Source organism: Coregonus clupeaformis, chromosome 29 (genome assembly GCF_020615455.1).
Source record: "Coregonus clupeaformis isolate EN_2021a chromosome 29, ASM2061545v1, whole genome shotgun sequence".
Lineage (NCBI taxonomy): Eukaryota > Metazoa > Chordata > Actinopteri > Salmoniformes > Salmonidae > Coregonus > Coregonus clupeaformis.
The window spans coordinates 27,307,944-27,368,891 of NC_059220.1; the positions used below are offsets into that span (position 1 = coordinate 27,307,944).

At 44.2% G+C, this 60,948-nt stretch overlaps 1 protein-coding gene across 1 annotated transcript; it reads left to right on the forward strand.

The window, feature by feature from the left end:
• Nucleotides 1-26,192: 26,192 nt before the first annotated feature.
• Nucleotides 26,193-57,218, forward strand: LOC121544380 (protein phosphatase 1 regulatory subunit 14B). Its single transcript, XM_041854316.2, has 4 exons — nt 26,193-26,603; nt 48,247-48,327; nt 56,551-56,583; nt 56,781-57,218. Exons 1-4 carry the CDS (start codon nt 26,415-26,417, stop codon nt 56,847-56,849), a joined length of 372 nt encoding a protein of 123 aa, XP_041710250.1. The 5' UTR covers nt 26,193-26,414; the 3' UTR covers nt 56,850-57,218.
• The last annotated feature ends 3,730 nt before the right edge of the window (nt 57,219-60,948 follow it).

Consider the following 60,948-nt stretch of genomic DNA (forward strand, 5'->3'; position numbering starts at 1 on the left):
GTCCCATTACATCTGGCGTAAAAGTAACACCGCATTTCAGAAAAAGAACATCATACCAACAGTAAAATATGGTGGTGGTAGTGTGATGGTCTGGGCCTGTTTTGCTGCTTCAGGACCTGGAAGAGATGCTGTGATAAATGGAACCATGAATTCTGCTGTCTACCAAAAAATCCTGAAGGAGAATGTCCGGCCATCTGTTCGTGACCTCAAGCTGAAGCGAACTTGGGTTCTGCAGCAGGACAATGATTCAAAACACACCAGCAAGTCCACCTCTGAATGTCTGAAGAAAAACAAAATGAAGACTTTGGAGTGGCCTAGTCAAAGTCATGACCTGAATCCTATTGAGATGCTGTGGCATGACCTAAAAAAGGCAGTTCATGCTCGAAAACCCTCCAATGTGGCTGAATTACAACAATTCTGCAAAGATGAGTGGGCCAAAATTCCTCCACAGCGCTGTAAAAGACTCATTGCAAGTTATCGCAAACGCTTGATTGCAGTTGTTGCTGTTATTAGGTTGTAGGGGGCAATCACTTTTTCACACAGGGCCATGTGGGTTTGGATTTTGTTTTCCCTTAATAACAACAACCTTCATTTCAAAACTGCATTTTGTGTTTACTTGTGTTATCTTTGACTAATATTTAATTTGTTTGATGATCTGAAACATTTTAGTGTGACAAACATGCAAACAAATAAGAAATCAGGAAGGGGAAAAACACTTTTTCACACCACTGTATGCACGCACCACTTTTCTGTTTATTTATTGTTTATAATTTTTTGAAACTAATTATTTTTTTCACTTCACCAATTTGGACTATTTTGTGTATGTCCGTTACATGAAATCCAAATAAAAATCCATTTAAATTACAGGTTGTAATGCAACAAAGTAGGAAAAACGCCAAGGGGGTTAAATGCTTTTGCAAGGCACTGTAGCTAAAGTTATTGTGCTGGCTGGCAACAGCATTTTGTCTTGCATCTTTAAGTAGAACAAGGCTGAGTTACTCAATAAAGCCCCCTGGTCAACTACATCTTCTTTATCAAAAGGTGCATCTGTGAGTGTGACAGTCTCATCATCTACTGTGTTTTCTTCATTTTGTCTGACATGACTGTGATCTGTAACCGGCTCCTTATGCTTTCTGCTCAGATGGTAGTTAAAAGATTACCTGACCCGGAAATATCTGGAGCAGCCTCTATAGGGACAAGACACCTTTTTCCCATCTCTGATATGCCATCTCAAATGAGCACACAAAACTGAAAAAATAGGGTTCTGAAATGAGCATCCCTGAACCTGGCAGGCCATGGGAATTCCCCTTGAGTCGTTTTATGACGCCTATATACATGGGATTTAAAAGCAGAGAAGTTCTTAAAAATGGAAGGGCACTCCTCTACCCCACAAGCAAAACTGTAGTTTGCCACATTTCTATGTTTTTTTTGCATGAGTAATGAATGCTTTAATATTTAGGCAACAGAAATTGCAGGATTTACACCTGTACATTCCCAATAAAGCTACTTCCAGCTACCAGCCAGCCTGTAATATGAAAATTACACTACCCCCAGCCACAAAATTGCATGCACACACCTGAAGAGCTATTGAGCTATACCATGCAACTCATGCCAACCACACAATCTCAATAAAAAAAATTTAATAGACTACAAGGCTAAATAAAATATCAGTCTGTTCCTGATGTTTCAGATATAATTAATTTAATGTTGCCTAATTAATGGATGAACAAGGATAACTTCTGAAAGATTAGCAAAAGCACGAAAATTCAACTCACGCGGGAAAATGCCACGTCCATCTGTCACGCCCTGACTCAGGGGACGCTTATATGTTGAGTCAGGGTGTGTATATTCCTTGTTGCGCTTGTTCTATGTTATAGGATCTAGTATGTCTAGATCTATGTTGGCCGGTGTGGTTCCCAATCAGAGGCAGCTGTCGCTCGTTGTCTCTGATTGGGGACCATACTTAGGCAGCCTATTGGCACTAGTGGGTTGTGGGATCTTGTTCCTTGTAAGGTATGTTGTGTGTTCTACCTTGGACTTCATGTTTTGTTTCCTTTGTTGTTTTGTCTTGTGTTTATTTAGTTTAATAAACATGTACGCATATCACGCTGCGCCTTGGTTTGACCCGTCATTCAACGAACGTGATACCATCGCCCTGAATAATGCTAGTGAGCTAACCACACAATCTGAAGAAAATTAAAATAAAACATAACTTTAATATCCTGCAGGGCAAAATATCAGTATGTGCCTGTTGTTGCTGAATTAATAATTTAATGGATTAATAAGGATAAGAAAAGCAGGGGGAATATTCCACTACACTTCTGCTAAATCATACGCACCCCAGACTGAATAGAGCTAACCAGAGAGATTTAGAGAAAGGTGTCCAGTGGAGTTCCCCATCTCTGAGCTATAGCTAACGTTAGCAAGCACCATTCCACTTTCATCTGAGACGCCTCTCATTCTAACTACAGAATCCCCCCAAAATTATACATCCCAAGGCAAAATGTCAGTCCGTGCCTGCTGACAAACTAAAGGTGCATTTGACCTAGCTAAACTCTCGCTCCCTCGACGGACAGTCTTTTTGTCTGGTGTAGCCTACGAGAACTTTGCCACTAATACCATAGCGTTAGCACCATGCCACCCATGTCATTCACCCACTGGTTAAGTAGCCTTTCCAAAGAAACACACATATGGATTTCTGCACGTTGTTAATACTAATATGATTTGCTCTATAGCTACAATATCACTGATTATTTTACCAGCAAGAAAGATCAATGCAACAGACCGACATGTCAACTTGGCTAGCTAACACAATCCAAACAAGCTAGCTAGTAGCTTAGTTAAGAAAACCTGCAGTAGGTATATGGAAGTATATAGTATATGGAATTAGTACATACCTAGCAGCTGCTCAAAAGTCTTTAGGTGACTTTTCCCCCAAAATAAAAGATAAAATAGCTAGTTAAGAAAATATAAGTAAAAATCAAATAAAAAGTGTTAGAAATTGCGTAATTCAAATCTGGTATTGGAATAAAATAAAACATAATCAAGAGATATTCAATCCAAGCTAAATGTATTATATGCAAAATATATGTATGATAAGTATGATGGTTCGTATACGGGCTCACTGAAATACCACGCAGGGCAGACAGAGAACTGATCCATTGTTATGAGTTCTTCTTCAAATACTCTGACAGAGATATTTCCCACTCCCTGCTGGCCAATCAGAGTAGAGACTGAGCGTGGTTTAGACTTACTCAGCCAATCCGTTGGCGCACAGGCTGGTCCCAGCCCCTTGGCGCTCCACTGTTGCCAGGTGTCTAGTTGTTTTGCAACTTATCCAGAAAGTCAGCACTTTTGCAGTACACGTCCTTGGATGGTTCACAGAGCACAAAGAAGCAGTGTAGTCTAGTATTTTGAGACACAAGTTCTTATCTCATCCTACCCCCTAACGTTCCTCACATGAATCACAGCTTGTCATGTGAAACAATTTATATCAGTACAGTACAAACCTTCTATGTTTTAATCACCAATGCATTCCTTCTAAGCTATTCATCCCTCCAGTTATGAGAAAATAGATCCCCACAAAAGTAAAACAATAAAATAACAATAACGAGGCTATATACAGGGCGTACCTGTACCGAGTCAATGTGCGGGGGTACAGATTGCGTCATCTGTGGATCTGTTGAGGCGGTATGCGAATTGGAGTGGGTCTAGGGTTTCTGGGATGATGGTGTTGATGTGAGCCATGACCAGCCTTTCAAAGCACTTCATGGCTACCGACGTGAGTGCTACGGGGCGGTAGTCATTTAGGCAGGTTACCTTTGCTTTCTTGGGCACAGGGACTATGGTGGTCTGCTTGAAACATGTAGGTATTACAGACTCGGTTAGGGAGAGGTTGAACATGTCAGTGAAGACACTTTCCAGTTGGTCCGCGCATGCTCTGAGTACACGTCCTCATAATCCGACTGGCCCTGCGGCGTTGTGAATGTTGACCTGTTTAAAGGTCTTGCTCACATCGGCTATGGAGAGCGTGATCACACAGTCGTCTGGAACAGCTGGTGCTCTCATGCATGCTTCAGTGTTGCTTGCCTCGACGCGAGCATAAAAGGCATTTAGCTCGTCTGGTAGGCTCACGTCACTGGGCAGCTCGCGGCTGGGTTTCCCTTTGTAGTCCACAATAGTTTGCAAGCCCTGCCACATCCGACGAGCGTCAGAGCCGGTGTAGTAGGATTCAATCTTAGTCCTGTATTGATGGTTCGTCGGAGGGCATAGCGTAGCATCCGCGTCATCTGACCACTTCCGTTTTGAGCGAGACACTGGTACTTCCTGCTTTAGTTTTTACTTGTAAGCAGGAATCAAGAAGATAGAATAATGGTCAGATTTCCCAAATAGAGGGCGAGGGAGAGCTTTGTATGCGTCTCTGTGTGTGGAGTAAAGGTGGTCTAGAGTTTTTTTCCTTCTGGTTACACATGTAACATGCTGGTAGAAATTAGGTCAAACGGATTTAAGTTTGCCTGCATTAAAGTCCCCGGTCACTAGGAGCGCCACTTCTGGAAGAGCATTTTCTTGTTTGCTTATGGCCTTATACAGTTCGTTGAGTGCGGTCCTAGTGCCAGCATTGGTTTGTGGTGGTAAATAGACGGCTACCAATTATATAGATGAGAACTCTCTCGGTAGATAGTGTGGTCTACAGTTTATCATGAGGTACTCTACCTCAGGCGAGCAATACCTCGAGACTTCTTTAATATTAAACATCGCGCACCAGCTGTTATTGACAAATAGACACACACCCCCGCCCCTCATCTTACCAGACGTAGCTGCTCTGTCCTGCCGATGCATGGAAAACCCAGCCAGCTCTATATTAGCCCTGTGTCGTCATTCAGCTATGACTCGGTGAAACATAAGAAATTACAGTTTTTTATGTCCTGTTGGTAGGATAGTCTTGATCGTAGACTATCCAGTTTATTTTCCAGTGATTGCATGTTGGCTAATAGGACGGATGGTAGTGGCGGTTTACCCACTCGCCGAAGAATTCTCACAAGGCACCCCGACCTCCGCCTCCGGTATCTCCGTCTTTTCTACACGCAAATGACGGGGATTTGGGCCTGGTCTCAGGAAAGCAGTATATCCTTTGCGTGAGACTCATTAAAGAAAAACTCTTTGTCCAGTTCGAGGTGAGTAATCGCTGTTCTGATGTCCAGAAACTCTTTTCGGTCATAAGAGACGGTAGCAGCAACATTATGTACAGAATAAGTTACAAACAATGCAAAAAAAAAAAAAAAATAGCACAGTTGGTTAGGAGCCCGTAAAAACGGCAGCCATCCCCTCCGGCGCCATTAATAATTTGCTTTATCATTTTTATTATTGTAGGCCTATTTATTAATCTAAACCAGTTCTTTAAATATGCAAAATGTGTTTTGTTTCATTCTGTTGAGAAATTTTTGTTGGGTAAATTAAGTATTTTTAATGGAAAACTCCACCCAAAAACTATCTTTTGGTATTTGTTTCATTTTTCCATTGTTGATATAGTCCCAAAATCAAGTTTTCAAGATACATAACTTTCAAAATACAGAAATACAGCGGTTATGATGCCTTTTGTAAAGGTTTGGTGTGGTGTGACAATTAGCCTATACTGCAGGCCTATGATATGAAGGCAGTGCGCACCGGCGCTCCAACTGACTCTGACAGTTGAATTTAAGGTGAGGAAGAACGTTTTAGGCCTACCAGAGTTACTCCTATAATCTAACAATATAATGCTTATCTTCAAATTCTGATCGAAAAATAACGAATGAGACTCCTTCTGTACGCCCATCTGACAAGGATAAAGAAATGCATGTTGGTGTCGTAGCATGGCGGCGGCATATCTCTATCTCTCTGGGGCTAGGATTAAGCCGGCTTCCCTTCCTTTATATTTATTTTTTAAATATTAATATCATACAGTGGACACCTAAGCCTATAGGCCAATGGATGCAATGTCCTGATGCATTTAGTGCTCAAATCTCTGACAGGCTATATAGTGTCCATTTTTTCTTTCGCACTTTTAACAAATGGTACCTTTTTATATCCATTAGATGGCAGTGTCAGACAGAATATTATCCAGATCAATTCAATTGTCACGTCTTCCGCTGAGGCTGCCTCCCCTCCTTGTTCGGGCAGGTTTCGGTGTTCGTTGTCACCGGCTTACTAGCTACTGCCGATCTCATTCTCATCACTCCACTTGTCATGTCTTGTCAATCACACACACCTGGTGCTCATTCCCCTAATTAGTATGTGTATAAGTGTTCCCTCTGTTCCCCTTGTCTTTGTGAGTGATTGTTTCATTGTGAGAGCAAGTAACTCGGTTGAGCTACTCTTCCATTTGTTATTGCCAAGGTGGTATATTTCCCTTGTGATAGTTTCGTATTGACACTGGGTGCGTTTTATTTATGTAAACGGAATATACTCTGGACTTCGGTGTTTTACCTCCTGCGCCTGACTCCTTCATTCACACCTCATCACAGAATCACTCACCCGCTGAATGGAGTCAGCAGGAGAAGACAGCATGCCTGGAGTTGTGGCAAGGGTCAAGGAGCATTCCTCGATGCTGGCCAGCTTGGGGGAAGCGATGGATCGGGTTCTTCAGGTAGTACAACGCCTGGAGAGGAGAGGACCCAATCTATACACCCCAGCCCCTGGAGGAATCCAGATATCCCGGCCACCAGTGTTTGATGGGATGGCAGCGCGATGTAAGGGATTTCTGCTCCAACTAGAGTTGTATTTCTCCAGCATCAGGCCGGCGCCACTGGAGTGGGAGAAGGTATCCGTCCTCGTTTTCTGCCTTTGTGGGAGAGCCCTGGAGTGGGCCAACGCAATGTGGAATGAGGGAGGTGCCACGTTGGAGGACTACGGGAGGAGGAGGTTACTGTACCAGTCACCATGTTTACACAGGAGATGCATGTTGAGCAGATCACTTTTTTGATTATTGAGTCTCCTGCTTACCCTGTAGTCTTAGGTATTCCGTGGTTAGCCCTTCACAACCCCACTTTTTCATGGCCGCAGAGAGTTCTTACGGGGTGGTCGCGTGAGTGTCCGGGTAGGTGTCTAGGTGTTTCCGTTGGTGCGACCACGGTGGAAAGTCCAGACGGTACCCCCACCGCATTCCCCCCGAATACCATGATCTGGCGCTCGCGTTTTCCAAGATGCAAGCGACTAAATGACCACCTCATCGGGAGGGGGATTGCGCGATAAACCTTCGGGTAGACGCTGTACCTCCCAGGAGTCATGTATATCCCCTGTCGCAGGCTGAAACGGAGGCTATGGAAACATACGTCACCGAGTCCCTGCTCCAGAGGTCCCTCCACTTCACCTGCTTCCTCAAGTTTCTTCTTTGTGTAGAAGAAAGATGGCAGTTTACGCCCATGCATTGATTATTGACCACTGAATAAGGTGACTGTACAATTTAGTTATCCTCTTCCCCTCATTCCTTCAGTGATTGAGTCAATGCATGGGGCCTGTTTTTTCACCAAATTAGACCTCAGGAGTGCCTACAACCTGGTGCGTATTCGGGAAGGGGATGAGTGGAAAACCGCATTCAGCACAACCTCGGGGCATTATGAATACCTGGTGATGCCCTACGGTTTGATGAATGCTCCATCTGTTTTCCAGTCCTTTGTGAACGAGGTGTTTCGGGACATGCTTGGTCGCGGTGTGGTGGTCTACGTCGATGACATCCTGGTGTATTCCGCTATGCGCGCCGACCATGTGTCCCTGGTTCGCAAGGTACTGGTCTGACTGCTGGAGAATGATCTTTATGCCAAAGCAGAGAAGTGTGAGTTTTTCCAGCAGTCAATCTCCTTCCTCGGATACTGCATTACTACCACAGGTGTGGAGATGGAGGGAGATCGCATTTCAGCCGTGCGTAATTGGCCGACTCCAACCACGGTGAAGGAGGTGCAGTGCTTCCTTGGCTTTGCCAACTACTATCGGAAGGTTTATTCGGTGCTTTGGCAAGGTCGCAGCTCCCATTACCTCCTTGTTGAAGGGTGGGCCATCCCGGCTCCGCTGGTCTGCTGAGGCTGATTTGGCCTTCAGTAGATTGCGGGGCCTGTTCACCTCAGCCCCGGCATTGGCTCACCCTGATTCATCACTACCGTTCGTAGTGGAGGTGGATGCGTCCGAGGCAGGGATAGGCGCTGTCTTATCCCAACGCTCGGGCACGCCACCCAAGCTCCGCCCCTGTGCCTTCTTTTCGAAGAAGCTCTGCTCAGCGGAGCAGAACTACGGCGTTGGTGATCGGGAGCTGCTGGCTGTTGTCCGAGCTTTGACGGTGTGGAGACATTGGCTCGAAGGGGCAAAACACCCTTTCCTCGTCTGGCCAGACCACCGTAACCTGGAGTACATTCGGGCAGCGAGGAGGCTGAATCCTCGCCAGGCCAGGTGGGCCCTCTTCTTCACCCAGTTTGATTTCACACTCTCATACAGTCCGGGTACGAAGAACGTGAAGGCAGAAGCACTGTCCCGGCTGTATGACACAGAGGAGAGGCCCAGAGACAACACCCCCATACTCCCGGCCTCATGCATTGTGGCACCGGTAGTATGGGCGATGGATGCGGATATAGCGCAGGCATTACACACAGATCCATCTCCACCGCAGTGTCCAGCTGGGCTGCAGTACGTGCCTGCGCTTATCCGTGATCGTCTGATCTACTGGGCACACACGACACCCTCCTCTGGTCATCCAGGTATCGGTCGTACAATGCGCTGCCTGACCGAGATGTACTGGTGGCCTACCTTGGCTAAGGACGTGAGGGTGTATGTTTCCTCCTGCTCAGTGTGCGCCCAGAGTAAGGCACCTAGGCACCTCCCAGCGTGTAAGCTACAACCTTTACCAGTTCCACAACGACCATGGTCTCACCTTAGTATTGATTTTCTTACTGAACTTCCCCTCTCCCAAGGTAACACCACTATCCTGGTCGTTGTGGATCGCTTTTCAAAGTCCTGCCGCCTCCTTCCTCTGCCCAGGCTCCCCACGGCCCTACAAACTGCGGAGGCTCTGTTTACTCACGTCTTCCGGCACTACGGGGTACCAGAGGATACAGTGTCCGACCGAGGTCCACAGTTCACGTCTAGAGTCTGGAAGGCATTCATGGAACGTCTGGGGGTCTCGGTCAGCCTGACCTCTGGATTTCACCCTGAGAGTAATGGGCAGGTAGAAAGGGTGAATCAAGATGTGGGTAGGTTCCTGCAGACCTACTGTCAGGACCGGCCGGGGGAGTGGTCGGTGTTCCTGCCATGGGCAGAATACGCTCAGAACTCTCTCCGCCACTCCTCCACTAACCTAACACCCTTCCAATGTGTTTTGGGTTACCAACCGGTCCTGGCACCATGTCACCAGAGCCAGACCGAGGCTCCTGTGGTGGATGACTGGTTTCGGCGCGCGGAGGAGAATTGGGACGCTGGCCACGTTCACCTCCAGCGCGCCGTGCGTCGTCAGAAGTCGAATGCTGACCTCCACCGCAGGGAGGCCCCGGTTTTCGTACCGGGGGATCAGGTCTGGCTCTCGACCCGGAATCTACCCCTCCGCCTGCCCTGCCGGAAGCTGAGCCCGCGGTTTGTGGGGCCGTTTAAAGTACTGTCACGACTTCCGCCGAGGCTGCCTCCCCTCCTTGTTCGGCAGGTTTCGGCGTTCGTCGTCACCGGCTTACTAGCTACTGCCGATCCCATTCTCATCACTCCACTTGTCATGTCTTGTCAATCACACACACCTGGTGCTCATTCCCCTAATTAGTATGTGTATGAGTGTTCCCTCTGTTCCCCTTGTCTTTGTGAGGGATTGTTTCATTGTGAGAGCGAGTAACTCGGTTGAGCTACTCTTCCATTTGTTATTGCCAAGGTGGAATATTTCCCTTGTGATAGTTTCGTATTGACGCTGGGTGCGTTTTATTTATGTAAACGGAATAAACTCTGGACTTCGGTGTTTTACCTCCTGCGCCTGACTCCTTCATTCACACCTCATCACATCAATTTCAATTCAAGGGGCTTTATTGGCATGAGAAACATATGTTTACATTGCTAAAGCAAGTGAAATGGATAAACAAAAGTGAAATAAGCAATAAAAGGTGAACAGTAAATATTACTCACACAAGTTCCAAAAGAATAAAGACATTTCAAATGTCATATTATGTCTATATACAGTGTTGTAACGAAGTGCAAATAGTAAAAAACAAATACACTATTTGGGACAAACAATTACCATAAATATGGGTTGTATTTACAATGGTGATTCTTCTTCACTGGTTGCACTTTTCTTGTGGCAACAGGTCACAAATCTTGCTGCTGTGATTGCACCCTGTGGTATTTCATCCAATAGATATAGGAGTTTATCAAAATTGGATTTGTTTTCAAATTATTTGTGGGTCTGTGTAATCTGAGGGAAATATGTGTCTCTAATATGGTCATACATTTTGCAGGAGGTTAGGAAGTGCAGCTCACCTACGGCAACCTTTCTCAATAGAAAGGCTATGCTCACTGAGTCTGTACATAGTCAAGGCTTTCCTTAATTTTGGGTCAGTCACAGTGGTCAGGTATTCTGCCACTGTGTACTCTCTGTTTAGGGCCAAATAGCATTCTCGTTTTTTTGTTAATTCCTTCCAATGTGTCAAGTAATTATCTTTTTGTTTTCTCATGATTTGGTTGGGTCTAGTTGTGTTGCTATCCTGGGGCTTTGTGGGGTCTGTTTGTGTTTGTGAACAGAGCCCCAGGACCAGCTTGCTTAGGGGACTCTTCTCCAGGTTAATCTCTCTGTAGGTGATGGCTTTGTCACGGAAGGTTTGGGAATCTCTTCCTTTTAGGTGGTTGTAGAATTTAATGGCTCTTTTCTGGATTTTGATAATTAGCAGGTATCGGCCTAATTCTGCATTATTTTGTGTTTTACGTTGTACGAGGAGGATATGTTTGCAGATTTCTGCATGCAGAGTCTCAATTTGGTGTTTGTCCCCATTTTGTGAATTCTTGGTTGGTGAGCGGACCCCAGACCTCACAACCATAAAGGGCAATGGGTTCTATAACTGATTCAATTATTTTTAGCCAGATCCTAATTGGTATGTCAAATTTTATGTTCCTTTTGATGGCATAGAAGGCCCTTCTTGCCTTGTCTCTCAGATCGTTCACATCTTTGTGGAATTTACCTGTGGCGCTGATGTTTAGGCCGAGGTATGTATAGTTTTTTGTGTGCTCTAGGCCAACAGTGTCTAGATGGAATTTGTATTTGTGGTCTTGGCAACTGGACCTTTTTTGGAACAGCATTATTTTTGTCTTACTGAGATTTACTGTCAGGGCCCAGGACTGACAGAATCTGTGCAGAAGAGCTAGGTGCTACTGTAGGCCCTCCTTGGTTCGGGACAGAAGCACCAGATCATCAGCAAACAGTAGACATTTGACTTCAGATTCTAGTAGGGTGAGGCCGGGTGCTGCAGACTGTTCGTTGATATATATATATTGAAGAGGCTGGGGCTTAAGCTGCATCCCTGTCTCATCCCACGGCCCTGTGGAAAGAAATGTGTGTGTTTTTTGCCAATTTTAACCGCACACTTTGTTGTTTGTGTACATGGATTTTATGATTTGTTAAAATGCCAATTTGACATTTGCTCAGTACATTGTTTTCACTGAGGAAATGCACCAGTCTGCTGTTAATGATAATGCAGAGGATTTTCCAAAGGTTGCTGTTGACGCATATCCCACGGTAGTATGAAAATGTATGCACTCACTAACTGTAAGTCGCTCTGGATAAGCGTCTGCTAAATGACTAAAAATGTAAAAAAATAAATAAAAAAAAATTGTTATTGGGGTCAAATTTGTCTCCACTTTTGTGGATTGGGGTTATCAGTCCTTGGTTCCAAATATTGGGGAAGATGACAGAGCTGAGGATGATGTTAAAGAGTTTAAGTATAGCCAATTGGAATTTGTGGTCTGTATATTTCATCATTTCATGTGAACGATCAGTTTCTTCTGTGTATTCTGACCTCTAAAGAAATAGTTGTCAGAATGTCAGTCTCTTTCATATTAATCTCATCTTCATGTCATCTTTACATGAAGCTGATGCTGCATCGTGACTCCTGTACTGAGTCATGGCTGCTGCCTGAAACAAGTAATAGGGGTCTCTTGTGAAAATCAATAATATTTTAAAACACACACACACACACTTGATGTGTGTTATTGGCAAAGTGTTATGAGTAACACACTATTATACCCCCAAGTCCAGTAAACCAATAAAAACACAGAAGAGCATTACATTTAACACAGCCTCTGCAGTTCCTTTACTAGCTCATACTGGCTTACACACTATTTGCAGTATAAAGACAACCAATCAAGGGATAAGAGTCAAGTTCATGAGATCCAGAACTTATGTGAGGTGTGTCTCATTCCTCCCATTCTAGAATGAAGAGATGGCCAGTCCAGATCTTCTGATGCCCCGGTTCCAGACCCAGTCCCCTTTCAGTCAGCCTGATGGAGCAGAACCAGGTAACAGTGAATTGTATGAATTAATTTGTTTGCCTGGAAAGGTGAGCTGCCAGAGGCGCTCAATAATTTGGTGTTTGTAACAGACGGTGGCTCAGCAGGTGAACACGCAACACTACGGCTGATTGATACACACTGCCGAAACTAAAAGCAGGGTCTCATTGTTATTATTGTAATAGGATCTGTGGAAACTCTACAGCATACCTTTGTTAGCCCTCTAGTCTCAACTGTACTAGTTTGGCACAGAAAGAAAAACAACGTAGTTTTGACCTTGACTAATTTAGTTCCTGGTGATATTTGACCTTCTCAAATGAAATGGGTTAGTTCAGAGTCTTTATCACTGGGTTTTACCCTTTGAGTGATTGTTAATGATATTTATCTGCTCTCTCTTATCCATTATTGATGGAGGTGTAACTGAGGATGCCAATTTGGCTTCAAGGCTTATTAAACGTACACCTGATAATAGCTGTTATAAATGACGTTGAGGGGATCTCATGAACACTGGAGGAAGTCTGGATCACCTGTCAGGGAAACCCAGGTATTCTGATAAGTGTGGATGAACAGAGAGGCCCATAGTTTCCACATGCTGTGATGTAGAGATGATAAGCCACAGAGTAATACAGTAAACTCAGTGCTTGACTTGGACTGAAATACAGTAGGTGTCGGTCCTAATTTTGGGTGCCGGTACTGTTTATATTTAGGTGCAGGAGCTCCACAATACTTTTGAGCTAATACAGTATTCTATAAGAAGTGCAGGAGCTGAAGCAGTAGAACATTTGAGGTGGGAGTACTCAGCTCCGGTAAGCTCTTGCCCAAGTCAAGCACTGAGTAAACTCCTGATTAGGGCACATTGGAAAATGTATTTGTTAGAATTTGGGACATGGATATTCTTCTGGACGACAAAAGTGTTAAAATAATTTTTTTGCAAATTATGGTGGAAAATAAGTATTTGGTCACCTACAAACAAGCAAGATTTCTGGCTCTCACAGACCTGTAACTTCTTCTTTAAGAGGCTCCTCTGTCCTCCACTCGTTACCTGTATTAATGTTACCTGTTTGAACTTGTTATCAGTATAAAAGACACCTGTCCACAACCTCAAACAGTCACACTCCAAACTCCACTACGGCCAAGACCAAAGAGCTGTCAAAGGTCACCAGAAACAAAATTGTAGACCTGCACAAGGCTGGGAAGACTGAATCTGCAATAGGTAAGCAGCTTGGTTTGAAAAAATCAACTGTGAGATCAATTATTAGGAAATGGAAGACATACAAGACCACTGATAATCTCCCTCGATCTGGGGCTCCACGCAAGATCTCACCCCGTGGGGTCAAAATGATCACAAGAACGGTGAGCAAAAATCCCAGAACCACACAGGGGGACCTAGTGAATGACCTGCAGAGAGCTGGGACCAAAGTAACAAAGCCTACCATCAGTAACACACTTCGCCGCCAGGGACTCAAATCCTGCAGTACCAGACGTGTCCCCCTGCTTAAGCCAGTACATGTCCAGGCCCGTCTGATGTTTGCTAGAGTGCATTTGGATGATCCAGAAGAGGATTGGGAGAATGTCATATGGTCAGATGAAATCAAAATAGAACTTTTTGGTAAAAACTCAACTCGTCGTGTTTGGAGGACAAATAATGCTGAGTTGCATCCAAAGAACACCATACCTACTGTGAATCATGGGGGTGGAAACATCATGCTTTGGGGCTGTTTTTCTGCAAAGGGACCAGGACGACTGATCCGTGTAAAGGAAAGAATGAATGGGGCCATGTATCGTGAGATTTTGAGTGAAACCTCCTTCCATCAGCAAGGGCATTGAAGATGAAACGTGGCTGGGTCTTTCAGCATGACAATGATCCCAAACACACCGCCCGGGCAACGAAGGAGTGGCTTCGTAAGAAGCATTTCAAGGTCCTGGAGTGGCCTAGCCAGTCTCCAGATCTCAACCCCATAGAAAATCTTTGGAGGGAGTTGAATGTCCGTGTTGCCCAGCGACAGCCCCAAAACATCACTGCTCTAGAGGAGATCTGCATGGAGGAATGGGCCAAAATACCAGCAACAGTGTGTGAAAACCTTGTGAAGACTTACAGAAAACGTTTGACCTGTGTCATTGCCAACAAAGGGTATATAACAAAGTATTGAGAAACTTTTGTTATTGACCAAATACTTATTTTCCACCATAATTTGCAAATAAATTCATTAAAAATCATACAATGTGATTTTCTGGATTTTTTTTTCTCATTTTGTCTGTCATAGTTGACGTGTACCTATGATGAAAATTACAGGCCTCTCTCATATTTTTAAGTGGGAGAACTTGCACAATTGGTGGCTGACTAAATACTTTTTTTCCCCACTGTATACCAGGTTTTGAACAAAGGACGGGGAGAGCTATCATATTTGAGATTGGGTTTCGTGGCTCTCCAGACTCTGCAGAAGTCTATAAATTGATGCTGTAATCTATGATATAATAAACCTTTATAATTGTAACACTCTGGCTCCAGGGACTCTGATTGTTGAGCCAGGGTTGTTATTTTCATTTAGGGTGTATTTTGTTTTGTTGGGTTTTGGTTTTGTATTTCTAGGTTTGCCTTTCTGTTGGTTGTATTTCTTGGTTTGGTCTATGACTCCCAATCGGAGGTAACGAGTGTCAGCTGTCGGCTCGTTATCTCTGATTGGGAGCCATATTTATTCTGTATGTTTTCTCCTTTGTTTTGTGGGTTATTGTTCCAGTGTTCTATGTTCTGTCGGTGTCACAGAGGACTTCGCGTATTGGTCCGCTCCTTTAGACGATCGTGACAGAAAAACCCACCAAAGAAAGACCAAGCAGCGTGTCCAGGAGCAAGGAGACTGGACATGGGAGGAGGCGCCGGGCAAGGAGATGGAGAGGCTGGCGATGGCCCAGGTGGGCACATCGTGGTCCTGGGAGGACATGCTCGGAGGCAAGGGACCTTGGGGAAGGATCAAGGCCCTGGCGAGAGAGGAGCAACGGCGGCAGCAGGGCCATCGTCGGAGGGTCGTGAGTCAACCCCAGAACATTTTTAGGGGGGGGCACACGGCATGGACGACGGGGCTGACGGAGGAGAAAAGGGGGAGTATCCAGGAGGCCACCAGGCCAGGGGTACACCGCCCTGTACGTCCTGTGCTGATGCCTCACACAGAGTGTGTGAGGGTAGGCATTCAGCCAGGACGGGTGGTGGCCGCTGTTCACTCCAGGCCTCCTGTCCGTCTCCACTGCCCGGTCCGGCCTGTTCCTGCCACCTGCACCAAGTCTACGGTGCGCGTCGCCAGCCCGACCCGGCCTGTTCCTGCCACCCGCACCAAGACTACGGTGCGCGTCGCCAGCCCGGTCCGGCCTGTTCCTGCCACCCGCACCAAGTCTACGGTGCGCGTCGCCAGCCCGACCCGGCCTGTTCCTGCCACCCGCACCAAGACTACGGTGCGCGTCGCCAGCCCGGTCCGGCCTGTTCCTGCCACCCGCACCAAGTCTACGGTGCGCGTCGCCAGCCCGACCCGGCCTGTTCCTGCCACCCGCACCAAGACTACGGTGCGCGTCGCCAGCCCGGTCCGGCCTGTTCCGGCCACCCGCACCAAGACTACGGTGCGCGTCGCCAGCCCGACCCGGCCTGTTCCTGCCACCCGCACCAAGACTACGGTGCGCGTCGCCAGCCCGGTCCGGCCTGTTCCGGCCACCCGCACCAAGACTACGGTGCGCGTCGCCAGCCCGGTCAGGCCTGTTCCGGCCACCCGCACCAAGTCTACGGTGCGCCTCAGACGGCCAGAGTCTGCCGTCTGCCCAACGGGGCCTGAACTACCCGTCTGCCCAAAGCCTGCAAAGCCGCCCGTCTGCCATGAGCCATCAGAGCCGTCCGCCAGACCAGAGCCGCTAGAGCCTTCCGCCAGACAGGATCAGCCAGAACCTTCCGCCAGACAGGATCAGCCAGAGCCTCCTGCCAGACAGGATCAGCCAGAGCCTTCTGCCAGACAGGATCAGCCAGAGCCTTCTGCCAGACAGGATCAGCCAGAGCCTTCTGCCAGACAGGATCAGCCAGAGCCTTCTGCCAGACAGGATCAGCCAGAGCCTTCCGCCAGCCAGGATCCGCCAGCTAGTCAGGTACTGTCCCTTAGCCCGGTGCTGCCCCTTAGTCCGGTGCTGCCCCTTAGTCCGGTGCTGCCCCTTAGTCCGGTGCTGCCCCTTAGCCCGGTGCTGCCCCTTAGCCCGGTGCTGCCCCTTAGTCCGGTGCTGCCCCTTAGTCCGGTGCTGCCCCTTAGTCCGGTGCTGCCTCTAAGTCCGGTGCTGCCCCTTAGTCCGGTGCCGCCCCTTAATCCAGGTGGGTTTAGTTGGGGGGTGGTCATGTGGAGGAGGCTAGGGAAGCGGGTGGTGACTAAGGTGGGGTGGGGACCACGACCAGGGCCAGAACCGCCACCGTGGACAGACGCCCACCCAGACCCTCCCCGAGACTGTATGCTGGTGCGCCCGGAGTGCGCACCTTTAGGGGGGGGTACTGTAACACTCTGGCTCCAGGGACTCTGATTGTTGAGCCAGGGTTGTTATTTTCATTTAGGGTGTATTTTGTTTTGTTGGGTTTTGGTTTTGTATTTCTAGGTTTGCCTTTCTGTTGGTTGTATTTCTTGGTTTGGTCTATGACTCCCAATCGGAGGTAAGGAGTGTCAGCTGTCGGCTCGTTATCTCTGATTGGGAGCCATATTTATTCTGTATGTTTTCCTGTGGGAATTGTGGGTTTTTGTTTCCGTTTCAGTCGTGTCACTGAGGACTTCATGATCGTGGTTTATTGTTTTTATCGTGGTTTCTTTAATAATAAAGTCTACGATGTTCACTCAACACGCTGCGCTTTGGTCTGCTCCTTTCTACGATCGTGACAATAATCAAGTACAGTGTCAGCGGATTTCTTATCAACACAGCATATCAGCATCGTTGTTCGGCCACCACAGAAATTGGCGACGAGGATTTTGGGACGTGTTGCGTCTGTTTCAACGTTCCATCATGGGCTGCGACCTGACTCCCGCTCAAGAGGCCTGCAGATAAGGTGAGCTTTCTCACAACTTTGGGCGCTGGTCAGTTCGTGTGCCTGTGTGTGCGTTGGGGGATGCACCGTTATGAACTTGTGTGTGCGCCTTGCTGTTGTTTGCTGTGTGATGAGAATCCGTTCTAAATTTCTAAAGCAAACAGGGGGGAGTGAGAATATAATACAGGATAAAAGTGTCTATAGGAATTGATAACACTGGGCACAGGGAAATTTCGCTTTAATAGAATTAAAGGGAAAAAGGAATAGAATGAAGAAATAAGGAACTAAGGAAAAAAGTATACTGTTAGGACGTCGCTGATCTACGGAAGCCCTCAAACGAGGCGATCATTAGATGAGGTATATGTCCGAAGTAGCCTCTCATTGAATATCTGCAACTCAAGGTAGCAGAAATGTAGGAAGGAATATAAAGGAAATAGGAGCGACGGAAGCATGCGGTATGAATGGATGCAATCTGTTGATTATGTGTGTGTGTGAGAGAAAGAGAGCGTGTGTTTGTGTAAATAAAGAGGTTTCTGCTGTGTTTCAGCTGTGTGTCGACTCATGCTATGATAAGATTTATGTTAGAGATATATACATTTACATTTACGTCATTTAGCAGACGCTCTTATCCAGAGCGACTTACAGTTAGTGAATACATTTTTTTTTTTTTCATACTGCCCCCCCGTGGGAATCGAATCAAAACATATATACATATATGTTTTGGTTGAGAACAGGGGTTTTAGTTTTGGTAAGGAAATATGTTAATTACGGTTAAAAGCTTATGAGTCTCCATTTGAGAGAACGTTTTCAAAAGTGTTTAAAACTATGAGCCCCCGGGAGGATGTTATGATCGTATAGAGAGGATTTGTAATGGATAAGAAAATGAGTATAAAATCTGCGGATTGGAGTAGAATGGGTGAAGAAAGAGGAGAGAGAAAATAGACTATAGTTACGTTAAAAAACTTCGAAGTAGGATTTGTGTTCTATGTTTTGTTTTGGTTTGTGTGTTTTGTTCAGTGTTACTGTTTGTCTGTGTTGGAAAGAACGGAGGGACAGCTGGTCTGTCTGCTGTCTGACTTAGAGAAAAGTTACTTGTGGGAGAGCTCCTCTCACCTTGAAATCGCACTAGTAAATGAGCTGCGCATGTGTGGGATTTTATGAGTTTAGAGTTACACAGAGCAAATATGCCACTCCCCTGCCTGCACTGAGCTGCTGGGAGACGCAGATTTAGAGCTGAAAAAGAAGGAGGGGGACTTTGAATACACACGAATAAAGTATTCTGTTTGTTAAGTGGCTGTTGCTTAATTATGAAACTATTTGATTGAGATCCATTGAATTTATAAATGAGAGTTATGTTGACGGATTAAAAATAAAAATAAAATAAATAAATACAAATATTATTGCGCTATTTATAATATTCCTGAGTTAAGCTGTTTGCTTATTTCTTAGCGCGAATGTGAACATAGGTATGTCTAAAAGGGTATTGTATGGTTGAAATAACCCAGTGAGTGCATAAAAGACTACATTCTTGTCTGTTTCTTTTGTTCTCCTGTGATGTGAGAAACGAGAAGGAGGAGACAGAGAGAGAGGAGGTGCTGACCAGTGCATCACGCGACAGCGTGTGCTGCTCCGGATCCAGTCCAATTAAGGCCAGTACTATTTTATCCACAAACTTACTTTCCCTTACAGGATATAATAGATACATTGTGTATGCATAGAATATTTCATGTTGTGACCATTTGACAGGGACTTGGCAACAGACTGATCAATTGATGTAATTGAGAATTGCACATTCTTCTCTTTTTTTGTGCATGAGTTGTTTTGATTAAAGTTTTGTTGGAAATCCAGCACTGAGATTATTCTGTAAAATTAAAGTGATTGGGTGCTTATTAAGCAATTGGTTTGTGGGTGCTGTAGTGTTGCTAGATTGCAGGTCTTTCTTTTTTGATTGCTCTGAAGCTGACTAGTTTCCTTTACTTTTCTTTATCGGATGTGGTAAGATTGCCACTAATCAATAATTTGGTAGAAGAAAAAAAAGAAAAAAGGAGGGAATGATAAGCTACATAGCTTAAAATATTTTTTGGTTTACAAATGAATTAGTTTAAAACAATAATAATAATAATACAATAATTCACAATAAAGGAATATAAAAGAGTTGTTACAATGGGGAAAAAGGACATCAAAACTATGAAAGTAATTACTCCTGTTGATGTAGTACAAAATAGTAATCCATTAGTTAATGGTATTGCAAGGTTATCTGGAAAATTGAATAAATGTTGGCCTGACATTGACAGAAACTGATAAAAGATATAAAAGATAAAAGAGACAGAGGTATAGAGAAAATGGCAAAAGAGGCGAAGGTAATAGAAAAACTAATGGCAGAAGTCAATACACCTTTCTCACATACGGATTCAGCAAAAAGGCCCCCACCTTACGAGGAAGAAGTAGAGTTTAAGGACGTCTATCCTCAGCTTCCAGTGATCATTCAGGAGGGTGATTATTGCATCAGAGATGAAGATGAACGAATAATAGAGAGAGGACAAGCAGAAACAACCATAAAGATGAATCCAAACTTCACAAGTAAGAAGAAAACGACATGTCTGGAAACTAAGGGTAGAGTGAGGTTCAGGAAGATGGAATTTGAAGATGATGATGATGATCAGAGTGATTCAGAAGACATCATGGGTGGATATGACCCTGTGATCAGACGGAGGTTGGCTAGAGCGGAAAGAAGGGGTGATGAAAGTTGGAAGAAGAAGGATACAAGAGATTCGACCTCTGATGAAAGTGAAGATGGAGACAGCGATGAAAATTTGGAGATTAAAGGTGCTTCTTGTTCAAGAGCATTTTATTCTACAATGACTAGCACAGAAGAAATAGAAAGAGATATGCATCGATGCATATCATGCTTGGATAAGGCGAATAATTTAGAAGAAGTAAGAGAATTGGAAGAACAACTCAAGAAGCTGAAAATACAGAAGGAAAAACTGCTGAAAAAATAATCCCAAAAATTTCAGAGGAAGGATACATTGCGAACAAGAAAAGGGAGCACAAGTAAGAAGATGATGCCAGTGATAATTCGAGGACAGAATCTGGAGTATAAACCTTTGCAGAACACCGATATGTCAGATATACTTGAGAAGCTGCCTACTCTTCAAGATGGAGCATATCCTTGGATTTCTAAGTTGGAAGAAATTATGGTGGGAACACAGTCTGCCATAAAAGACATTAAGAGACTTTTGGCTAATCTCCTTGGGATTCCAGGTATGGAAGACATTTTTCAGAGAGCTGGACTTAATCGATATGTGGGGACTGCGGTGAATGATATTGAGTTGTTAGCTGCAAGTAGAAATCGGCTGTGGAGAGCACTGAAAGATACGTTTCCAACAAATGTGCATCCTGACAACATTCTGATTGACCCACTAGGACAACAAGAAAATCCGAGAGCCTATGTGTCAAGAGCTCATCAAGTGTGGAGAAATATTACCGGAAATGATCCAGATGTGAGTCAAATTGAGCAGTGAATTTTGCAAGCTAAACTGCAGATGGGGCTGCCCTCACCAGTAAGGAGCAAACTGGCAGAGTTGGTTGGACTTGGAAGCATGACAAAAGGTGTCTATATAGATCATATAGCCCATCAAGTGGATCTATACAGGAAAAAGGAACACAACCAGAAAGAACAGGACCAAGAAACTCTCAGAAAACTCAATCAAATACAACTGGTGGAGAATAAGAAGAAGGAGAAGAAACAGGCTTTGGTTATGTAGAATCAGTGTTCACCAAATCAACAATCACTGCCACAGCTTCAACCGAACCAGTTCCAACTGCAATTGTCCCAGCCACCACTAGTGGGACCAGTTGTTTCATATCCATAGCCAGCTTCCGGACAGACACAGAATTGGAGAGGAAGAGGACGAGAAGGCTTAGGAAGAGGAGGAAGATTTAATCCATACTTCCAGCAATCTTCAGAAGTGTGTTATAATTGTGGACAGGTTGGTCACTTTCCCCGTGAGTGTAATGGGCCAGTAGAAAACACCAGAGGGAATTTCAGAGGAAGATACAGGGGCCAGTCAAGCTCATTTGGAGGACCGGTGAACCCTTATAGGGGCCCGGAGCAAGGATTCTAGAGGTGCCCAGAAGATCCGAAAGGGGGGTGTCAGCTGGTAGCATCAGGACCGGAAAATGATCCAACAATTGAGGTGAAAGTAAACAACCGACCATTGGAAGTGATGGAGGCTAGCGGAGCTGCTTTCAACTGTGTTAGGCCTGAAGATGCTACACATCACACTATGTCCAATCAACTGATTTGGACAATTGGATTTGAGGGGGTGAAACAGCTGATTCCTCTTACGGAACCAATAGAGCTCTGCTATAAAAATCTGAAAATTACAATACCCATACTGGTATAGGAACATACACCTATTGCATTGTTGGGAAGAGATGCATTGTGTAGATTGAACTGTACAATAAAATGTACGCCAGACGGCTGTCTGGTAGAAGTGCCAAAAGAAAAGGTTTACCAATTGTTGATGACGACAGAGATGGATTCTTCTTCAGTATTTTGGATTGGAAATCTCAGTGCAGATTTTTTGAAGCAGGCTAAGATATGGGAGAAATTCATTGTGGCAAACATGCCAGATGCGAGGCTTCCTGAATATCCATTTCATTGTACGCTCAAGTATTTCAAGAATGCTGCCCAATCGAACTCAGAGGAATGGTTGAGTCATCAACCAAAGAAAGTTCAACTCAACTCATGTTGCATAATTTTAGGACCACAAGGAGCAGCTATGAAGATAAACACAGTCGATTATCTGGATAAAGAATTTGAGATTTGAGAAGAGTGTGCCACATGTGACCTTGTTGGTTTCTGAAGACTATGAGCAGAAGCATATAGGAGAAATGATGACAGAAGCAGAGAAAGCTGTTTTCGTACCAATGAAAGAGAATTTGGCGATTTGGAGGAGTGAAGATCAGCGATTTCTCAAAATCATGATTTCGGCTCAGGGACAAGGACAGCCACAAGCTGTACGGATGACACATGAATCTATTTGCAGTGCAAAGATGGATTCAGACTCTATGAAAGAGGAGATGTTGCAACAAGTTCCAGAAGGTTTGTGGTCTCAACACAGTGCCGATATTGGACTTGTGAAATCAGCCCAACCGGTGAAAGTTGAACTTCGACCAGGAGCCAGACCTCCTTGGAAGAATCAGTATCCATTGAAAGATGAAGCAATCCAAGGGATCGAACCACAAATTGAAGGACTTTCGAAAGCAAGTGTTTTGAAGACAATAAAAAATCCTCAGAGTAACACACCTTTGTTGCCTTTGAAGAAACCTGATGAGACTTATTGTATGGTTCATGATTTGAGAGCAGTGAATGAAGAAGGGACCTTTGAGAGCTATGGTTAAAGATACTGGGAGTGGTCAACTCCATAGCAATCTTTCCTGGACACAGGAAAGCCTTGTAGCATTTGAAACGATCAAACAGAGGTTACAAGAGGCACCTGCACTCACACTACCAGACTACTCTAAGAATTTCTTGCTATATGTGTCTACTTCTACTGGAGGTAAATATGCATGTGCAGTTCTTTGTTAACCGACAGGTACAGGGACGAATCCTCAACCTATTTCCTACTACTCTACTGCCTATTCAGAAGTAGAACTAGGGCTACCACTGTGCTACAGAGCAATGGTGGGAGTATATTCAATGTATGACAAAGCATAATCTGTTATGATGGGTTACCCAGTAACAATTCTTACCCATCATAGTCTCAGAAATCTTCTGAACTATGGAAAATATACATTGACCATGCCTAGGCTCAGAGACTATCATAGGCTCTTAGAGCAGGAAGATGTCACCCTAGTGAGGTGTGATACGGTGAATCCAGCCGAGAATTTGCCAACGTCAGAGGATGGTGAGCCACATGATTGTGTTCAAGAAGCAGAGAAATACTCAAGGCTTAGATCAGATTTGCAAGCCTTTCCATTACGTGAGGCAGACCTGGAGTATTGGACTGATGGGTCTTGTTATCGTGTGGGAGATAAATTGTGTGCTGGCTATGCAGTAGTTAAAGCCCAAGGAACTGGATTTGTTGTTGAAAAGGCTGAAGTAATACCACAGCCTGCGTCAGCACATCTTGCTGAACTTGTGGGGCTAACAGAAGAGTGTTTGTTAGCAGAAGGAAAGCGAGTGACGATACATACTGATTCTGCATATGCACATAGTGTATGTCATTTGTTTGGAGCAGTGTGGAAAGGTTGAGGGTTTAAGAAAACGGATGGTTCTCCGATACAACATCATGCGCAAATAATGAAATTGTTGCATGCTATGATGAAGCCTAAAGAGATAGCGATAGCTAAGTGTGCAGCTCATAAAACCGATGTGTCAAAAGTCACACAAGGGAACAAAGCTGCTGATGAAGCTGCAAAAGCCGTCACAGGAGCGGACAAATTGGGCAAGGTTTTTCTGGTCATGCATGGAGTGGACTTGGAAGACAAAATTACGCTTAAGGATGTGATTTTTATGCAGGAAGCTGCTTCTACGATTGACAAACAGTTATGGCTAGACCGAGGTGCCGTCAAAGATGCTACTGGTCTTTGGAGAAACCATGAGGGGTTGATAGTAGCGCCTCTAGACCTATTAGGCCTGATGATTCAGGAAGCACATGGGTTAGCTCATGTTGCAAGGGGGGAGGTTAGGAGAAAGATCACAAAGGAGTATGGTTTTTGGGCACCATATTTGCTTGAACAGGTTGACTATGTCATAGGCAGGTGCACAATCTGTCTGAAAAATAATGTTTGCAGGGGTGTGACTGTTCTTCCTGGTCACATTCCTACACCGAGAGGTCCTATGCGTGAGTTGTTATCGACTTTGTTGATATGATAAAACCAGTTGAAGGGAAAATATATATGCTGGTGGTTGTGGATAGATTTTCACAATGGCCGGAGGCCTGTCCAACCAAGCGAAAAGACGCTCAATCGGTTGCCAAGTTTTTGTGTAAAGAAGTCATAAGCAGGTGGGGACTTCCTGATCGAATATCCTCAGATAATGGGAAAGAATTTGTGGATAAATCAGTGAAATTGATTTTTCAAAAATTGGGAAAAAATTAGACCAAAATGTTACGAAAACTAGGGTTGAAGTAACTCTAGGAAATTTTGAATATCTGATTGTGTGATAATTTTCACATTTCTTTGCATATTGTTGTGATATTTAGTGTTTTCTTATGAATCAAAGGGGGGAAATGGAATGTGATTATTTTATATATATCATTTTTATATTATTTTTGATATTGACGTTCAAATTTGCATGTGTTGCTTTGCAAAAGATACTGGTTGGTGTTTTCTTTTCTTCCAGAAGCATATGGGAATGTGTAGAGTGGGATTCAAATACTCAAACATGGACAATATGAATGGACTGGAGGAAGTTGAACAAGGACGGTGTGGAAATGTTCAGATTCCATCATCGACGTTGCATTGAAAGTCGACACTGCTGAGGAGATGCAGTGTAGGGGACTACATTTCAGTGTCTGCAATGATTTATATACATATTTGCATGTGTAATACATAATTTGTGTCATATTCTTTCTGTATTAATTTTTTGAAGAATGATGTTTTCTGTTGTTGGGTACATGTGGGGACCTCAGATGTTTAGTTTTTTGGGATATTGGGTCTAGGCAGGGACAGAGAGAATCCACAGGAGGATCCGATGGGTCGACCAGCCTGAATGTGGACATTTTTGATTGTATTTTGTTTTCTGAGGTTTTCATGTGTATTCAATTGCATCATAGCTTAAAATGCATTGATAAAAATGTATAAATTGATCTGGAGTACTTAGGTGGTCACCTGGGGCAGAGGGGCCGTGAGAGAATGTTCCTGTCTTGATTGATTGATGGATATTTGGAATGAAAGCTGCCAGACAGGTTTTTCGCTCTCACACTCCATAAAAATGTGTTTACACTCCATAAAAATGTGTTTACACTCCATAAACATTTGTTTACACTCTTTGAAAATGTGTCTACATAAAAATGTGTTTACTCTTCATACATTTTGTTTTATTGCTAAAGTTACTCAATTGATGTAATAAAACATTTTATTTGTCATAATCCTATTCTTTTTGTTTTCGAGACTTAATTAGTCTCGAAGGGGGGAAATATGTAGTATCTGAACAGTTTATAATTTTGGCTGACGTTTGCAAATGGTGTGTTAGATGAACTTTACTCTGCTTTGCTGAAACATCTGGAAAGCATTACTATAGGGGCCCCCTGAAACAGTGGACATGTAGATATGTGGAGGCCAGGGATTGGTCTATTCAAAACACCCATCTTATGTTACATAGGATATATACCAGGTTTTGAACAAAGGACGGGGAGAGCTATCATATTTGAGATTGGGTTTCGTGGCTCTCCAGACTCTGCAGAAGTCTGTAAATTGAAGCTGTAATCTATGATATAATAAACCTTTATAATCAAGTACAGTGTCAGCGGATTTCTTATCAACACAGCATATCAGCATCGTTGTTCGGCCACCACACACACCAAGACACACATGCACTAAGACACACACACACAGAGGCGTATTTCATTGCCATCCTCCACAGGCAGTGAGTGTGCGAGGGAGGGAGAGAGAGAGAGAGAGAGAGAGAGAGAGAGAGAGAGAGAGAGAGAGAGAGAGAGAGAGAGAGAGAGAGAGAGAGAGTGAAAGAGAGACGAGTACACAGACAGACGGAGCAAGCAAGACAGATAGGTAGGAGAGCTAGAGCAAGAGAAGAAGAAAAAGAGTGAGCACACAAGAAAGACAGCAAGAGAGAGGGTGGGAGTGAGAGCACCAGAGACAGAGGGACAGCTAGAAAGAGAGAGAGACGGCTGTGTGTTTCCTCAGCTGTTTTCCCGAGGACATGGCAGGCATGGCGTCGGAGTCAGGCACCCAGTCCAGGGTGATGTTCCAATCCGCAGATAAAAAAGAGGAGCCTACGCATCGCAAACTGGGCAAGCTGACCGTCAAATACAACCGCAAGGACCTGCAGAGGAGGCTGGATATTGAGGAGTGGATCGACAATCAGCTGCACCTTCTTTTCGACTGTGAGGTAGGTCGTGCGCGGCTGCTGCTGGCACAGCTAGGTCCCAGGGGCTGTGTGGGAGATTTATTACTGTATTATCAGCCTTGTAGTGATAAGGTACGCATTATCTGACCATCATATAAGGATGACTATACATCATATTACATGACTGTATATCCTTCCTGAACATCTGTATCACTGAATTGACATACAAACAGCATTCCAGAGTAAACACAACATTATCTATCTACAAGAAAAATTGTAATTGGCTAATACAATCACCCCTTTCCTTATTATAAACACTTCTACACAGACAGTACTATAGTGGCACGCAGCCTCTGTCCTCCGAAAATGAGAATCGACCCCCCTCTGTGACATGGGTTCAGACAGGGCAGCAAATCCCTGTTGTCTCTGGCCAGTTTGCAGTCTGAGCAGTTCTAAGAACTTGAGAGGTTTACTGCCTAGATCTCGGCAGGGAGGCTGTCTGCAGAACTGCTTACGGCCAGGATTGCACATCACAAACGGAGGGACTGGGCGTTTGCATAATAGATTCCATAGATTAGGGAGTGGGACCCCTGTGTGGAGACCGTAGGACCCCTCCGTGTCATTACTGCACTGCTATTTGGTGGGGGGAAATCCAATTATATCGGAGGCTGCATCGATTTGCTGGGAAGTCTCTGGGGATGCCATGGCAACAGAAGACTGGCTCCCACGTGAATAAGAAGGTCTCAGTGGAGTCAGAGGGACGTCTTCAGGAGCATGGGCATCCGCATGATGATGGAGATCATATGACAACACAGCCTCTGTTTGAAGCTGGATTGGGGAAGGTGGGGGTGGAGGAGGGTGATGTTTCTCATTTACTTTCCTGACTGAGGAGGGACTTGGGTTGGGGCAGTGAGTGGCCTGAATGCCTCCAACCAAAACATTATTCTCCACTGCCAAGAAACACTGCATATGGCATACTGATGCTGCAGGGCATGAGAGAGCATTACGTGTGAGGGGTGTCCTCATTAAAGTTTGAGTTCCTGAAAATTGCTACAGATGTAGGATCTTAATTTGATCACTCTTTTGTTGCTGAGAATGTTCCTGCACAGCAGGAAATGCAAAGCTTCTAAAGTTAGTAATTTTCACTTTAAAATGTCAGACTTGATTTATCCTAACAAAAAATGTATCAACCCCTAGTACATTAATTATAATCCACATAATAATTCACAATTCCTGTTGCTGCAGAATTACTTTCCTGCTGTAGCAAACTGGCTCAAATTAAGATCCTACATCTGTATATGTATGGTTAGGAGTTTTTCCTGACCATGTGAATTGACCTGGAAAAACCTATAGTCTAGCTAGGGCCCAGGGGTTTTCCCAGTCAGGTTATGTGGTCTGGAAAAACTCAGGGTCCTAGCTATAACGTTGAGGTAAGAAGACGGGAGTCAGGTTAATGCAGTGACCTGTTGAGTTTATGATCAGGTCTAAATGAACACAGACAGCAGAATATCCTCAGTAGCGACACCTGTCCAGATACATGCATCCAAAGTACATAGTCAGAGAGGGCAGTGACGGGTCGGTCGGCCAGGGCATCAGGTTCAACCAGATCCCATTCCACACAATGAGATGGGAGGGAGAGACAGTCATTACAGCCAGTCTGGTGGCAGACAGACAGACACCCAACGACTCCACATTTCCCTCAGAACAGGCCAGTGGACATCCCGTTTGAGCTAAGCCTGGGTGATTTTAATAAAACCACTCTACTGTCAGATTGGACCCACAACAATGGTTGGCGTTTTGTAAGGATTGCATTACACCTGTCTCCTAAATAATTTATATTCCACTCAGCAGTGCAAATTTGTATGGATCTCATCCCATTAACTGCTTATTTCTCTGTTAATATATGCAAAGATCCTCGAAAGGCAGTGGGTTGAAATGACGCCTGAATCTCAGAAATAAGGATAGAGGATTATGGTTAAAGAAAAATCTCTATGCTGCTTTACAAATTATGCTAAATCAGTCTTGCCTGCTGCTTCAAAATCAAATGAAATATATATTTTTAAATCAAATCATATTTTATTTGTCACATGCTTCGTAAACAACAGGTAGGATTTGATCTTAGTCCTGTATTTATGCTTTGCCTGTTTGATGGTTCGTCAGAGGTCATTGCGGGATTTCTTATAAGCACAGTGGCGACCCGTCATTCAGGGCAGGTGGGGCAGAGCCTGTTGCCTGTTTTGCATGTTATTTTAGCATTAATACGTGTCATATATCAGTTTGTAAACAATGTAAAAAAAAACATATTTGAGTTAATAAAACCGCTCCAAAATGCAGGTGTTTCAGCCTAGCTCAGTGCTTTCTGTGGTTGTGGGGCAGCCAGCGGATAATAGAGAGCTTAGGAATTGGTAATGTTCTCTAGTTGCGCCATGATTGGCTCAGTGTTCTGTCACTCATGGGGACATTACGTCACTGCAAAATCTACAGGGAGAGCAAAAAAATTCAAGCCCCTTTGGTGCTGCCATAGATTTACATTACAAGTGCCCATCCAAGAAGGCTCAAGGTCCTTGGCCACAGATAAAATGACGTAAAATCACGTTATATCTACTGTAGCTTTGATTGAACTGATTATGCCAACATCATACTTTCAAAATCTTAGCTAGCAAGCTAGACAAGCAGTCATCATCATGAATCAAGTTGACAATCTACTGGCAAATAATTTTCAAACCTTGTCATAAAGAGGAATTATAGATAAAATGTATAGGTGCTCATCGGCCATTGGACAAAAACATTAGACAACAAGTTGGAAATTGCAATTTCAACAATGAGTGGTTTGGAAGAAATCAGTGGCTAACTGCAAGCAATCACTAGCCTGCTATTCAGTGCAGAGGGTGTGTGGTTCAAGTCTGGGTTTAAGGGTCTCTTTTCCAAGCTTAAGAGGATAAACATTCACATGCAACACAATGGGCCAGAAAAGGTTGAATACAGTGCCTTGCAAAAGTATTCATCCCCCTTGGCGTTTCTCATATTTTGTTGCATTACAACCTGTAATTTAAATTGATTTTTATTTGTATTTCATGTAATGGACATACACAAAATAGTCCAAATTGGTGAAGTGAAATGAAAAAAATAACTTGTTTCAAAAAATTGTAAAAAATAAATAACGGAAAAGTGGTGCGTGCATATCTATTCACCCCCTTTGCTATGAAGCCCCTAAATAAGATCTGGTGCAACCAATTACCTTCAGAAGTCACATAATGAGTTAAATAAAGTCCACCTGTGTGCAATCTAAGTGTCACATGAACTGTCACATGATCTCAGTATATACAGTGAGGGAAAAAAGTATTTGATCCCCTGCTGATTTTGTATGTTTGCCCACTGACAAAGAAATTATCAGTCTATAATTTTAATGGTAGGTTTATTTGAACAGTGAGAGACAGAATAACAACAAAGAAATCCAGAAAAACGCATGACACTGAGCCCCGCCGATCCAACACGACTGGTTTGCCGACTAAATCGTCTGATGTGGTTTCAACAGGCTTCCCGTTGCGACGACCACGAAGATCCATCTGCTAGCCCCGGCCCGCTAGCACACGCAAACTACAACTGTGCTCCCTGCTAGCTGTGCTGAAGCACCAATTTGAACTGCTCTCGGACTCACATATTGCTGTTCACTGGACCTTATGATCACTCAGCTGCACAGCTGATGCCTGCTGGACTGTTCCTTTACATGGTACCCTGTCCTGTTTATTCTGTTTAGCCTCAGCCCAAACTTTATCGCTATTACCAGTTGTTGTCTTAGCTCTCTCTAATAACACCTGTGATTGCTTTATGCCTCTCTCCCTTGTCAATATGCCTTGCCTATTGCTGTTCGGGTTAGTTCTTATTATACAATTTCACTGTAGAACCCCTAGTCCCTCTCAAACTGCCTCAAATAGTTCCTTTGTTCCACCCCCCATACACGCCGAGACCGGCTCAATCGGTGCCTCCAGTGATGCTATCTCTTTCATTGTTACCCAACGCTTAGGTTTACCTCAACTGTACTCATATCCTTCCATATCCTTTTCTGTACATAATGCCCTGAATCTTTTCTACAACGCCCGGAGAACTGCCCCCTTTATTCTATGTACCCAACGCACTAGAAGACCAGTTCTTAAAGCCTTTAGTCGTATCCTTATTCTAGTTCTCCTCTGTTCCTCTGGTGATGTAGAGGCTAACCCAGGCCCTGCAGCCCCCAGTATCACTCCTACTCCCCAGGAGCTATCATTTGTTGACTTCTGTAACCGTAAAAGCCTTGGTTTTCTGCACATAAATATCAGAAGCCTCCTTCCTAAGTTTGAGTTATTCACTGCGTTAGCACACTCCGCCAACCCTGATGTTCTAGCAGTGTCTGAATCCTGGCTTAGGAAGGCCACCAAAAATTCTGAAATTTCCATCCCCAACTATAACATTTTCCATCTAGATAGAACTGCCAAAAGGGGTGGAGTTGCAATCTACTGTAGAGATAGCCTGCAGAGCTCTATCATACTATCCAGGTCTGTGCCCAAACAGTTTGAGCTTCTACTTCTAAAAATCCACCTTTCCAGAAATAAATCTCTCACTGTTGCCGCTTGCTACAGACCCCCCTCAGCCCCCAGCTGTGCCCTGGACACCATATGTGAATTGATTGCCCCCCATCTATCCTCAGAATTCGTACTGCTTGGTGACCTAAATTGGGATATGCTTAACACCCCGGCCATCCTACAATCTAAACTAGATGCCCTCAATCTCACAAAAATTATCAACGAACCTACCAGGTACAACCCTAAATCCGTAAACATGGGTACCCTCATAGATATCATCCTGACTAACTCACCCTCTAAATACACCTCCGCTGTCTTCAACCAGGATCTCAGCGATCACTGCCTTATTGCCTGCGTCCGTAACGGGTCCGTGGTCAAACGACCACCCCTCATCACTGTCAAACGCTCCCAAAAACACTTCAGCGAGCAGGCCTTCCTATTTGACCTGGCCCAGGTATCCTGGATGGATATAGATCTCATTCCGTCAGTAGAGGATGCCTGGTTGTTCTTTAAAAGTAATTTCCTCTCAATCTTAAATAAACATGCCCCATACAAAAAATACAGAACTAAGAACAGATATAGCCCCTGGTTCTCCTCAGACTTGACTGCCCTTGACCAGCACAAAAACATCCTGTGGCTTACTGCATTAGCATCAAATAGCCCCCGCGATATGCAACTTTTCAGGGAAGTTACGAACCAATATACACAAGCAGTTAGGAAAGCAAAGGCTAACTTTTTCAAACAGAAATGTGCATCCTGTAGCACTAACTCCAAAAAGTTTTGGGACACTGTAAAGTCCATGGAGAATAAGAGCACTTCCTCCCAGCTGCCCACTGCACTGAGGCTAGGAAACACTATCACCACCGATAAATCTACAATGATCGAGAATTTAAACAAGCATTTTGCTACGGCTGGCCATGCTTTCCACCTGGCTACCACTACCCCGGCCACCAGCTCTGCACCCTCCGCTGCAACTTGCCCATGCCCCCCCCCCGCTTCTCCTTCACACAAATCCAGACAGCTGATGTTCTGAAAGAGCTGCAAAATCTGGACCCCTACAAATCATCTGGGCTAGACAATCTGGACCCTTTCTTTCTAAAACTAGCCGCCAAAATTGTCGCAACCCCTATTACTAGCCTGTTCAACCTCTCTTTCGTAACGTCTGAGATCCCCAGAGATTGGAAAGCTGCCGCGGTCATCCCCCTCTTCAAAGGGGGTGACACTCTAGATCCAAACTGTTACAGACCCATATGCATCCTGCCCTGCCTTTCAAAAGTTTTTGAAAGCCAAGTTAACAAACAGATCACCGACCATTTCGAATCCCACCGTACCTTCTCCGCTATGCAATCCGGTTTCCGAGCTGGTCATGGGTGCACTTCAGCCACGCTCAAGGTCCTAAACGATATTATAACCGCAATCGATAATAGACAGTACTGTGCAGCCGTTTTCATTGACCTGGCCATGGCTTTCGACTCTGTCAACCACCGCATTCTTATTGGCAGACTAAATAGCCTTGGTTTCTCAAATGACTGCCTCGCCTGGTTCACCAAATACTTCTCAGATAGAGTTCAATGTGTCAAATCGGAGGGCCTGTTGTCTGGACCTATAGCAGTCTCTATGGGGGTGCCACAGGGTTCAATTCTTGGGCCGACTCTTTTCTCTGTGTATATCAATGATGTCGCTCTTGCTGCTGGTGACTCTCAGATCCACCTCTACGCAGACGACACCATTTTGTATACATCTGGCCCTTCATTGGACACTGTGTTAACAAACCTCCAAACGAGCTTCAATGCCATACAACACTCCTTCAGTAGCCTCCAGCTGCTCTTAAACACTAGTAAAATTAAATGCATGCTCTTCAACCGAACGCTGCTTGCACCCGCCCACCCGACTAGAATCACTACTCTCGACGGGTCTGACCTAGAGTATGTGGACAACTACAAATACCTAGGTGTCTGGTTAGACTGTAAACTCTCCTTCCAGACTCACATTAAGAATCTCCAATCCAAAGTTAAATCTAGAATCGGTTTCCTATTTCGCAACAAAGCCTCCTTCACTCATGCTGCCAAACATGCCCTCGTAAAACTGACTATCCTACCGATCCTTGACTTCGGCGATGTCATTTACAAAATAGCCTCCAACACTCTACTCAGCAAATTGGATGTAGTCTATCACAGTGCCATCCGTTTTGTCTCCAAAGCCCCATATACTACCCACCACTGTGACCTGTACGCTCTTGTTGGCTGGCCCTCACTACATATTCGTCGCCAAACCCACTGGCTCCAGGCCATCTATAAATCACTGCTAGGCAAATCCCCGCCTTATCTTAGCTCATTGGTCACCATAGCAACACCCACCTGTAGTATGCGCTCCAGCAGGTATATCTCACTGGTCATCCCCAAAGCCAACACCTCCTTTGGCCGCCATTCCTTCCAGTTCTCTGCTGCCAATGACTGGAACAAATTGCAAAAATCTCTGAAGCTGGAGACACTTATCTCCCTCACTAACTTTAAGCATCAGTTGTCAAAGCACCTTACCGATCACTGCACCTGTACACAGCCCATCTGAAATTAGCCCGCCCAACTACCTCATCCCTATATTGTTATTTATTTTGCTCATTTGTACCCCAGTATCTCTATTTGCACATCATCTCTTGCACATCTATCATTCCAGTGTTAATACTAATTGTAATTATTTTGCACTATAGCCTATTTATTGCCTTACCTCCATAACTTGCTACATTTGCACACACTGTATATATATTTTTTCTGTTGTATTTTTGACTTTGTTTTGTTTTACCCCATATGTAACTCTGTGTTGTTGTTTTTATCGCACTGCTTTGCTTTATCTTGGCCAGGTCGCAGTTGTAAATGAGAACTTGTTCTCAACTGGCTTACCTGGTTAAAAATGTCAAAAATGTTATAAATGTATTTCCATTTTAATGAGGGAAATAAGTATTTGACCCCCTCTCAATCAAAAAGATTTCTGGCTCCCAGGTGTCTTTTATACAGGTAACGAGCTGAGATTAGGTGCACACTCTTAAAGGGAGTGCTCCTAATCTCAGCTTGTTACCTGTATAAAAGACACCTGTCCACAGAAGCAATCAATCAATCAGATTCCAAACTCTCCACCATGGCCAAGACCAAAGAGCTCTCCAAGGATGTCAGGGACAAGATTGTAGACCGACACAAGGCTGGAATGGGCTACAAGACCATCACCAAGCAGCTTGGTGAGAAGGTGACAACAGTTGGTGCGATTATTCGCAAATGGAAGAAACACAAAAGACTGTCAATCTCCCTCGGCCTGGGGCTCCATGCAAGGTCTCACCTTGTGGAGTTGCAATGATCATGAGAACTGTGAGGAATCAGCCCAGAACTACACGGGAGGATCTTGTCAATGATCTCAAGGCAGCTGGGACCATAGTCACCAAGAAAACAATTGGTAACACACTACGCCGTGAAGGACTGAAATCCTGCAGCGCCCGCAAGGTTCCCCTGCTCAAGAAAGCACATATACAGGGCTGTCTGAAGTTTGCCAATGAACATCTGAATGATTCAGAGGAGAACTGGGTGAAAGTGTTGTGGTCAGATGAGACCAAAATCGAGCTCTTTGGCATCAACTCAACTCACCGTGTTTGGATGAGGAGGAATGCTGCCTATGACCCCAAGAACACCATCCCCACCGTCAAACATGGAGGTGGAAACATTATGCTTTGGGTGTTTTTCTGTTAAGGGGACAGGACAACTTCACCGCATCAAAGGGACGATGGACGGGGCCATGTACCGTCAAATCTTGGGTGAGAACCTCCTTCCCTCAGCCAGGGCATTGAAAATGGGTCGTGGATGGGTATTCCAGCATGACAATGACCCAAAACACACAGCCAAGGCAACAAAGGAGTGGCTCAAGAAGAAGCATATTAAGGTCCTGGAGTGGCCTAGCCAGTCTCCAGACCTTAATCCCATAGAAAATCTGTGGAGGGAGCTGAAGGTTCGAGTTGCCAGACGTCAGCCTCGAAACCTTAATGACTTGGAGAAGATCTGCAAAGAGGAGTGGGACAAAATCCCTCCTGCGATGTGTGCAAACCTGGTGGCCAACTACAAGAAACATCTGACCCATGTGATTGCCAACAAGGGTTTTGCCACCAAGTACTAAGTCATGTTTTGCAGTGGGGTCAAATACTTATTTCCCTCATTAAAATGCAAATACATTTATAACATTTTTGACATGTGTTTTTCTGGATTGTTGTTGTTGTTATTCTGTCTCTCACTGTTCAAATAAACCTACCATTAAAATTATAGACTGATCATGTCTTTGTCAGTGGGCAAACGTACAAAATCAGCAGGGGATCAAATACTTTTTTCCTCACTGTATACACCTGTTCTGAAAGGCCCCAGAGTCTGCAACACCACAAAGCAAGGGGCACCACCAAGCAAGCGGCACCATGAAGACCAAGGAGCTCTCCAAACAGGTCAGGGACAAAGTTGTGGAGAAGTACAGATCAGGGTTGGGTTATAAAAAAATATCAGAAACTTTGAACATCCCACCATTAAATCTATTATTAAAAAATGGAAAGAATATGGCACCACAACAAACCTGCCAAGAGAGGGCCGCCCACCAAAACCCATGGACCAGGCAAGGAGGGCATTCATCAGAGAGGCAACAAAGAGACCAAAGATAACCCTGAAGAAGCTGCAAAGCTCCACAGCGGAGATTGGAGTATCTGTCCATAGGACCACTTTAAGCCGTACACTCCACAGAGCTGGGCTTTACGGAAGAGTGGCCAGAAAAAAGCCATTGCTTAAAGAAAAAAAAAGCAAACACGTTTGGTGTTCGCCAAAAGGCATGTGGGAGACTCCCCAAACATATGGAAGAAGGTACTCTGGTCAGATGAGACTAAAACTGAGCTTTTTGGCCATCAAGGAAAACGCTATGTCTGGCGCAAACCCAACACCTCTCATCACCCCGAGAACACCATCCCCACAGTGAAGCATGGTGGTGGCAGCATCATGTTGTGGGGATGTTTTTCATCGGCAGGGACTGGGAAACTGGTCAGAATTGAAGGAATGATGGATGGTGCTAAATACAGGGAAATTCTTGAGGGAAACCTGTTTCAGTCTTCCAGAGATTTGAGACTGGGACAGAGGTTCACCTTCCAGCAGGACAATGACCCTAAGCATACTGCTAAAGCAACACTTGGGTGGTTTAAGGGGAAACATTTAAATGTCTTGGAATGGCCTTGTCAAAGCCCAGACCTCAATCCAATTGAGAATCTGTGGTATGACTTAAAGATTGCTGTACACCAGTGGAACCCATCCAACTTGATGGAGCTGGAGCAGTTTTGCCTTGAAGAATGGGCAAAGATCCCAGTGGCTAGATGTGCCAAGCTTATAGAGACATACCCCAAGAGACTAGCAGCTGTAATTGCTGCAAAAGGTGGCTCTACAAAGTATTGACTTTGGGGGAGTGAATAGTTATGCACGCTCAAGTTTTCTGTTTTTTGTGTTATTTCTTGTTTGTTTCACAAAGATAAAATATTTTGCATCTTCAAAGTGGTAGGCATGTTATGTAAATATAATGATACAAACCCCCCCAAAATCAATTTTAATTCCAGGTTGTAAGGCAAAAAAATAGGAAAAATTGTAAATATTGGTAAATATTTTCGCAAGCCACTGTATGTTGCATTGATCCAATCTGTAATAGACTATGGCAGTATAGCATATGGTTCGGCAGCCTGGACCTCATTGGAAAGACTAGATGTCATACAGGGGCAAGGACTCAGAATATGTAGTGGGGCGTTTCAGATGTCCCCAGTAGCTGCATTACAGGTGGAGATGGGGGATATTCCATTGCAGATTAGGAGACAGCAGCTGGCAATGGGGTGTCTTATCCTGCGAAAGGGATTATACAGGCATGCTGGGAACATGAGCAAAGACAGAACATACGCTTTGGGTGGGTGGGTAATACCCAGGCGAAGGAAATGGGACTGTATGGAAGGGAGTTTAGTCCAAAGGTAGCTATTCCTGTAAATCCACCATGGCTACTCCCGCCTCCAGTAGTTGATCTAGAAGTGTTGGAGAGAATACAGAAAGACAGGGAGAGTGTTGATCCATCTGATTTGTTTAAGATCATCTGGATACTGTGTATCAGGATTTTGTGGCCTTTACACAGATCCAAGGACAGGATGTACTGGGTAAGCATTTGTAGTGCAGGAATGTGGGGTGGAGGTCAGGAAACGTATTACAGATCATCTGGCTGTATATACGGTGGAGATGATGGCCATACTGTTGGCCTTGCAGTGGGTGGAGGAAGTCAAACAAGACAGAGTAGTTATTTGCTCTGATTCATGTGCAGTGTTAATGAGTCTCCAGTCCTTTAGCTCACGTAGCAGACAAGACCTGCTTTATGAGGTGCTACAAACCCGAGGCAGTAGATGTACTGGCCCTTAAGTATGGCCTATCTCTTTATAGGATTTGAGGTGCTAATGTCTTCATATCAGATTTCAGTGGTGACTAGACAAACTCCAGTCTATCTGAGATGGATGAGTTGTTTGGTAGACACCACCCATTGGTGTGGCTGGAGGAGACATGGTTGGTCCATGTGCGTTGGCTAATGGGATGAATTTTGCATGAACTCAGGGGAAGGCAGGTTAGGCTGTGGTTGGGTACTCTGACTCTTCCGTGTGGAAGTATTTAGTAGTCAGCCCCCTGTGTCAAGAGCTGAATTATTTAGTGACATCTCTAATTTATACAAGTAGCCTATTGGTTGGGTATTGAGTGGCAGTGGCACTGGACCACATTGCTGACTTCACACCTTTTAGGAAAATAGTCTCAAATCATAGAGGTGTAAAAAAACACTAATGTAAGAGAAAATTAACAGAAAATATCCTTACTCAGTAGAAATATACTGTCTATGTGCCCTTGAGCAAGGCACTTAAGCCTAATTGCTCCTGTAAAGGTATAAGAGTGTCTGCTAAATGACTAAAATGTAAATGTAATTATTAATTTACAAATGTAAGGCAATATGGCTCTCGTTGCAATGGATACAGTACTAAATGCTTGATGCCTCTTTAACTTCTTACAGCCATTAGCCTCCTCACAATGCAGATGACCTCAGACAAATGTCAGGCGTATGACCTGTGACCCCTCTGTTATGGTGTGTTTTGATTGGTCGACAGCTCAAGCCTCTTACAGGAATTGTTTTTAATTAGTAATGAATTTAGACGACAATCAGTCTTGTCTGACTTTCACGTCAGCCTCTTTTCAAAACAACATGGTTTTCTGGGAAAGGTTTCCTTTACATCTCTGATTAGTATCAACTACACTGAACAAAAATATAAATGCCAACATGCAACAATTTCAAAGATTTTACTGAGTTACAGTTCATATAAGGAAATCAGTCAATTGAAATAAATTAATTAGGCCCTAATCTATGGATTTCGAAGACTGGGAATACAGATATGCATCTGTTGGTCACAGATACAGTGGGGGAAAAAAGTATTTAGTCAGCCACCAATTGTGCAAGTTCTCCCACTTAAAAATATGAGAGAGGACTGTAATTTTCATCATAGGTACACGTCAACTATGACAGACAAAATGAGAGAAAAAAAATCCAGAAAATCACATTGTAGGATTTTTAATGAATTTATTTGCAAATTATGGTGGAAAATAAGTATTTGGTCAATAACAAAAGTTTCTCAATACTTTGTTATATACCCTTTGTTGGCAATGACACAGGTCAAACATTTTCTGTAAGTCTTCACAAGGTTTTCACACTGTTGCTGGTATTTTGGCCCATTCCTCCATGCAGATCTCCTCTAGAGCAGTGATGTTTTGGGGGCTGTCGCTGGGCAACACGGACTTTCAACTCCCTCCAAAGATTTTCTATGGGGTTGAGATCTGGAGACTGGCTAGGCCACTACAGGACCTTGAAATGCTTCTTACGAAGCCACTCCTTCGTTGCCCGGGCGGTGTGTTTGGGATCATTGTCATGCTGAAAGACCCAGCCACATTTCATCTTCAATGCCCTTGCTGATGGAAGGAGGTCTTCACACAAAATCTCACGATACATGGCCCCATTCATTCTTTCCTTTACACGGATCAGTCGTCCTGGTCCCTTTGCAGAAAAACAGCCCCAAAGCATGATGTTTCCACCCCCATGCTTCACAGTAGGTATGGTGTTCTTTGGATGCAACTCAGCATTCTTTGTCCTCCAAACACGACGAGTTGAGTTTTTACCAAAAAAGTTCTATTTTCGTTTCATCTGACCATATGACATTCTCCCAATCCTCTTCTGGATCATCCAAATGCACTCTAGCAAACTTCAGACGGGCCTGGACATGTACTGGCTTAAGCAGGGGGACACGTCTGGCACTGCAGGATTTGAGTCCCTGGCGGCGTAGTGTGTTACTGATGGTAGGCTTTGTTACTTTGGTCCCAGCTCTCTGCAGGTCATTCACTAGGTCCCCCGTGTGGTTCTGGGATTTTTGCTCACCGTTCTTATGATAATTTTGACCCCACGGGGTGAGATCTTGCGTGGAGCCCCAGATCGAGGGAGATTATCAGTGGTCTTGTATGTCTTCCATTTCCTAATAATTGCTCCCACAGTTGATTTCTTCAAACCAAGCTGCTTACCTATTGCAGCTTCAGTCTTCCCAGCCTGGTGCAGGTCTACAATTTTGTTTCTGGTGTCCTTTGACAGCTCTTTGGTCTTGGCCATAGTGGAGTTTGGAGTGTGACTGTTTGAGGTTGTGGACAGGTGTCTTTTATACTGATAACAAGTTCAAACAGGTGCCATTAATACAGGTAACGAGTGGAGGACAGAGGAGCCTCTTAAAGAAGAAGTTGCAGGTCTGTGAGAGCCAGAAATCTTGCTTGTTTGTAGGTGACCAAATACTTATTTTCCACCATCATTTGCAAATAAATTCATTAAAAATCCTACAATGTGATTTTCTGGATTTTTTTTCTCAATTTGTCTGTCATAGTTGACGTGTACCTATGATGAAAATTACAGGCCTCTCTCATCTTTTTAAGTGGGAGAACTTGCACAATTGGTGGCTGACTAAATACTTTTTTTCCCCACTGTACAGTTGAAGTCGGAAGTTTACATACACCTTAGCCAAATACATTTAAACTCAGTTTTTCACAATTCCTGACATTTAATCGTAGTAAAAATTCCCTGTCTTAGGTCAGTTAAGATCACCACTTTATTTTAAGAATGTGAAATGTCAGAATAATAGTAGAGAGAATGATTTATTTCAGCTTTTATTTATTTCATCTCATTCCCAGTGGGTCAGAAGTTTACATACACTCAATTAGTATTTGGTAGCATTGGCTTTAAATTGTTTAACTTGGGTCAAACGTTTCGGGTAGCCTTCCACAAGCTTCCCACAATAAGTTGGGTGAATTTTGGCCCATTCCTCCTGACAGAGCTGGTGTAACTGAGTCAGGTTTGTAGGCCTCCTTGCTTGCACACACTTTTTCAGTTCTGCCCACAAATGTTATATAGGATTGAGGTCAGGGCTTTGTGATGGCCACTCCAATACCTTGACTTTGTTGTCCTTAAGCCATTTTGCAACAACTTGGGGTCATTGTCCATTTGGAAGACCCATTTGCGACCAAGCTTTAACTTCCTTACTGATGTCTTGAGATGTTGCTTCAATATATCCACATAATTTTCCTTCCTCATGATGCCATCTATTTTGTGAAGGGCACCAGTCCATCCTGCAGCAAAGCACCCCTACAGCATGATGCTGCCACCCCCATGCTTCACAGTTGGGATGGTGTTCTTCAGCTTGCAAGCAACTCCTTTTTTCCTCCAAACATAACGATGGTCATTATGGCCAAACAGTTATATTTTTGTTTTATCAGACCAGAGGACATTTCTCTAAAAAGTACAATCTTTGTCCCCATATGCAGTTGCAAACCGTAGTCTGGCTTTTTTATGGCGGTTTTGGAGCAGTGGCTTCTTCCTTGCTGAGCGGCCTTTCAGGTTATGTTGATATAGGACTCGTTTTACTGTGGATATAGATACTTTTGTACCTGTTACCCCTTTGCTGTTGTTCTGGAATTGATTTGCACTTTTCGTACCAAAGTACTGAGAGACAGAACGCGTCTCGTTCCTGAGCGGTATGGCGGCTGCGTGGTCCCATGGTGTTTATACTTGCGTACTATTGTTTGTACAGATGAACGTGGTGCCTTCAGGTGTTTGGAAATTGCTCCCAAGGATGAACCAGACTTGTGGAGGTCTACAATGTTTTTTCTGAGGTCTTGGCTGATTTCTTTTGATTTTCCCATGATGTCAAGCAAAGAGGCACTGAGTTTGAAAGTAGGCCTTGAAATACATCCACAGGTACACCTCCAATTGACTCAAATGATGTCAATTAGCCTATCAGAAGCTTCTAAAGCCATGACATCATTTTCTGGATTTTTCCAAGCTGTTTAAAGGCACAGTCAACTTAGTGTATGTAAACTTCTGACCCACTGGAATTGTGATACAGTGAATTATAAGGGAAATAATCTGTCTGTAAACATTTGTTGGAAAAATTACTTGTGTCATGCACAAAGTAGATGTCCTAACTGACTTGCCAAAACTATAGTTTGTTAACAAGAAATTTGTGGAGTGGTTGAAAAACAAGTTTTATTGACTCCAACCTAAGTGTATGTAAACTTCCAACTTCAACTGAAAAAAAAAGGTAGGGGCATGGATCAGAAAACTAGTCAGTATCTGGTGTGACCATCATTTGCCTCATGCAACGTGACACATCTCCTTCGCATAGAGTTGAACAGGCTGTTGATTGTGGCCTGTGGAATGTTGTCCCACTCCTCTTCAATGGCTGTGCGAAGTTGCTGGATATTGGCGGGAACTGGAACACGCTGTCGTACACGTCGATCTAGAGCATCCCAAACATGCTCAATGGGTGACATGTCTGGTGAGTATGCAGGCCATGGAAGAACTGGGAAATTTTCAGCTTCCAGGAATTGTGTACAGATCCTTGTGACATGGGGCCATGCATTATCATGCTGAAACATGAGGTGATGGCGGCAGATGAATGGAACGATAATGGGCCTCAGGATCTCGTCACGGTATCTCTGTGTATTCAAATTGCCATCGATAAAATGCAATTGTGTTCATTGTCCGTAGCTTATGCCTGCCCATACCATAACCCCACCGCCACCATGGGGCACTCTGTTCACAACGTTGACATCAGCAAACCGCTCACCCACTCAACGCCATACTGCCATCTGCCCGGTACAGTTGAAACCAGGATTCATCTGTGAAAAGCACACTTCTCCAGCGTGCCAGTGGCCATCGAAGGTAATTATTTGCCCACTGAAGTCAGTTACGACGCCAAACTGCAGTCAGGTCAAGACCCTGGTGAGGACGATGAGCACGCAGATGAGCTTCCCTGAGACAGATTCTGACAGTTTGTGCAGAAACTTTTAGGTTGTGCAAACCCAGAGATTCATCAGCTGTCCGGGTGGCTGGTCTCAGACGATCCCGCAGGGTGAAGAAGCCGGCTGTGGAGGTCCTGGGCTGCCATTGTTACACGTGGTCTGTGGTTGTGGTTAAGGCCGGTTGGACGTACTGATAAATTCTCTAAAACGTCGCTGGAGGAGGCTTATGGTAGAGAGATGAACATTTAATTATCTGGCAAAAGCTCTGGTGGACATTTCTGCATTCACCATGCCAATTGCACGCTCCCTCAAAACTTGAGACATCTGTGGCATTGTGTTGTGTGACAAAACTGCACATTTTAGAGTGGCTTTTTATTGTCCCCAGAACAAGGTGCACCAGTGTAATGATAATGCTGTTTAGTGAGCTTCTTGATATGTCACACCTGTCAGGTGGGTGGATTGTTTTGGTAAAGGAGAAATGTTCACTAACAGGGATGTAAACAAATGTGTTCACAAAATTTGAGAGAAATAAGCTATTTGTGCGTATGGAAAGTTGCTGGAATTTTTTATTTCAGCTCATGAAACATGGGACCAAAACTTTACATGTTGCGTTTATATTTTTGTTCAGTATAATATCACTGATTGGTTTAGGAACATCGGTTTGTGATGTGGTCAGTGTTTTAGGTATCCAAGCAAAGTGGAGAATGTAGCTTCTCTATCATACTGCATGGTCACCATGTCCTTATTCTAAATGCATCTATCTACAATACCTCACCAGTTGGCTACTATGATATGATTTCTGTCTTGTCATGTCAATGTTGTATATACAGTGGGGGAAAAAGTATTTAGTCAGCCACCAATTGTGCAAGTTCTCCCACTTAAAAAGATGAGAGAGGCCTGTAATTTTCATCATAGGTACACGTCAACTATGACAGACACATTGAGAATTTTTTTTCCAGAAAATCACATTGTAGGATTTTTAATGAATTTATTTGCAAATGATGGTGGAAAATAAGTATTTGGTCACCTACAAACAAACAAGATTTCTGGCTCTCACAGACCTGTAACTTCTTCTTTAAGAGGCTCCTCTGTCCTCCACTCGTTACCTGTATTAATGGCACCTGTTTGAACTTGTTATCAGTATAAAAGACACCTGTCCACAACCTCAAACAGTCACACTCCAAACTCCACTATGGCCAAGACCAAAGAGCTGTCAAAGGACACCAGAAACAAAATTGTAGACCTGCACCAGGCTGGGAAGACTGAAGCTGCAATAGGTAAGCAGCTTGGTTTGAAGAAATCAACTGTGGGAGCAATTATTAGGAAATGGAAGACATACAAGACCACTGATAATCTCCCTCGATCTGGGGCTCCACGCAAGATCTCACCCCGTGGGGTCAAAATTATCACAAGAACGGTGAGCAAAAATCCCAGAACCACACGGGGGGACCTAGTGAATGACCTGCAGAGAGCTGGGACCAAAGTAACAAAGCCTACCATCAGTAACACACTACGCCGCCAGGGACTCAAATCCTGCAGTGCCAGACGTGTCCCCCTGCTTAAGCCAGTACATGTCCAGGCCCGTCTGAAGTTTGCTAGAGTGCATTTGGATGATCCAGAAGAGGATTGGGAGAATGTCATATGGTCAGATGAAACGAAAATAGAACTTTTTGGTAAAAACTCAACTCGTCGTGTTTGGAGGACAAAGAATGCTGAGTTGCATCCAAAGAACACCATACCTACTGTGAAGCATGGGGGTGGAAACATCATGCTTTGGGGCTGTTTTTCTGCAAAGGGACCAGGACGACTGATCCGTGTAAAGGAAAGAATGAATGGGGCCATGTATCGTGAGATTTTGAGTGAAAACCTCCTTCCATCAGCAAGGGCATTGAAGATGAAACGTGGCTGGGTCTTTCAGCATGACAATGATCCCAAACACAACGAAGGAGTGGCTTCGTAAGAAGCATTTCAAGGTCCTGGAGTGGCTTAGCCAGTCTCCAGATCTCAACCCCATAGAAAATCTTTGGAGGGGAGTTGAAAGTCCGTGTTGCCCAGCGACAGCCCCAAAACATCACTGCTCTAGAGGAGATCTGCATGGAGGAATGGGCCAAAATACCAGCAACAGTGTGTGAAAACCTTGTGAAGACTTACAGAAAACGTTTGACCTGTGTCATTGCCAACAAAGGGTATATAACAAAGTATTGAGAAACTTTTGTTATTGACCAAATACTTATTTTCCACCATAATTTGCAAATAAATTCATAAAAAATCCTACAATGTGATTTTCCGGATTTTTTTTCTTCTCATTTTGTCTGTCATAGTTGACGTGTACCTATGATAAAAATTACAGGCCTCTCTCATCTTTTTAAGTGGGAGAACTTGCACAATTGGTGGCTGACTAAATACTTTTTTCCCCCACTGTAAATGGTTATTAACCTCAATTTCCACTCAAATTGAAATTGAACTCTACCTAAAGGCAATGTAGCTTTAGGCTCTGCTGGCATGGATACAACTGGTCCCTTTGGATTTAGGAGATCATCTTATCCTGACAAAATCCCTCAGCATAAAATGGCTCATTAAAATTGCAGTTCTAATCCATATTGCAGTTCTAAAATTATGCTCCTCTAAAGAACCACTTTCATATTCATGTATTAAAAAATGACTTCCAACATTCATTTTAATGTCGGACTAGTTTTCCTAAGTTCAAAAGTGCTGTCGAGACATTTTCAGCCCCAGATAATAAAATATTGTACTATTTAAAAAATCACACAAACGAAAAGCAGTCAACCACACACAATATAAACATTGATGAGCTACTACAAAAAGTTACAAAGGCTTTCTCCTGACAATAACAAATTCATACACCTTTTCTCCCTCTGAAGTTTTTTTTGCTTTCATTGATATTCTGTGGTGCTGTGCATCACCCTGCAGTCTTAAGGCAGAGTCCGACAGAGGGAGGATCACTGCATCAGTGGTTTGGCCCAGCACAGCACAGCTCCCGTGGAATAATGCCAATATGCAGAATCCCAAACAGTCAGACCTGGCAGCATTTATCAATTAGAGGGACACACAGGGGACTCTGGACTAGGCTGTAGATCTCTTCCGTTCCGCCACTCAGCACTAGTCTCATTGATTAGCTCGCTCCTCATCCAGAAATCTGCCGTCTTCAACAGACCTGCCATTAAACCCCCAGACTGGAAAATTCTCTTTTTAAAGGGCCCCCACTTGTCAAATCTGAAACTACACCTGCTGACTCCAGATATTTCCCAGCTCAGCCTTCCATGGCCTGAAGTGAGCCATGATCGTTTCCTCTCAGTAAATGGTCTTCAAATGGCGATATCAGCCAGAATATAGATTGACTACTATTCCCTTCATATTTGTTTTAGATTAGCGAAGTCATTTTGGTGTGGGTGTGGTTTTGCAATGTTTCTCAAAGATGGCAGACACTCATTTATATCTTGGGGCTGTAACTGACATTGCTAGGCGTTAACTGGATTAATTTAAAATCTGTTAACACAGTCTACTAAGTTCATTAGATAATTAGATTTCCAGGTAAGCATCAGTTTACAACAAATTACCACAGATCACACAGTAAGGGGTTATTCTTAAACACACCCAGGCTATTTCCCACAGGTCTAGACTAATCTACCCAGGACATTTGCCATATGAAGAAATTAGCCCAGTATAAGGAAGCAGAAACACTGCTAATTTCATATCATAAACATTTAAACCAGAGGAATTCTTACTCTAACGGTTGAGCAAAATACCAGCTGGGTAAATCATCCATGAAATCAGATGGCGGTTGCCTATCCTTCTGCCCCTGGTCTCTCGTTCTTGCCTGAATGCTTCCATCAACAATCTCATCATTGTTAGTAATGTAATCAATATTTATCTTATACCACTATGTAATAACATCCACAACTGAGTTATAGTCTTGTTGACTATATTGTAGGTCTACTGTGAAATCACTTGTGCTTTTAGAATACATTAAGGACTTCCAGATGTGGGAAAATTACCATTTTAATTACACTGAACAAAAATATAAATGCAACATGCAACAATTTAAAAGATTGTACTGAGTTACAGTTCATATAAGGAATTCAGTCAATTGAAATAAATTAATTAGACCCTAATCTATAGATTTCACATGACTGGGAATACAGATATGCATCTGTTGGTCACAGATACCTTTAAAAAAAAGTAGGGGCATGGATCAGAAAACCAGTCAGTATCTGGTGTGGCCACCATTTGCCTCATGCAGCATGATCTCCTTCGCATAGAGTTGATCAGGCTGTTGATTGCGGCCTGTGGAATATTGTCCCACTCATCTTCAATGGCTGTGTGAAGTTGCTGGATATTGGCGGGAACTGGAACACGCTGTTGTACACGTCGATTCAGAGCATCCCAAACATGCTCAATGGGTGACATGTCTGGTGAGTATGCAGGCCATGGAAGAACTGGGACATTTTCAGCTTCCAGGAATTGTGCACAGATCCTTGCAACATGGGGCTGTGCATTATCATGCTGAAACATGAGGTGATGGCGGCGGATGAATGGCAAGACAATGGTACTCAGGATCTCATCACGGTACTCTGTTCAGAACGTTGACATCAGCAAACCCACTCGCCCACACGGCACCATACACGCTGTCTGCCATATATAGTTGAAACCGGGATTCATCCGTGAAGAGCACACTTCTCCAGCGTGCCAGTGGCCATCGAAGGTGAACATTTGCCCACTGAAGTCAGTTACGACGCTGAACTGCAGTCAGGTCAAGATCCTGGTGAGGACGACGAGCAGGCAGATGAGCTTCCCTGAGATAGTTTCTGACAGTTTGTGCAGAAATTCTTAAGGTTGTGCAAACCCACAGTTTCATTAGCTGTCCGGGTGGCTGGTCTCAGATGATCCAGCAGATGAACATGCCGGATGTGGAGGCCCTGGGCTGGCGTGGTTACACGTGGTCTGCGGTTGTGAGGCCGATTGGACGTACTGCCAAATTCTCTTAAACGACGTTCGAAGCAGCTTATGGTAGAGAAATGAACATTAAATTCTCTGGCAACAGCTCTGTTGGACATTCCTGCAGTCAGCATGCCAATTACATGCTCCTTCAACACTTCAAACATCTATGGCATTGTGTTGTGTGACAAAACATTTTAGAGTGGCCATTTATTGTTCCCAGTAGAAGGTGCACCTGTGCAATGATCATGGGGTTTAATCAGCTTCTTGATATGCCACACCTGTCAGGTGGATGGATTATCTTAGCCAAGGATAAATGCTCACTAACAGGGATGTAAACGAATTTGTGCACAAAATTTGAGAGAAATAAGCTTTTGGTGCGTATGGAACATTTCTGTGACCTTTTATTTCAGCTCATGAAACATGGGACCAGCACTTTACATGTTGCATTCATATTTTTGTTTAGTATAATTTGAGGTTACACATATATTATTGTTCTAGTGGTACATCATGCATGATGCATCAGCCATGCCTTTAGACTTGATCCTCGGAGACTCATTTTCTTTGATACGGTTAAGAGTGAAATGTGTTCAAACACTGAATGGTAAAGGCCTATTTTAGGTGGCAGGGAGCCCCAGTCACAGTTAATCTATGTGTGCATGGCGGGTAAAAGAACAACGTCCCAGTGTCTGTGGTATGGGTGTTTATATAAAGGTTCAAAGAGGACCATTGTCTCTGACCACTTCTTTCTTTCTCTCCTTCTCTCTCTCCGTCCAGGAGGAGGAGATCCCAGAGTTAGAGATTGACATAGATGAGCTGCTGGAGCTATCGGACGCGGAGCAGAGATCCAGACTGCAGGTGAGTACTGGCAGGATGTCCTGAGAGGAGCTCAGGGAAAAGCCGTAAAAAAGAAAGGTACAGTATGTTACCGTACCATATTTTACGGTATCCAATACTGTTACTGTAATATTTTTTACCTTTGTTTTTATGGTAACTTTCAGGCGACTGGCTGCCTGTAAGTTACCGCAAAAACAACAGTGCAGTGCATTACTGTAATATTATTATGGTAATTGTAACAAATTAATGAATAAATAATTTGATTAATTAATTAATTAAATTGAGGGTAGATGGGTTTTTATTTTACTGCATGGGATTGGTGCAAACAGGTTGGCTAGGTAATGTGTTTTCATATTACAGCATATCAATAAATGTCAGTGTAGAAGAAGCCTTTGTTAAAACCTCTAGAAGTGCAAGTGAAAAAATACAACATTTTGGTATTTTATATCACTTTCTTTGTTTTCTTTTTTTAATTCAGCGGAACCTTTTGAGACCAGGGTCTCATTTACAATGGTGCCCCGAGGACAACAATACAACAAATTCAAAATGACACATTAAAATAAACTAGAACTTACAGAATCAACACTATAGCTTCAAACACCACAAATGCAATTATTTACATTCAATCCAAACAGTTGCAATTCTCAATAAATATATTCAACATTAAAGTCCTAAACTACCCTAGAGGCACCAGAGAGTCAAGATATAGGGAGTTTTGTAGGCTATTCCAAAAATGGGGGGCACTAAAACTGAAGGTGGATCTACCTAGATCGGTACGTACTAGTTAAATGTTTAACTTTCAAGGTTACGCTAGTATGTACCGATCTCGGTAAATCCGTCTTGAACGGGTTTGGTGTTTCATATTTATTTATTTTAACAGTGAAGTGAGGTAGGTCGGAAGCTTGTGTAGTAGAGCTTTGTAAACAAAAAGTCAGTAATGAAGTGATCTACGGGACTTTAATGAGGACTGATACTTCTAGAGGCCTTAACAAAGGTTTCCAAACTGGCAGCGAGTACAGGGAAAACAGATGAAAGGAAATGGCAAATACTCAACCATTAAAGGTTTGAGACTTGCTGCCACTCGAATGTGTTCCCTTTACACATTTAATTGTTGGGGCACTACTACCACATATCCATTAAATTGGTACAGTGCTCTCACTAACGGGTGGCACAAATATAGCCTCTTATAAGGCACTCCTCAAAATATGTTAATGAGCCAGAAACAACAATACCATGCAACCAATAATGGTCAAAAGGTTTTTGGCGCTCCAAGAATACAGTACAGTACTGTATTCTAAGTAATGGAATTACAGTACCATTCGAAATACAGAAATGATTTCCCTGCCCACAACATTTTCCCACAATGCACCATAATTTACAGTATGCTGCAGTATAATGCTTCACAGTATTTTACTGTTGATAAATGAAAAAATATACTGTATCAATCAGTTTTCCATCACAGTGTAATATTTGGTGTAATTAATATTGTAAATCATATAAATGTTGTACACACCTTGTTTGGTTGGTTGACTTCAAACCTTGATGTCTCTCAATCTTCACTTCAGTTGCTGTGCGGTTACAGTAATGTACTGTTAAATCAAAGTTTCTTTGGAATTTACGGTATCATTTACTGTTTACGAATAAAATCACCCAGAGTGAATTGCCATTTATGGCAATTTACTGTAAATAATTAATAAGGTCCTATACTGTTAGTTTTATTGTAATACTGTCAAAACAAAGTTATAACAGGAAATATCTGCTCTGCTCTGCTCCATTCAGAATCACTAAACGCAGCAGACAAGGTGATCCAATTTCGCCTTTGCATGGAACCCATTGCCCAGGCAATTCTTCAATCGAAGGAAATAACACCCATTTCCCTAAAATCTACTAATCACTTAATCTCTTTTTTGTTTTACTATACCTAGACAATGTATCTCAATCGCTCCCAAATGCATTGAAGATCAAATATCAATTCAGCTTCATCTCAAGTTATAAAATTAATCTAACCAAATCAGTCCTACTGCCTCTCAAGACCCCGATGGATGAGTTAATCTCTACTTATGGAATATATTGCCATGGTTGAATTTCTGTAGTTCAATGCTTGACATGGATCCCCCTTCTGGCTATTGAGTTAAAATGCATACGGCAAGGTAAACGATCCCGGATAAAATTAACAAAAGTACAAAGAGGGAAAGACGTAGGAGGACTATCCGTACCAAACTTTTTAATTGTATTTTCAGGCACTAGCATTTCGTTCAAAACTAAATTGGTTTAGACATGATTATTCTGCCCCCTGGTGTCTCCTATTGCCCTGGAAGAGGTGGTCTTCACTGATATATCCATTAAACAATTTAAACTACGCTTTGGTCCTATTAATGTTCACATAATTTGAATTTGGATGTACAAACAAAATGGCATGCGCATACTCCCATATTTCACAAGAATGCCTTGCGATCTGGAGTGCAGCCTTTTGCATCCCCCCAAAGGTCCAAATGTGGAAGCTGCACCCTTGCCGATATCATGGACAGTTATGGTTTAAGAACATTCCAAGATTTCAAAGATACAGTGAGGGAAAAAAGTATTTGATCCCCTGCTGATTTTGTACGCTTGCCCACTGACAAAGACATGATCAGTCTTTAATTTTAATGGTAGGTTTATTTGAACAGTGAGAGACAGAATAACAACAAAACGCATGTCGAAAATGTTATAAATTGATTTGCATTTTAATGAGGGAAATAAGTATTTGACCCCTCTGCAAAACATGACTTAGTACTTGGTGGCAAAACCCTTGTTGGCCACCAGGTTTGCACACGTCTCAGGAGGGATTTTGTTCCACTCCTCTTTGCTGATCTTCTCCAAGTCATTAAGGTTTCGAGGCTGACGTTTGGCAACTCGAACCTTCAGCTCCCTCCACAGATTTTCTATGGGATTAAGGTCTGGAGACTGGCTAGGCCACTCCAGGACCTTAATGTGCTACTTCTTGAGCCACTCCTTTGTTGCCTTGGCCATGTGTTTTGGGTCATTGTCATGCTGGAATACCCATCCACGACCCATTTTCAATGCCCTGGCTGAGGAAAGGAGGTTCTCACCCAAGGTTTGACGGTACATGGCCCTGTCCATCGTCCCTTTGATGCGGTGAAGTTGTCCTGTCCCCTTAGCAGAACCCCCCCAAAGCATAATGTTTCCACCTCCATGTTTGACGGTGGGGATGGTGTTCTTGGGGTCATAGGCAGCATTCCTCCTCCTCCAAACACGGCGAGTTGAGTTGATGCCAAAGAGCTCCATTTTGGTCTCATCTGACCACAACACTTTCACCCAGTTCTCCTCTGAATCATTCAGATGTTCATTGCAAACTTCAGACGGGCCTGTATATGTGCTTTCTTGAGCAGGGGGACCTTGTGGGTGCTGCAGCATTTCAGTCCTTCACGGCGTAGTGTGTTACCAATTGTTTTCTTGGTGACTATGGTCCCAGCTGCCTTGAGATCATTGACAAGATCCTCCCGTGTAGTTCTGGGCTGATTCCTCACCGTTCTCATGATCATTGCAACTCCACGAGGTGAGATCTTGCATGGAGCCCCAGGCCAAGGGAGATTGACAGGTCTTTTGTGTTTCTTCCAATTGCGAATAATCGCACCAACTGTTGTCACCTTCTCACCAAGCTGCTTGGCGATGGTCTTGTAGCCCATTCCAGCCTTGTGTAGGTCTACAATCTTGTCCCTGACATCCTTGGAGAGCTCTTTGGTCTTGGCCATGGTGGAGAGTTTGGCATCTGATTGATTGATTGCTTCTGTGGACAGGTGTCTTTTATACAGGTAACAAACTGAGATTAGGAACACTCCCTTTAAGAGTGTGCTCCTAATCTCAGCTCCTTACCTGTATAAAAGACACCTGGGAGCCAGAAATCTTTCTGATTGAGAGGGGGTCAAATACTTATTTCCCTAATTAAAATGCAAATCAATTTATAACATTTTTTGTTCAAATAAACCTACCATTAAAATTATAGACTGATAATTTCTTTGTCAGTGGGCAAACGTACAAAATCAGCACGGGATCAAATACTTTTTTCCCTCACTGTATATATACAGTACCAGTCAAAAGTATGGACACACCTACTCATTCCAGGGTTTTTCTTTATTTGTACTATTTTCTACATTGTAGAATAATAGTTAAGATATCAAAACTATGAAATAACACATATGGAATCATGTAGTAACCAAAAAAGTGTTAAACAAATCAAAATATATTTTATATTTGAGATTCTTCAAAGTAGCCACCCTTTGCCTTGATTACAATTTTTTTTTAGAAGTGCATGAATGTAAATATTCAATGCTTTACATTTATTATGTTACTTAACGATGATAGCTCCTTCAATCTCTCATTCAATCAGAGACGATTACTGCAGGCAGGCAGCACTGCCGCAAAAAACATGTTGGCTCTTAGATGGCAATCACCTCACTCTCTCCCAATTCGCCAGTGGATACAGTTACTATTAGAAGTTATAACAGAATTATTGACAGCAAGAATTAATGGTACTTGACTCTGTAAAGTGTGGTCCTCTGTAGCTCAATTGGTAGAGCATGGTGCTTGTAACACCAGGGTAGTGGGTTCGATCCCCGGGACCACCCATACGTAAAAATGTATGCACGCATGACTGTAAGTCGCTTTGGATAAAAGTGTCTGCTAAATGGCATATTATATTATATTAAAGACAAATGGGAGGTTGGGGGTGGGGGGGTTGGATGGAGACATGTTGGCTGGGTGGGGTTGGGGGAATGGAATGGGAGGTTGGGGGTGGGGGGGGTGAATGGAGACATGTTGGCTGGGTGGGGTTGGGGGAATGGAATGGGATGGAATGGGAGGTTGGGGGTGGGGGGTTGGATGGAGACATGTTGGCTGGGTGGGGTTGGGGGAATGGAATGGGAGGTTGGGGGGTGGGGGGTTGGATGGAGACATGTGGGGTTGGGGGAATGGAATGGGAGGTTGGGGGTGGGGGGTTGAATGGAGACATGTTGGCTGGGTGGGGTTGGGGGAATGGAATGGGAGGTTAGGGGGTGGGGGGTTGGATGGAGAGATGTTGGCTGGGTGGGGTTGGAGGAATGGATTGGGAGGGTGGGGGTGGGGGGGTTAGATGGAGACATGTTGGCTGGGTGGGGTTGGGGGAATGGATTGGGAGGGTGGGGGGTGGGGGGTTGGATGGAGACATGTTGGCTGGGTGGGGTTGGGGGAATGGATTGGGAGGGTGGGGGTGGGGGGGTGGATGGAGACATGTTGGCTGGGTGGGGTTGGGGGAATGGAATGGGAGGTTGGGGGGTGGGGGGTTGAATGGAGACATGTTGGCTGGGTGGGGTTGGGGGAATGGAATGGAATGGAATGGGAGGTTGGGGGGTGGGGGGTTGGATGGATGGAGACATGTTGGTTGGGTGGGGTTGGGGGAATGGATTGGGAGGTTGGGGGTGGGGGGTTGATGGGGACATGTTGGCTGGATGGGGTTGGGGGAATGGAATGGAATGGGAGGTTGGTGGTGGGGGGGGGTTGGATGGAGACATGTTGGCTGGGTGGGGTTGGAGGAATGGAATGGGAGGGTGGGGGTGGGGGGGGGTTGGATGGAGACATGTTGGCTGGGTGGGGTTGGGGGAACGGAATGGGAGGTTGGGGGTGGGGGGTTGGATGGAGACATGTTGGCTGGGTGGGGTTGGGGGAATGGAATGGGAGGTTGGGGGTGGGGGGTTGGATGGAGACATGTTGGTTGGGTGGGGTTGGGGGAATGGAATGGGAGGTAGGGGTGGGGGTGTTGGATGGAGACCTGTTTGCTTGGTGGGGTTGGGGGAATGGAATGGGAGGTTGGGGGTGGGGGGGTTGATGGGGACATGTTGGCTGGATGGGGTTGGGGGAATGGAATGGAATGGGAGGTTGGTGGTGGGGGGTTGGATGGAGACATGTTGGCTGGGTGGGGTTGGAGGAATGGAATGGGAGGGTGGGGGGTGGGGGGGTTGGATGGAGACATGTTGGCTGGGTGGGGTTGGGGGAACGGAATGGGAGGTTGGGGGTGGGGGGGTTGGATGGAGACATGTTGGCTGGGTGGGGTTGGGGGAATGGAATGGGAGGTTGGGGGTGGGGGTTGGATGGAGACATGTTGGGTGGGTGGGGTTGGGGGAATGGAATGGGAGGTAGGGGTGGGGGGTGTTGGATGGAGACCTGTTTGCTTGGTGGGGTTGGGGGAATGGAATGGGAGGTTGGGGGTGGGGGGGTTGGATGGAGACATGTTGGCTGGGTGGGGTTGGGGGAATGGAATGGGAGGTTGTGGGTGGGGGGGTTGGATGGAGAAATGTTGGCTGGGTGGGGTTGGGGAATGGAATGGGAGGTTGGGGGGGGGGGGGGGGGTTGGATGGAGACATGTTGGCTGGGTGGGGTTGGGGGAATGGAATGGGAGGTTAGGGGTGGGGTGGGGTGGGGTGGGGGGGTTGAATGGAGACATGTTGGCTGGGTGGGGTTGGGGGAATGGTATGGGAGGTTGGGGTGGGGGTGGGGGGTGGATGGAGACATGTTGGCTGGGTGGGGTTGGGGGAATGGAATGGGAGGTTGGGGGTGGGGGGTTGGATGGAGACATGTTGGCTGGGTGGTGTTGGGGGAATGGAATGGGAGGTTGGGGGTGGGGGTGGGGGGTTGGATGGAGACATGTTGGCTGGGTGGGGTTGGGGGAATGGAATGGGAAGTTAGGGGTGGGGGGTTGGATGGAGACATGTTGGCTGGGTGGGGTTGGGGGAATGGAATGGGAGGTTGGGGGGTGGGGGGTTGGATGGAGACATGTTGGTTGGGTGGGGTTGGGGGAATGGAATGGGAGGTGGGGGGTGGGGGTGTTGGATGGAGACCTGTTTGCTTGTGGGGTTGGGCTGGGGTTGGGGGAATGGAATGGGAAGTTGGGGGTGGGGGGTTGGATGGAGACATGTTGGCTGGGTGGGGTTGGGGGAATGGAATGGGAGGTTGGGGGTGGGGGTTGGATGGAGACATGTTGGCTGGGTGGGGTTGGGGGAATGGATTGGGAGGGTGGGGGTGGGGGGGGTTGGATGGAGACATGTTGGCTGGGTGGGGTTGGGAGAATGGAATGGGAGGTTGGGGGTGGGGGGTTGGATGGAGACATGTTGGCTGGGTGGGGTTGGGGGAATGGAATGGGAGGTTGGGGGTGGGGGGTTGAATGGAGACATGTTGGCTGGATGGGGTTCGGGGAATGGAATGGAATGGGAGGTTGGGGGTGGGGGGGTTGGATGGAGACATGTTGGCGGGGTGGGGTTGGGGGAATGGAATGGAATGGAATGGAATGGAATGGGAGGTTGGGGGTGGGGGGTTGGATGGAGACATGTTGGCTGGGTGGGGTTGGGGGAATGGAATGGGAGGTTGGGGGTGGGGGGTTGGATGGAGACATGTTGGCTGGGTGGGGTTGGGGGAATGGAATGGGAGGTTGGGGGTGGGGTTTTGGATGGAGACATGTTGGCTGGGTGGGGTTGGGGGAATGGAATGGGAGGTTGGGGGTGGGGGGGTTGGATGGAGACATGTTGGCTGGGTGGGGTTGGGGGAATGGAATGGGAGGTTGGGTGTGGGGGTGGAGGCCCACTTCTTTTTTGTTTTCTTTTCCTATTTATACTGAATTTATTATAATTTAAACTATGTATTTCATACAGTTTTTTTTATTTTGAGTGGCAGCCTACAGGTAAATTTTTTATAAACTTATTATAGAAATGTATAATGTACCTGGAACCCCCCCAACAAAGAAATAACAAAACAAATACACATTTGGTCAACAAAAAAACAACAAAGTTTTACAGTATAGTTATAAAAGTTGAGATAAGAGTAATCACAGTGACTTGTTTCCGCATACATTTGTTTTGAGCCATATAAAACAAGCTCATTAAAAGAGAAACATTGACAGGGAAAACATAGACATTTTCCAGCCAAGCTTTCACTGTAAGCTATAACTTCACAAATGCTGAGCCTTATCTAACAGATAACAAGCCAATGAAAATTGACATCTCTTCAGAGTCCATTTGGTGGGTCACAGTACGAGGCAATACTTACACTTCAGCTATGCCCTTGTTTATACTTCACACATAAACCAGGGCATATTTAACAAAGTAGGGTAATTGCTTTACAAGCACTTGACCCCAGTTGGTGTCCTTTCGCAATGTTAGACGTGAAAGAGCAATGTCCACTGCAGTTACTGATGCCATGTTTGTTTCTGCCCATTTACAGGAGTTACTGCAGGAATGTGACAAGCCAAAAGAGGTGAGACACAACCATCAACCATTATAGCCTTAGTCATGTACTGAAAAAACGAAACATCAAATTCCGTTGAGTGTACATTTGCTCTCTTTAATAAATACTTGCAATTCAATGGTCCACTGCTCCAACAGTCTCAGAACGAGTTTAACTGTCAACTGCTAGTACGGGTAGCGTTAACTAGTTATCTTCCTCCCCCTCAGGACTTTATCAATGGGCTGCTTTATCGGATGAAGGGCCTACGCAAAATGTCAGGGCCCCTGAATAAATAATTATAGGTCAAATCAAGAATCAAGACAATGTGAAGCCTCCCCGGCCCACCCCGTCATTACCTGGTATTCTGGATGTCTCTCTGTGCAGTTACATGTTAATGGGATCCTCTCTCTGCACACATGGGTCAATGTTGGTCTGTAAAGAGAACAGTGGGTTTTGATTAGTGTTTTATATTACATTATTTATGGACAGTTTTAACATTTTGATTCCCCTCAGTACCAATAATGCACCAGTAATAACATGTATTGTCTATTACTCACATGGAATGTTTTTGTGTAAGACTGTACATTTTTTGGTTGCCTATTTATGTACAAATTTTTTTGTTCTGATAACAGTGTTTTATGTCAATAAAAACAACATTTTTGAGACAAGGCTCTGGATGTCTACCTACTGTATATGGATGACATGTCATTTCTTTGAAGGATTAAGCCAGTCAGTGTATTATAAGCATCAAAACAGTGGCCGATAGGTATTGTTCTAAAAGCTACACGCTTCACACTGGGGACTCTGTATAAGATGAGAGGAAGAGATTGAATAGTCGATGCCAGCAGAAATAGGGCAGCGAGAATGGCAGTCCCAAGGCAGTTTTTAGGCTGTGCTAGTGTGGCAAGGCCAACCCTCCCAATGCTTGTCTTCACCCATCAACATATAAATCAAATCAGCACCAATGGATAAATCAACATCATTGAGGGGCAATGTTACACTTTAAGCATTTCAATATTACTCTAAATATTCTGCATGTTTGCACTTTATCACACAGTTGCTCTGATGCAAATTACACATGAAGTCATGTTTTTTGTTAAAGGCCCAGTAAAGTCAAAAACTAAATTTTCCTGTTTAAAAAAATGTATACAGTATATACACTACCAGTCAAAAGTTTTAGAACATCTACTCATTCAAGGGTTTTTCTTTATTTTTTAAACTATTTTCTACATTGTAGAATAATAGTGAATACATCACAACTATGAAATAACACATATGTGTCAGCTTCCTGCTTCTCCTGTTTGTCTCCTGGCCTCTAGAGGTCAGCTGTGTTCCCCTCTGCCTTAGTTCTTCCTCATGTGTCCTAATTAGCTTATCCATGTCACCTGTGCCTTGTTTCCCCTTGTGTATTTTAGCTGTGTGTTTTCCCCTTGTTTCTCACTTGGTTATTGCGTCCTGACTGTGTGTCTCCTGCTTTGTCTCACCGTGTCTGTCCTAGTAAGTTTTTGAAGTTATCTTTAGTTTGTTTTTCTCCCCTCGTGGAGTTGTTTTGTTTTGCCTCCTGTTTTGGAAATTAAATCTACTTACCTGGAGTATTGCCTTGGGTGTTTCATTTGGGTCCTACAACATCTCCTCTGTGGCTTAGGGGTAGTACCCCCAGCTCTACACTTCTGAGACCGGAGTTCTAACCCGGCTTGTGACAATATGGAATCATATAGTAACCAAAACAGTGTTAAACAAATCAAAATATATTTTATATTTGAGATTCTTCAAATAGCCACCCTTTGCCTTGATGACAGCTTTGCACACTCTTGGCATTCTCTCAACCAGCCTCACCTGGAATGCTTTTCCAACATTCCCACATATGCTGAGCAATTGTTGGTTGCTTTTCCTTCACTCTGCGGTCCGACTCATCCCAAACCATCTCAATTTGGTTGAGCTCTGGGGGTTGTGGTGGCCAGGTCATCTGATGCAGCACTCCATCACTCTCCTTCTTGATAAAATAGCCCTTACACAGCCTGGAGGTGTGTTGGGTCATTTTCCTGTTGAAAAACAAATAATAGTCCCACTAAGCCCAAACCAGATGGGATGGCGTATAGCTGCAGAATGCTGTGGTAGCCATGCTGGTTAAGTGTGCCTTGAATTCTAAATAAAACACAGACAGTGTCACCAGCAAAGCACCCCCACACCATCACACCTCCTCCTCCATGCTTTACGGTGGGAAATACACATGAGGAGATCATCCATACACCCACACCGCGTCTCACAAAGACACGGTGGTTGGAACCAAAAATGTAAAATTTTTGGTTCCACTGGTCTAATGTCCATTGCTCGTGTTTCTTGGCCCAAGCAAGTCTCTTCTTCTTATTGGTGTCCTTTAGTAGTGGTTTCTTTGCAGCAATTCGACCATGAAGCCCTGATTCACACAGTCTCCTCTGAACAGTTGATGTTGAGATGTGTCTGTTACTTGAACTCTGTGAAGCATTTCTTTGGGCTGCAATTTCTGAGGCTGGTAACTCTATTGAACTTATCCTCTGCAGCAGAGAATCAACTCTGGGTCTTCCATTCCTGTGGCGGTCCTCATGAGAGCCAGTTTCATCATAGTGCTTGATGGTTTTTGCGACTGCACTTGAAGAAACATTCAAAGTTCTTGAAATGTTCCGTATTGACTGACCTTCTTGCCTTAAAGTAATGATGGACTGTTGTTTCTCTTTGCTTATTTGAGCTGTTCTTGCAATAATATGGACTTGGTCTTCTACCAAATTGGGCTATCTTCTGTATACCCCCCTACCTTGTCACAACACAACTGATTGGCTCAAACGCATTAAGAAGGAAAGAAATTCCACAAATTAACTTTTAAGAATGCACACCTGTTAATTGAAATGCATTCCAGGTGACTACCTCATGAAGCTAATTGAGAGAATGCCAAGAGTGTGCAAAGCTGTCATCAAGGCAAGGGGTGGCTATTTGAATTATCTAAAATCTCAAATATATTTTTATTTGTTTAACACTTTTTTGGTTACTACATGATTCCATATGTGTTATTTCATAGTTTTGATGTCTTCACTATTATTCTACAATGTAGAAAATAATAAAAATAAAGAAAAACCCTTGAATGAGTATGTGTTCTAAAACTTTTGACCGGTAGTAATATACACTGCTCAAAAAAATTAAGGGAACACTAAAATAACACATCCTAGATCTGAATGAATGAAATAATCGTATTAAATACTTTTTTCTTTACATAGTTGTGTGGGTTGTAGACTCCGTCTCATGCTACCACTAGAGTGAAAGCACCTCCAGCATTCAAAAGTTACCAAAACATCAGCCAGGAAGCATAGGAACTGAGAAGTGGTCTGTGGTCACCACCTGCAGAACCTCTCCTTTATTGGGGGTGTCTTGCTAATTGCCTATAATTTCCACCTGTTGTCTATTCCATTTGCACAACAGCATGTGAAATGTATTGTCAATCAGTGTTGCTTCCTAAGTGGACAGTTTGATTTCACAGAAGTGTGATTGACTTGGAGTTACATTGTGTTGTTTAAGTGTTCCCTTTATTTTTTTGAGCAGTGTATATATATACACATACAGTGAGGGAAAAAAGTATTTGATCCCCTGCTGATTTTATATGTTTGCCCACTGACAAAGAAATGATCAGTCTATAATTTTAATGGTAGGTTTATTTGAACAGTGAGAGACAGAATAACAACAAAACGCATGTCGAAAATGTTATAAATTGATTTGCATTTTTAATGAGGGAAATAAGTATTTGACCCCCTCTCAATCAGAAAGATTTCTGGCTCCCAGGTGTCTTTTATACAGGTAACGAGCTGATTAGGAGCACACTCTTAAAGGGAGTGCTCCTAATCTCAGCTTGTTACCTGTATAAAAGACACCTGTCCACAGAAGCAATCAATCAATCAGGTTCCAAACTCTCCACCATGGCCAAGCCCAAAGAGCTCTCCAAGGATGTCAGGGACAAGATTGTAGACCTACACAAGGCTGGAATGGGCTACAAGACCATCGCCAAGCAGCATGGTGAGAAGGTGACAACAGTTGGTGCGATTATTCGCAAATTGTAGAAACACAAAAGAACTGTCAATCTCCCTCGGCCTGGGGCTCCATGCAAGATCTCACCTCATGGAGTTGCAATGATCATGAGAACGGTGAGGAATCAGCCCAGAACTACACAGGAGGATCTTGTCAATGATCTCAAGGCAGCTGGGACCATAGTCACCAAGAAAACAATTGGTAACACACTACGCCGTGAAGGACTGAAATCCTGCAGCACCCGCAAGGTCCCCCTGCTCAAGAAAGCACATATACAGGGCCGTCTGAAGTTTGCCAATGAACATCTGAATGATTCAGAGGAGAACTGGGTGAAAGTGTTGTGGT

Bases quoted from the DNA above. Each gene is read 5' to 3' on its own strand.
- LOC121544380 (XM_041854316.2), top strand. From the start codon at position 26,415: ATGGCAGGCATGGCGTCGGAGTCAGGCACCCAGTCCAGGGTGATGTTC. The intron at 26,604-48,246 runs GTAGGTCGTGCG...CTCTCCGTCCAG, and splicing joins ACCTTCTTTTCGACTGTGAG to GAGGAGGAGATCCCAGAGTT. The intron at 56,584-56,780 runs GTGAGACACAAC...CCTCCCCCTCAG, and splicing joins AATGTGACAAGCCAAAAGAG to GACTTTATCAATGGGCTGCT.